Below are 50,736 nucleotides of genomic sequence, written 5' to 3'. Positions count from 1 at the left end.
TCATCCCAAACCATCTCAATTGGGTTGAGGTTGAGCGATTGTGGAGGCCAGGTCATCTGATGCAGCACTCCATCACTCTCCTTCTTGGTCAAATAGCCCTTACACAGCCTGGCGGTGTGTTGGGTCATAGTCCAGTTGAAAAACAAACCTGATGGGATGGTATATCCCTGCAGAATTCTGTGGTAGCCATGCTGATTAAGTGTGCCTGGAATTTGAAATAAATCACTGACAGTGTCACCAACCCCTCACCTCCATGCGTAACTGTGGGACCTACACATGCAACGTTCACCTACTTTGCGTCTCACAAAGACATGGTGGTTGGAACCAAAAATCTCACATTTGGATCCTCAGACCAAAGAACAGATTTCCAGCAGTCTAATATCCATTGTTCATGTTTCTTGGCCCAAGTGTAACGGATGTGAAACAGCTAGCTTAGTTAGCGGTGGTGCGCGCTAAATAGCGTTTCAATCGGTGACGTCACTTGCAAGTAGTAGTTCCCCTTGCTCTGCAAGGGCCGCGGCTTTTGTGGAGCGATGGGTAACGATGCTTTGTGGGTGTCAGTTGTTGATGTGTGCAGAGGGTCCCTGGTTCGCGCCCGGGTATGGGCGAGGGGACGGTCTAAAGTTATACTGTTACACAGGCATGTCTCTTCTTATTGGTGTCCTTTATTAGTGGTTTCTTTACAGCAAATCGACCATGAAAGCTTGATTCAAACAGTCTCATCTGAACAGTTGATGTTGAGATGTGTCTGTTACTAGAAATCTGTGAAGCATTTATTTGGGCTGCAATTTCCGAGGCTGGTAACTAATAAACTTATCCTCTACAGCAGAGGTAACTATGGGTCTTCCTTTCCTGTGGCGGTCCTCATGAGAGCCAGTTTCATCATAGCGCTCGATGGTTTTTGAGACTGCACTTGAGAAACGTTCCAAGTTCTTAATGTTCCGGATTGACTGACCTTCACGTCTGAAAGTGATGATGGACTGTTGTTTCTCTTTGCTTATTTGAGCTGTTCTTGCCATAATTTGGACTGGTATTTTACCAAATAGGGCTATCTTCTGTATACCAACCCTACCTTGTCAAAACAACGGATTGGCTCAAATGCATTAAGAAGGAAACAAGTTTTAATACACAACTGTTAATTGAAATGCATTCCAGGTGGCTACCTCATGAAGCTGGTTGAGAGAATGCCAAGAGTGTGCAAAGCTGTCAAGGCAAAGGGTGGCTACTTTTTAGAATCTAAAATATATATGTATTTAATACTTAGTTTACTACATTTCCAACTTTCTAACATGGGCAGAAGAGTCATGCCCCGAGTTTCCCACTTGGGAGTTACCAGAACCAACCAATAGAAATCTATGCAAATAACTTACTTAAATTTTAACTCATAGGTCCCAAGTTTGAGATTTACGTGAATGCAATATAAGGCTGCTTTTACACAAATTACCCAATGTATATTTCTTCCGCTAATTGGTCTTAAATCACCAATCAATCACAGTTCTTTTTCGGAGCTGATCTGGTTAGTAAAAAGAAGAGATCAGAATTGAGCGGTCAGTGTAAACGCACCCTAAAATCCACCGGAATATAGCTCGTTGGATATCAACTCAGTTTTGCGCAATCGTCACTTGCTAGAGTAACACATTACAATTTCAACATAAAAAAAAAAGGTACAGTAGTTTGTTAAATTGGCGTATTGAAAATGTAACTAAATCATTCCCCCCAAGTAGTTATAATCTTGGTCAATTATCCTGGGTTTGTCATTTGGCTACTGAAACTAGTCTCAATTCATTTTCTTCGCATAAAACCTAGGACAGGGAATGTATAGCTGGTTTGTTTGGCTCGCTTAAAATGTAACATATCTTTCCTCTGAACAGTTTGCAAACTAACATCTTTCCCATTCCGAGTTGGTACAAATCGGTGGATGTGCTTCTTTAGCTAACGTTGTCATACAGCTCGTAGAAACTGAACATTAAACCTGATTAAACTACGTTAAAACAATATGAAAACACTTACTTGAAATGGTTGGCACAAAGTCCACAACGAAATCCAAACATCAGCAGACAGGATCATAATTCGGCGTTTCTGCTGGAGCAAACAGGAGGAGCCCTGACTGGGATAGCTAGCTAATCTGGCTCAATTTAGCCATAAAAAAAAAAGAATAAATTGCCATTACTAGCTAGCTGTTCCGCCCACTGACATTGAATGGCGCTTTCTTCATCCAACTAGATGTGTGTACATCTACACGCCTGCAATGTTAGCGACGTTATTAGCCAACTACATTAAGATTCATTTAGCAGCCTAACAAGAGGGTCAATCCCATCTTCTTGGACCTCATTTTAGGTCGCAATATATATATATATATTTTTTTTCTTCAGATAACTTTCTTGATAAACGTTGTCGGTTTTCTTCGGGAAGTAAATTAAATACAGTACAGCTTTACCAGAACGTAAAAATATATATTATATATCTCTCAGTCTGTACAACCCAAAACAAAAAGGGATGTTTCCCATCTCCATGGTAACCTTTGTTACCCCCCCCAACAAGACTCCCGTTCTAACGTTTGAGGTTCACAGCGCCACGCGGTGGTCAACTTTAGAATCGGATTTGTCAAAAAGGCCACACCAGTAGCTGCTACCATTACAGCGATGACAGTATTTAACTTTCCAGTGAACCAACAAAAGCAGTTCCGCTATAGATCTGAATTCAAGGTTTATTGATTACTTCATCAAATGCTTGGGAGATTACATCACAATATGTATAGCGCTTAATTTTCTATTTTACATGAAAACTTTACACTATTTATTTCTCCATATACTGTATAGTTCCCCTTAAGGGGAAAGTAGACATCCATAGTTGTAAGGTAGAGGAATGCTTCTCAAAAATATTTAAATGCACTTCAAATAATTATATACATCCTTGTTAAAAAAAGAAGAAAATGCAGACAGGATTAAACTACAAATGATGATGGTAGCTATACCCTGACATATTTAGGAGTAACGTTTCTCTTCATTCTTACCCCCGTCTGGTATTTCACTGACAATACTGACAGGCATTCCACTCTGGGAAAGTTCTGGACAGTTAATACACGAGGGATCTGTTGCAGGCTCCATTAGGTGTAACATAGAACTGTCTGACAGGAGAAGAACATCTCATCCTTGCTATGTAATACCATGGGTGTTGCATTGTAGACTTCCTTTTTTTTTTTTTTTACGTGACACCAGATTCATTCTAGAAAATACCTAGTCATTCCATTTTGCTCTCAGAACATAGAGAATGTGCAGTAGCCTTTCAACAAGTAAACTGGCATGTAAATGTTGCTTTAAAATAAGTATATGAATAAAATTAGGACTCATAACAGGCTATAGTGATTCACATGATAGGATCAATGGGGAATGGTGGCAGGGGAACAACCGACCATACTTGCTCATCCATTAGGGAGCAAGCCATTCCCACTCATGGTAATCCTAGGGTAGGATGCTGAATACAGGTGTGCTAGGACAACACTGGAGGTGTTTTTCAGCATATTCACTCACGGTATTCTTCATTTGCGTTAGCATTTAGATATGCGTGTTCGTTCAGTCTTAAATCAACAAATAGGAGAAACAAAAATCAGGTAGAGGATATATATAAAACCACATCAATTAATTGTTGTAGTTCATTTTCCATACATTTGCCATTAACGTCAGTGTTGAGAAACAGTCAGAGAGCTCTGTTGTTTCACAGAGCTTTTTACCCAGCAGAGTCAGTCTTAAGGGGCACCAGACCTTATTACCAACTCTTGAAGCCTTTCCTTCGCAGAAGATCAACAGGAACTGAGCATCAAAGCATCTTTCCCTCAGGGTAACAGAATCTCTGCGTCGATCTACATCCTCCCATCCCTTCGCACTGCCTTACTCCCGATAGGGGGGCTCTTCATGCATCCCACCAGTGCCCCCCACCCCACACACACACACCGACCATTCCATCTCCAGACCCTCCTAGGGCGGGTTGGCCTAGCCCATCTCAGGAGCAGCGATGTGGAAGACTGAGCCGATGCGTAGGAAGAAGTGGCGCAGGACGGCACGGAGCTCTGGGATCAGGTCAAACTGCATCATCTCACACAGGTGAGGGTAGTAACAGGAGGCATGAAGCTTGAACTGAGGACGGAAAGGGACAAAGAACAGACTATTTAGCATCAAACAGAGAGACGCACACACAAACTGAAATATGATTAGGGTGAGTGGAGTGTGATGTCAAAGAGTGGATTGTTTGAAGTATGGCCAAAGTTAAATATCAACGTTGTTTGTTTAGAAGCCACCGTGTACACCTGAAGGTGGGATTTGGGAAGAGGAAACATTTCTTAGTCAAAGTCAAAATAACCCGCAAGGCTGCACACTTCCTGTTTATCTGATTGGTATGTGCCAAGAAACTTGTTGCTACCTAAGCTAACAGTGTCCTTCCTTTAGTTACCCATTCTCAATGAGACTGAACCAGGCTAAGGATAACGGACTGTAAGCTCTGTAAGGGGAAATCTGCACTGAATCAAGTCCAATTCAGAGATCCTTGATGTAGCAGAGGAAGCCAAAGGCCCCTGGTCTGCCTGCACACAGCTAATGGCCTCTTTTACATACCAAGGTCATTACAAAGACAAGCTGCTAAATAATCAGTGTCCCTTCCTCTACAGAATTCAAATTCATTGTCTGAGGGGAAAGGAGGTCAGTGAGAGGCTGTCCTACGGCTCGTTATTCAAACCATTTGACCGATTAGATACGTCAATTGGACGTTAGGGGAAATAGACGGTCTTTTCCTACTGCCTACTCAGGCGAGGTATATAGAGTTGAAATGGTGTTGGCAGACGCGTGTTCACATAAACAGTCTTCCAAAAAAACATCACTTGTGTGGCACTTGTCACTGCAAGCCAAACCCAGTTGTCAGTGTGTGTGTGTGTGTGTGTGTGTGTGTGCGCAAATATTTCAGTCCATGTGGATGTAGGTGTGTGTAACCTTATCGTCGGTCAGTCGCAGGGTCCCGCTGAGCAGTACTAGCAGCAGGCTGGTCCAGGCCTCTCTGTGACTCTCTGAGGTCAAGCTGATGAAGTAGGACAGAGCCTCGCTGCACACCCTGAGGACAGGACCGGACCAACATTACCACATATTGCACTGCCAGGAGTGAAACATCCAAACAAACCAATGCTGAAGAACCTGTTACAGCTGGACCAAGCAGGGAGGCAGCCAAAAGACTAAGGGTGACATTTTGGAATCAAATTTACATTTCATTTGTTCAGGTCACACAATACTGGATCCATTTTTACTGAGGATTTAACACATTGGGGTTTATAGTGCTTTAAAAAAGGACCCAAATCACATTTACAATTGTCAAGGTTTTGTCACACCATGACCCCCCACCAATCTTTCCTTCCCTCAGACACTCACAGCAGCAACCGCGTTTGGATGTCAGGCCAGGAGTCCTGGAGCTGCCAGTCACAGTACATGCGGAACAGAATACGCAGGCTACAGGCCAGACTACTCGTCTCCTGCTTCAGCAGATTGGGCTTCGACTTCCCCTTAAATCCTGAGACAGAGCGGGGCAGACAGACAGAGCGGGGCAGACAAGAGCATCCTATATCAAAAAAATATTTATATGACAGCCTGGCCAATTAGCTCATCTGATAGATCCTCTTGACACACCAAGAGAGAGACAGTTGAACATACCTGCTCTCCAGAGTGCAGTCCTCTGCTCGTTGTTAGAGTTGAAATCTCTGGCGAAGGTGTGCGACTCCAGCAGGCAGTCCAGCAGCTTGAAGAGGTGCTGGGAGGATAGGTGTCTGTACATGCCCTGCTCCCCTTGCCCAGGGACCCCCTCCTCTGCAGCCTCCTCCAGGGCATCCCTCTTGGACAGACACAGCAGTGCCCCGGTCAATCCCCCAGCAACATAAACTTAGTGTGTTTTGGGTGTAGGGTATTCAAAGCTATAATGAACTACATGTTAATAAACATCATGACTTTATATTTATAAAGGACAGACATGGTTGTGATAAAACCTGTGCAGCAGCCATATTGTCTGCGTCTTCCTTCTTGCTGGTTGCCGGGTAGAAGACAATGTTGTCAATGGTCTGGATCAGCTCCAACTGCACTACACACTTGATGAGCAGGCCTGCAAACAGCTTCTGGTCTGACATCCCTGACACAGAGCACAGAGGCATCAGCAAGATGACACGGTCGCCCTGTTTATAGCTCCTAGACAACTTTGCAGTATTATATTTTTTTTTTAAACATTATTTGCTCAAAACATTTCTTGCATTCTTCAGGACTATGACATTGCTCTTTCTGATAGTTCTTAATTCCTTTGTTTCTAATTTGGGGGATTTGTGTGTATTGTTAGGTATATTACTGTACTGTTGGTGCTTACAACATAACCCTTACACCTGCATAATATAGGTATGCGACTAATAATGCTTTATTTGAAAAACAGGGACCAACGAGAGCCTGGAGGTCAAACGTGGAAAATGACATGAAGGATAATGGAGGTAGAGAGAGAGAAATGTGAGTTGAGGGGTGAAGCCCAAATATTTGTGTAACCCGTTGCTTACTGGCGTGGGGTTTCCCTTTCCAGGTGTCATCGCTGGCGGTGGATATCTGGCTCTGCCCTCCTTTCTCCGACAGGGCCCTGTCACAGCTGTTCTGAGACTGAGTGTCAAAATCTACATCCTGTAAACAAAACAGACAAATACAGCCAATGAGATGAGAAGGCTCGATCTGCACGTTGGTTTAAGATCATAAACAAGGAACCAGATCAATTTACAAGAGTCAAATCGCTTTCTCTTGTTACTCTCTGTCTAATCAGGCTCAGATGGTTCATAAATGTTATTGTTTGCTGACCATGTGTTTCCCATCACCAGCCTCCTCTTCCTGACCAGCCGGTCGCCATGTCAATAGGCTGTTGAGAAGTGCAAACAGAAAATGTGCAAATCGTCAGTCATGTGGTCTGTGGGAGTGTTTCCTGTGTTCTGGCTGGCCACATGATGTGTTCATGAGTCACCATGGCCTGCAACAAGTTCTGCACATGACTAGACAACATCTGACAGCACTGCTAATGCACGCACACATGATCCTTATATTCTCTAACAGTGTGTTTTCTGTTTATATATATATAAAAAAAACACACACAATATATTACTGTTAGGTTCATGGTGATGGGATGCTGAAGTTGTGAGAACGTCAAGGTGACAGACAGGCCGGCCAGCAGCAGAACTCACGCGTCTGGTCTGGTGGTCTGGAAGATGTCCAGCATACAGGAGCACGTGGCGTTCCACACCTCTGGGCTAAACTTCTCCCCATTCAGGATGACCAGGTTCTCCAGGCAATTAGTCCCTGACCGGGCCAACTGCTCATTATCTGCGGGATAGGTGAAGAGAATATATTGACGTCATTCACCATTACGTCACCTAAACATTACATTTCTGGTAAAATGTTACATCATTTTACGGTAGATATTTAATTAGTTAGGTGTGTGTGTGAGTCAGCGGTGTTTTTCCTCCCCCCTCACTGTTGAGAGAAAGGCTCCCACCTTGTCTGACGCACCACTGCAGCTGAGTGAAGATGTCAGCCAGCAGGACCTCACTGAGAGGCTCATAGAACTGGGTGAAGACGTCACAGATGGCGTACAGGGCGTGGTTACAGGTCGTGGTCATCCACTCGTGCTTCTACAGGAAGTCACAAGACACAAAATACACAAAAGATGGAACAAAAAAAAAGTATATATATATATATATATATATAAATAAAATGCAACATTTCAGAGTCGCAGTCAGTCACAGCTCAAGTAATCAGTCACTTGAAATAAACAAAACAAAAAAGTCCTAATCTATGGATTTCACATGACAGGGAACACAGATATACTTCTGTTGGTCAGAGAACTTAAAATCAGGATCAGAAAACCTGTCAGTATCTGGTGTGACCACCATTTGCCTCATACAGCGTGACACATCTCCTTCACATAGTGTTGATCAGGATGTTGATGGTGGCCTGTGGAATGTTGTCCCAATCTTCTTCAATGGCTGTGTGAAGTTCCTGGATATTGGCAGGAACTGGAACATGCTGTCGTACATGTCAATCCAGAGCATCCCAAACATGCTCAATGGGTGACATGGTGAGTATGCAGGCCATAGAAGAACTGGGACATTTTCAGCATCCAGGAATTGTGTACAGATCCTTGCGACATGGGGCTGTGTATTATCACGCTGAAACATGAGGTGTTGGCGGGCGAATGAACGGCACAACAATGGGACTCAGGATCTCATCATGGTATCTCTGCATTCAAATTGCCATAGATAAAAGGCAATTGTGTTCGTTGTCCGTAGCTTATGCCTGCCCATACCAGTGGGGTTATTGACATCAGCAAACCGCTCGCCCACATGTCTTGTCATCTGCCCGGTACAAGTCGAAACTGGGATTTATCCATAAAGAGCACATTTCTCCAGCATGCCAGTGGCCATCGAAGGTGAGAATTTGCCCACTGAAGTCGGTTACGAAGCAGAAGCCCAGACTCAAGACTCTGGTGAGGACGACGAGCTTCCCTGAGACGGTTTCTGACTGTTAGGCTAGGTGGACGTACTGGCAAATTCTAACAGCTTATGGTAGAGAAATTAACATTCAATTCTCTGACAACCGCTCTGGTGGACATTCCTGCAGTCAGCATGCCAATTGCACGCTCCCTCAAAACTTGAGACATCTGTAGCATTGTGTTGTGTGACAAAACTGCACATTTTAGAGTGGCCTTTTATTGTCCCAGCACAAGGTCCACCTGTGTAATTATCATGCTGTTTAAATCAGCATCTTGACATGCCACACCTGTCAGGTGGATGGATTATCTTGGCAAAGGAGAAATGCTCACTAACAGGGATGTAAACAAACTGAGTACAACATTTGAGAAATCATCTTTTTGTGCGTATGGAACATTTCTTGGATCTTTTATTTCAGCTCATGGGACCAACACTTTGTTTATATTTTTGTTAAGTGTAATTCCAGCAGAAACTCCCATAGGCCCACAAGCTTTTTTTGGCTTGGACAAGACTTACTTACTACTTACGCAAGGACAATAACTATAGCCACTCACCTCGGTCTGCTGCTCAGGGAGCTTCATATTGTGGAAGATGCGGAAGACGATGCGAAAAAGGTCGTGCCACCAGTGCTTTTCAAAGGTGTGTCCGTAGCTCTTCATAATCTCAAACATCACAGTCAGACCCCTGTGACAGAGAGACACACATAATCATACATTAATATCTATTGGGCTCAAAGCATCAAAGTTGGTTACAGCCATATAGAGCCAAACGTCACGTTCGAATGATGCGCGCATACTAGCAAACAACAAGCCCCGTAGCAGATGGCTAACTATATACTGATGTCGGAACCATTAGCAGTGAGTGAAGACCATGAAAAACACACCAGACTGACGAGTATAGCCATGTTCAACAAGTATATCATTCTTCTAGCTTTATCTAGCTGTACTTGGGATATGTTACCTTGCCTCGCTGGTTTGCTTGGTAATCAAATCTGCCAAGTTATAGACAATAACCATCTGTTTACGTGTTAGCCAACTTGCAAAAGCTGCATCTGAAGTCAGACATGATCGTGCTTCCTTCCATGTAAACAAACCACGTTCCAATTCGGGAACTGCGTGCGTTACCTTTGACAACGCGGACAGGAAGTGGGTCTTAAGCTGAACACAGAACCGTGGTCAGATGTTTTACCTGGTTCTTATGTCCAGCTTGCAGCGGTTGATGATGCAGGACAGCTCAAAGAGGATAGGGAACCAGCCTCTCACCCACACCCGGTCCCCTGGGGCCACGTTCATGTCATCACTCGTGTACTCCCGCAGAGCCTGGGGACAGACCGGGAAGACACTCAGAGGAATGGAACAGGAACACCGTGATGCAACATTCTCAGATGGCGTACAGTGCAGGCGTGATTAGAGAGCAATGAGGCAGTTTGTAATCTAGGTCTGGGATGCACTCGGGGATTCTGTGGGGTCCCTAACCGTGGCCTGCGGGGTCCCTAACCGTGGCCTGCGGGGTCCCTAACCGTGGCCTGCGGGGTCCCTAACCGTGGCCTGCGGGGTTTCAGTGGCTGTTGAACGTTTTCCTCATTTGAACCCTCAACAGTATTACCATTACCTGTGTCATGGTTGAAGGTCTCTGTTCCATTTTCCTGTGTCAGATTCAGTGTCTATATCAGTGGCTGGAGACATCTGGTAGGTTTGTGCCTATTAAATGTGTCATTTTCAGTAGGAGGCTGATTCTCAGCAACAGCCCTTCCAACTGGTTGATCATTTACTTTTCACAATCTTGAGAGATGCACTCTGACAACTGTGCAGCCGGGCCGCACAAATATCCCCACACCTTCTTGGCCAATGACTACTCCCGGGTCCTCTCCACTCGACAGTCAACTCATTTGTAGTACACTTTGTTTCCAGTCTCGTACTTCTCATCTGAGGGATGAAGCTGCGAATTCTCTCTCTGCTTCAGTGAACACTTCTCTGGCTGCATGTAGTGCTGACAGGTGGAGTCCCACCCTTGCGCTCACACTGGTCCCTTCTAGTTTGTTTATGTGTGTCACTTACTCCCATAAGGGATGGGCTGCCAACAGGCAATTTGACACGAAAAATATATATATTTTTTTATTCATTCAGTAAAGGGATATCTGCTGGGACCACCTCTGTTTTAATGTGACACTTAGTCTGACCTATTTTTGCTGGTATCACGATTTTCACATGGTGTACTTATTTCATTTTTAGTGTACTGACATTGCTATCAAACCATTTAGCACCAAACACTGTGCGTGTACACGCAGTATGACTCACAGCAGGTCCTATTGGACTCAACTATAAACATCTGTGTCAGAAGCAGATTGGTTTGAAAACAGTGTTACACTGTTCTCTCGGATTCCATTTTCCTCTGTTAGTTTTTATGAGGACAATCATGTTAATCTTTACCCATTGGTAAGTGCTTTGACAAATAGCACATTTTGATCTCCTTCCATAACTGTCAAGTGGATTTGTGCAGGGCAATGGCGCCCTCTTCTGGTTGTCTTGAGAACGTGACTTGTTGGCACCTATTCTCTGCTGCTCGGTGTGGTATACCGAGTCACTCACTTGCATTCCATCTGTTATTGACACGACAGCCATCTTTACAGACTTTTTTGTTGTTGTGCCGATTTCATTGATGCAAGAGTCAGCACAGTACAAGCAGTCAAAGCCAACGGTTTCCCCCTACCATCCATACAGGCAGTATCTACCAACGTGAAAGCTAACAGGCAGACTCCACCTGCTCGCGCAAAATAAATGTAGAAATCTATATTATTCAATTATTGCACCCACACTGCTTGCGCCCGCCAACGAGCGTCTGCATTGCCAAGGGCTAAAATAGAAGTCAGTTCTATTTCTGATGCAGATCACGCTGCAAGTGCTGCCTCTCCCATCTCCTCATTGGTTTATAGCAGCAGGTACCCACGTGCCATCTCCCCATTGGTTATACCCATGTGGGTGACAAAGACGAACGAGGTCGGTGGCGGTAAAGCACCTAATTTATGAAAGTTGCCAATCGCAATAGAAAGTCTAGAGAATAAAAAGCCTAGGAGGAGAGATGACAAGAAACGATTCGGTTGACCGTTTTAATGTGGATTAATTGTTGAAGTAGAGGACCTTGTGCATTTCAGGTAAAATAACTCAATGTTTATATCCCAGGACAAATTCGCTAGCAAAAGCAAGCTAGCTAAATAGGAGAAATTAGCTAAAGTGCAAGCTAACTAGCTAAATTTCCATAAATGTTTAATTATTTTTGACCTGTCCAAATTAATATAATTGGTTCAGAGTTTGTTTTGATATTTTAACCTGCGTGTCGTGATCGTGTTTGGTGTGGGGGGACAATGCACGATGGCGCACGCGCGCAGCCGGTTTGGGTTCCGTGTAACACTGCATCTGGAAGAACCATGTACTTGCACATCCTATTTTACCTCTGTTCGAAATCAATTATGTAGTCTGTTATTGCAACCAACAGTGGTGTAAACAACCTAAGTAAGAAAACTTTAAAGTACTACTTAAGTAGTTTTTTGGGGTATCTGTATTTTACTATTCATATTAAATAATGTAACTTTTACTTAACTACATTCCTAAAGTAAATATTGTACTTTTTAGTCCATACATTTTCCCTGAAACCCAAAAGTACTTGTTACATTTTGAATGCTTAGCAGATCATGAAAAAATTATAATTCACACACTTATCAAGAGAACGTCGTCCCTACTGCCTCTGATCTGGTGGACTCACTAAACACATGCTTCCTTTGTAAATTATGTCAGTGTTCGAGTGTGCCCCTGGCTATCTAGAAATTAAAATTGTGCCGAAATGTCTCTAGTAACACTGTCAAAGTTTGTGGCCTGTGTGGTGCCCGTACTTTGTACCCGGGGCCTGTGTGGTGCCCGCACTACTACCTGTGTGTTGCCCGGGGCCTGTGTGGTGCCCGCACTACCCCTGGGGCCTGTGTGGTGCCCGCACTACCCGGGGCCTGTGTGGTGCCCGTGTGGTGCCCGCACTACCCGGGGCCTGTGTGTTGCCCGCACTACCCGGGGCCTGTGTGTTGCCCGCACTACCCCTGGGGCCTGTGTGTTGCCCGCACTACCCGGGGCCTGTGTGGTGCCCGCACTACCCGGGGCCTGTGTGGTGCCCGCACTACCCGGGGCCTGTGTGGTGCCTACCTGCGGTCGGTCTGCGACATATTTAGCGCAGTGGCGGATGAGCCGGATGGCCTCCATACTGGTGTCAGGGAAGGCAGCGTTGCACACAAACTCAGACAGACACTTCACCGCATCCTGGAAGGAGTCTATGGCTGCTGCAAAGTGCTGCTGAAACGTGATCACTGGAGGAGAGAGAGAAACTGTTAATCAGCAGTCCATTTCTCTACAGAGTTGGCCGTCGACTGTCAGTCAAAATGGTGAGCCGCAGTCCTGATGTGACTGACTATACTCACTGACTATGTGGCCAGTGGTCTGGAAGGCCAGCTCCACAATGGTCTCGTCGTGATCCGAGGCGGCCTGGTGGAACACAGAGAAGATGTTCTTCCAGCCGGAGCGGATGTTGGCTGCCTGGGAGTTGACCATCTGGGCCACACAGCGGATCACCATGTCCCTGATAGTGGGAGACCTGTGGAGGAGAGGTCGGTCAAACAGTCAATGGTTTGTTGCGAGTGTGTAGAGGGAGGGTTTCTCCCCCCCCTCATCATATCCTCAATATTGACCCAAATCACCTCTGCCTCTTTCATTTTATTCCCTTCACATGACCCATTTCAAGAACAGTCCCTTCCACCTGGTCCATGTCTACCTGTTCTTCTTCACGATGTGTTCAAATGGCCGGAGGAAGTCCTTCTGGAAGCGGAAGTTAGCCAGCTCTCCTTTCTCCAGGAACTTCATTGACAGTTGCCTCAGAGAGTCCACCGCAAAGATGGCCACATCCTCGTTGGGGTTGCAGCCCACCTGGGAGAGTAGCAAACACACAGGCATAGATCCACAGTCAATAGATAGGCTACGTCTTTGCATAATCAGCTTAGATTAATAGATTAAAGGGATATTTTGGCAATGAAGCCCTTTATCTACTTCTCAGAGTCAGAGGTACTAGAGGATGCCGTTTTTAATGTCTCTGTGTCCAGTACGAAGGAAGTTGGAAGTAGTTTCGCCAGCCAATGCTAGGAAGCATAAGCGCAATGACTGCAAGTCTTTGGGAGTCTGCTAACATGCTACCTCTAACTTCCTTCATACTGAACCCAGAGACAAATGGTATCCAAAGTATCCCTTTAATACTATCGATGGACTAACAATACTACTCAACGCAGAGTCTCCACTAAAAGTGTTTCTTAGTCCAGAAGTAGGCTTAATCTGGTTCTGGGAAACCGTCCTTACTTTATGAAGGTAGTCACTCACCTTGTTGAAGTGGTCTCCAATGACCTGCCAGATGCGTGACCACTGCAGACGGATACGGTTCATGTTGTAGTAAGATATCTCTACTATCTTCTGCAGACTGAACATCCTCGGCTGGTGAGCAGAGGCCAGCTCATCCATGGAGACCGCACACAACCAGCGCACAAAGTCCACTAGGAATAGGACACAGGACGACGTCAAGAAACACATTCACACACTGCCAGAGACGGATACAGAGAAACACACAGATCCACTTACCCACTGCATTTCCATCTAGCTTTGTGGAACCAGTGAAGATCCTGCAGACAAGGCAAAAGGTAGGTCATGTACTTCCAAATAGCACAATCCAGATCAGATGGCATACAGTACATGACAAAGTATAGATGTCTGACTGCAGACATGGTGTATGGTGACCATGTGTTATATGGCTGGGCGATGTGGCCAAAATACAATATCTTTCACATTTGATGGTGTTTGACAGTATTTGAATTATACAAGTTCTAAATATGCTTGATGAGCAGTGTATGGCCCTAAGGTGTCAACACATACTTTTTAAGTTACTTTAAATGGGGCTTTCACCATCCAGATTGTACTTATACTGTTCCAATAAAACTTTAACCAAAAGTTGGAATATAGTGGGGACTCTGAATACGGTTTTGTTTGACATGACAATGAATGAAAAAGCCAAGGAGGGGTTATTGTGACAGGGTAGGAACCAAAGTGTTGATCAGTCTTTCCCCAGTGGATCCTAATTAGATGTTACATTAAATGTTTGCTCTTACTGTAGCTTTGATGTTGCTAACTAATAGTGTAATTATAGAACCCTTGTGGATTTATATTAAGAAGCAATGTGGAAATCAGCATCGTTGTCATGAATATCTGCAGCATTGACCATGCAGACTGTCACTGCGAGTGGTTGTTGTGACTCGTGGTTGTGCAAAATATGCTCTCCTTGAGTGCCAGGGGGCGGGGCTTGGTGTGTGTGGAAAGAGAGAGAGACAACTCAAGTAGCAAATGTAATACGTGGCGTAGCACATTTAACAAACTAAACATTGAAATACCGTTACACAAGGTAAAGTAAAAACCTAAACCGGTCGGTGCAGCAATTACCGGAATATAGTAAAATACGGTATACCGTCCAGCACTGTCGCGCATCTCTCTCACCTGTCCACAGCCACCATTACTCTGAGAGCTGGTCTCTGACTTGTCCACAGCCACCATTACTCTGAGAGCTGGTCTCTGACTTGTCCACAGCCACCATTACTCTCAGAGCTGAGCTGTTTTCGAATAACCATACTAACATACTGTATACTTAATGAGTATATACTACATAGTATTTAGTTCATTTTAGTACACTGTAAACAAACAGTATCCTTTCAGTTGAGCGTACTAGCTCTTCGCCTGTCTACCGGAATTTGATGCTGTTGCTAGGCAAACTATTGCTAGCTAGTTAGCATAACAAATGACTAGTTAGACATTTTATGACTTCGGTTGTGTTCTTAAATTCAATCTGGAGTGCCAGAGTGCGCTCGTAAATTCAGAACGCTTCGCACTCGCAGCGCACACTGGACGCTCTGGCCGACGAGTAGAGTTTATTTGAGTGTTCTGACCTTACAAAAGGCAGTCAAGCACACAAGCTAATGTTGGCTAGCTACTTCCAGACACAAATGAGACCACTGACCATTTTACTCGCCCTAGCAGAGCTGGTTAGGCAATTATGTTATCGAGAGCGTTGGTGACCAACTGTGTTGCTGGCAACAATTTAATTACACTTTTTTGCCAACTTTTACTGACACTGGCCATATTCGGGTGTTGAGCGCTCGAAAATTCATTATTCTGCGCTCTGGAATCAGAGTAGATCGCCAGAACGAATTTGCGAAAGCACCCGAATGTCCCTTGAGAACGCACAACAACTATACCATTTAGCTAAGCTAACATGCTGACCAGACAGGACACGTTGTGTGCACGAGCGTCACAAAATACATGTTATTAAATTATTGCTCCCACACTGCTCACGCGCGCCAACGAGCGTCTGCGATGCCAAGGGCTAAAATAGAAGTCCTTTCTATTTCTGACGCAGATCGCGCTGCAAGTCCTGCCCCACGTGCCATCTCCTCATTGGTTTATAGAAGCCCACGTGGGTGATTGAAAGACTAACTGTTTTGCCGGTTGTCGTGGTAATACCATGAAAGTGTAGATGCCAATCACCATATAAGTTCAAAGATTAAAAAGCCTGGAATGAGATGACTAGAAACGATTTGGTTGGCAGTTTTGTGTGTGGATTAATTGTCGGAGTAGAGGACCTTGTGCATTTCAGGTAAAATAACAATGTTTATATCCCAGAACAAATTAGCTAGCAACAGCAAGCTAGCTAAATTAGGACGAATTATCTAGCAAGTACAAGCTAACTAGCTAAATTGCCATACATGTTTGTTTAATGCATTCGACCTGTCCCCAAATGAATGTCATTGGTTCAGAGTTTGTTTTGATATTTTAACCGGCGTGTCGTGATCGTGTTTGGTGTAGGGGGACAAAATACATGTATGCACGATAACGCAGACGGTTTGGGTTCAGTGTAAGAATGACGGGAATAAGTCAGTAAACGTTGGGTAGTTAGCTAGATAGCCAATAGTTAATATTCTGGCAAGTTTGATGTATAATTAGCCAACTAACGCAAACTAATGTTAGCTAGCTAACATATCGGAAAATACTGCTGTAATGATATGTGGTTCATGAGAACGGCGTAGCTAACAAATTGTCAGCCAACAAAACCTGGAACGTAACTTATTTGAAAAGTCATTACATTGCTCAACATCTTCTTAACATTTGTCCTTATTAGTTAAAGCAATGAATTTGTATCCTCTCTCGTACTTCGGCTGCATATTGTCCGCCATTTTCTTCAAATCTGAAAACGATGTGAAGCCACGCCCATTTCCTCTAGAATTGCATTTACAGGCCCTAAAGTACGGAAATAGTGTCCTCTGCTTGTATACTTCATATTTTGGCGAATTTAGTACGACATCCGGGAACTTTTGGCATACTAACTATATCCATACTATGACCAATAAGCATACTACATACTCAATTCACGTCACAAATAGTAAGGTTAGTATGAGTATTCAAACACATCTCTGGTCTCTCACCTGTCCACAGCCACCACTACACTCTGAGAACTGGTTTCTCCCACTGACTCCTGGATATGAGCCATCTGCCTCCGGTCTGGACCTCCAACCAGGGTCCCTGCAACAGGAAACACATTTAACACACCAGTCACTTGCCAAACGGCACCCTATCCTCTACATAGTGCACAACTTTTGATCATGGTCCATAGATCCCTGGTCAAAAGTAGTGCACTATTATAGGCAATAGGGTGCACTTTGGGACATAAACGCTGTCTTCAAACACCATTTACACAGTCAATGTCCTTGATGTTCAAGAGCACTGTGAGCCTTACCCAGTCCCAGGGGCATGAACTCCTCTCCCCCGATGGGGAAGCCCTTGATGCCAGCCTGGCTATCCCGAGCCACTCCAGAGATGTAGCGTGTCTTCACCCCCGTGCCAATCAGCTGGGCCAACTCCAGCTGGCTAATACACCGCAGGATCTGCAGAGAGAGGGTTAGGGCCCTCTTGATCTGTTAAAATGTCTCTACCAAGTGCTACACTATATAATATGGGTTTGATTCCTGACTAACAGAAGAGATGAGAGGCAGGGTTAGAAATGGGAAGGCCAGGTGCTATCTGGGAGAAGCCCTCTGACCTACCTCGTGCCAAGAGTTGCCCAGGTAGTTTCCGTCTGTGTGGGCCACAGTGATAAGGGTCTTGATGGTGTCGATGTTCTTCTGCTTCATCTCAGTGATGCTGGAGCTGGCTGTGAGCAGGGTGAACCGAGCCAAGGCTTGGACGTACGCATCCCTCTCCAACTGCACATAGAGCCACAGACAGACGGGTAATTAATGTTAAAGATGAACATAAAGACACAAAACTGTCTCTTCTAGGTTATTTAAGTTCATGTTAAGTCTAGAACTATGTTTGATGGGAGGGGGGGTATTTGGAAAGTAAAGTGTATAAGGCTGTGTTTACACAGGCAGTACACAAATTGGCAAAAGAGCTGATCTGATTGGTAAAAAAAAACTATTAGTGGAAAAAGATCAGAATTGGGCCACCTGTGGAATCACAGCCTAAGGTTGCAACATTAGATGTTTTAGAAGCAGAGGTCTAGCTGTGTAGCCAGGGGAGACAACTAACCTGCATACTGAAGATGCATGCAATCCTGACAGCACAGCGGATCCCCTCCAGACACAGAGAGGCCACCTCCTGGTCGTCACAGTCCTGTAGGCCCACGCTGAAAGCTGCCAGGAGAGGGGTCCACGCCAGCTGAAATACACAGGCAGGTAGAGCACACAGGCTTGAATCCTTTTACTTCGTAAAGAACATCGGTCTCACACACACACACATACAGATACAGGGTGAAGTCATCTTCTGGCACAGGTGATAAGTCTGGGCTTCTGCATCTAAACTTCTTGCTCATCTACTCATAGCGGTGCCAGAGGAAGGCACAGAGCATCAAGGACATCACACCTCCCAGCTGGTCTCTCCCTTACCGTCAGGCAGACATGAGGTCTGATACCAACAGGCTCAGAAACAGTTTCTATCTACAAGCCATCAGAATGCTGAACACTTCAACTGAACTGACCACCTGCTCTGATTCTCCACACCTTAGTACACATGCATTCACACACCCACACAAACACACTGAGTGTACAAAACATTAAGAACACCTTCCTAATGCATTAGCATCGAACAGCCCCCGTGATATGCCAATTCGCAGGGAAGTTAGGAACAAATATACACAGTTAGGCGAGCTAAGGCTAGCTTTTTCAAGTAGGAATTTGCATCCTGTAGCACAAACTCCAAAAAGTTCTGGGACACTAAAGTCCATAGAGAATAAGAGCACCTCCTCCCAGCTGCCCACTGCACTGAGGCTAGGAAACACTGTTACCACCAATAAATCCACAATATTTGAGAACTTCTATAAGCATTTTTCTACGGCTGGCCATGCTTTCCACCGGACTACCCCTACCCCAGTCAAAATTGTGCCTTCCTGTATTACACTTATGCAAAATAAAAAAATATATACACAGTGGGGCAAAAAAGTATTTAGTCAGCCACCAATTGTGCAAGTTCTCCCACTTAAAAAGATGAGAGAGGCCTGTAATTTTCATCATAGGTACACTTCAACTATGACAGACAAAATGAGAAGAAAAAAAATCTGGAAAATCACATTGTAGGATTTTACTGAATTTATTTGCAAATTATGGTGGAAAATAAGGTCTTTATAAAATACATGTGGTTTGATTGAGGCTGGCTGACTCTACCTTGAACATGGGCCGGACGTGCTCCAGATGGGTGGCGCTGAAGAAGGGGGCTTGGGCGTGGCTTACAGCCTCCATCAGGGCCTTGGCTGTCTTCGCCATCTGTTCCATCTCAACATCATACAGCAGACGACGCTGCTTCTCATTGGCTACGCCTGCAAAGAGAGACCACCCACATTATCACAACTAATCTCTAGTGGACAGACAACGTAAAAACATCTGACAAAATTATGTAAAATATTAGTTCTGGGTTGACAGAGTATCACATGACCAACACCTACGTTTCCTAGGCAACCAGTAGGGCTACAATTCCCCCTGGGCAGGTTGGTGTAGGGGTTCAGCTGACATAATACATACAGGATTAGATAGCTTGTCAGAGAGACGTGCCTTCAGAGAGACGTGCCTTCAGAGACGTGACATTGAGGATTCTGCATTGTGATGCATTTACATGACACTAGAACATTCTATAACAGTCATGTTAGAACCCCATTAACATGACACTACAACATTCTATAACAGTCATGTTAGAACCCCATTAACATGACACTACAACATTCTATAACAGCCATGTTAGAACTCCATTAACATGACACTACAACATTCTATAACAGTCATGTTAGAACCCCATTAACATAACAAAGGGAATATTTAAAATAATAACTGAAAGTCTAGAATCAGAACAATATTCTAAATGTTGGCTCAACTCTAAATATAATGTCTCTTTTGTCATACCCTGGCTCCTCTACTTACTGTGCTTGCTAGTCTTGGGTGTGATAGTGTGCTCCTTGCTGTCCTTCATGGCGATCTTCTTGCCAGCAATCTCATGGTATATGGAGGACAGGTACTCCTCAGGCAGATCCTTACTGTCGTTGATGCCACGGTTCATTCTGATGTACTGTTCCTTGGTCATTTTGTTCTTCACCTGTAACATAACGGTGGGGACCTCAGTTACTAAAAACAACTGGCCGTAGGTAGGTATGAACAGGCTAAATGACGGTCTGGTCGAGTTCTGGTGGTGGGTTCACAAAGGAAGGGTTGGGAGTTCAAATCCCGGATGAGCAATGCATGGTAACCTTTTGGTCCTTTGTAGCTCAGTTGGTAAAGCATGTAACTCCAGGGTAGTGGGTTTGATTACCGGGACCACCCATACGTAAAATGTATGTATAACTGACTAAGTCGCTTCGGATAAAAGTGTCTGCTAAACCTACTCATTCCAGGTAGTTGTTTTTTTACATTGTAGAATAACTGTGAAGACATAAAAACTATGAAATAACACATGGAATCATGTAGTAATCAAAAAGTGTTTTCAAATCAAAAATATATTTTATATTTGAGATTCGTCAAAGTAGCCTCACTTTTTTTGATGACAGCTTTGCACAATCTTGGCATTCTCTCAACCAGCTTCATGAGGTAGTCACCTGGAATGTATTTCAATTAACAGGTGTGCCTGGAATTTATTTTTCTTAATGCGTTAGAGCAAAAAAGTTGTTGTTAAGTCCATATGGCAAGAACAGCTCAAATAAGCAAAGAGAAACGACAGTTCATCATTACTTTAAGCTATGGTCAGTCAAAGCGGAAAATTTAAAATCACTTAAAGTTTATTCAAGTGCAGTTGCAAAAACCATCAAGCGCTATGATGAAACTGCCAATCATGAGGACCGCCACATGAAAGGAAGACCCAGAGTTAACTCTGCTGCAGAGAATAAGTTCATAAGAGTTAACTGCACCTCAGAAATTGCAGCCCAAAGAAATGCTTCAGAGTTCAAGTAGCAGACACGTCTCAACATCAACTGTTCAGAGGAGACTGCGTGAATCAGGACTTCATGTTCAAATTGCTGCAAAGAAACCACTAAAGGACATCAATAAGAAGAAGGGACTTGTTTAGACCAAGAAACATGAGCAATGGACATTAGAGTCCAGATTTTTGGTTCCAACCGCTGTGTGTTTGTGAGATGCAGAGCAAGTGTACAAATGATCTCTACATGTGTGGTTCCCACCATGAAGCATGGAGGAGGTGTGATGGTCTGGGGGTGCTTTGCTGGTGACACTGTCAGTAATTTAGTGTATCAAATGACCTGGCCTCGACAAATCACCGACCTCAACCCAATTGAGAGGGTTTGGAATGAGTTGGACCGCAGAGTGAAGGAAAAGCGTGGGAACTCCTTCAAGAGTGTTGGAAAACCATTCCTCATGAAGCTGGTTGAGAGAATGCCAAGAGTGTGCAAAGCTGTCATCAAAGCAAAGGCTGGCTACATTGAAGAATCTCAAATATATAAAATATTTTGTTTTGTTTAACTCTTTTTTTGGTTACTACATGATTCCGTATGTGTTATTTCATAGTGTTGATGTCTTCACTATTATTCTACAATGTAGAAAAAATAAAAACCCTTAAATGAGTAGGTGTGTCCAAACTTTTGACTGGTACTGCATATGTTTTTTTTTATTTTTTAAAGACTGACTGGTAGATGTTCTGACCTGTGGACTGTGCGCACACACACACAGTCAAAGGTTTGGACATACCTACTCATTTAAGGGTTTTTCTTTATTTTTTCTACATTGTAGAATAATAGTGAAGACATCAAAACTATGAAATAACACATACGGAATCATGTTGTAACCAAAAAGCCACTTTCATCATAGCGCTTGATGGTTTTTGCGACTGCACTTGAATAAACTTTCAAAGTTCTTGAAATGTTCCGTATTGAATGACCTTCATGTCTTGAAGTAATGATGGACTGTCGTTTCTCTTTGTTTATTTGAGCTGTTCTTTCCATAATATGAACTTGGTCTTTTACCAAATAGGGCTATCTTCTGTATACCACCCCTACCATGTCACAACACAACAGATTGGCTCAAATGCATTAAGAAAGAAAGAAATTCCACAAATTAACTTAAGGCACAGCTGTTAATTGAAATGCATTCCAGGTGACTACCTCATGAAGCTGGTTGAGAGAATGCCAAGAGTGTGCAAAGCTGTCATCAAGGCAAAGGGTGGCTATTGGAAGAATCAAATAGTTTTGATGTCCTCACTATTATTCTAAAATGTAGAAATTAGTAAAAAAAAAAATGTAAAAATCCTTGAATGAGTAGATTTTCTAAAACTTTTGACGGTAGTGTATATACATAAAACCAGACTGACTGATTGGTTGGTGTTCTGACCTGTGGACTGTGCAGGTCTGTGGTCAGCATGATGATGGAGAAGGCCAAGACGTAGGCTGTGTCTGCACTGGCAAACTCCCCCTGTCTGGGGGAGGGAGGAGTAACACATCAATATAACAGGGAGGAGTAACACATCAATATAACAGGGAGGAGTAACACATCAATATAACATGGGGGGAGTAACATCAATATAACATGGGGGGAGTAACATCAATATAACACGGGGAGTAACATCAATATAACACGGGGGGGTGTAACATCAATATAACACGGGGAGTAACATCAATATAACACGGGGGGTAACACATCAATATAACACGGGGAGTAACACATCAATATAACACGGGGAGTAACACATCAATATAACACGGGGAGTAACATCAATATAACACGGGGGAGTAACATCAATATAACACGGGGTAGCACATCAATATAACACGGGGGGTAGCACATCAATATAACACGGGGGAGTAACACATCAATATAACATGGGGGGTAGCACATCAATATAACACGGGGGAGTAACATCAATATAACACGGGGAGTAACATCAATATAACACGGGGAGTCACATCAATATAACACAGGGGGTAGCACATCAATATAACACGGGGAGTAACACATCAATATAACACGGGGTAGCACATCAATATAACACGGGGGAGTAACAGATCAATATAACATGGGGGGTAACACATCAATATTACACGGGGGGTAGCACATCAATATAACACGGGGGGTAACACATCAATATAACACGGGGAGTAACACATCAATATAACACGGGGAGTAACACATCAATATAACAGGGGGAGTAACACATCAATATAACACATTAATATAACACGGGGGTAGTAGTAGCACATCAATATAACACGGGGGAGTAACACATCAATATAACATGGGGAGTAACACATCAATATAACACATCAATATAACACATCAATATAACAGGGGGAGTAACACATCAATATAACACGGGGAGTAACACGTCAATATAACACGGGGAGTAACACATCAATATAACACGGGGTAGCACATCAATATAACATGGGGAGTAACATCAATATAACACGGGGGAGTAACACATCAATATAACACGGGGGAGTAACATCAATATAACACATCAATATAACACATCAATATAACAGGGGGAGTAACACATCAATATAACACGGGGTAGCACATCAATATAACACGGGGAGTAACACATCAATATAACATGGGGGAGTAACACATCAATATAACACATCAATATAACACATCAATATAACAGGGGGAGTAACACATCAATATAACACGGGGAGTAACACGTCAATATAACACGGGGAGTAACACGTCAATAAAACACGGGGAGTAACGCATCAATATAACACGGGGAGTAACACATCAATATAACACGGGGAGTAACACGTCAATATAACACGGGGGAGTAACACGTCAATATAACACGGGGGGAGTAACACGTCAATATAACACGGGGGAGTAACACGTCAATATAACACGGGGAGTAACACGTCAATATAACACGGGGAGTAACACGTCAATATAACACGGGGAGTAACACATCAATATAACACGGGGAGTAACACATCAATATAACACGGGGGAGTAACACATCAATATAACACGGGGGAGTAACACGTCAATATAACACGGGGAGTAACACGTCAATATAACACGGGGAGTAACACATCAATATAACACGGGGAGTAACACATCAATATAACACGGGGGAGTAACACATCAATATAACACATCAATATAACATGGGGGTAGCACATCAATATAACATGGGGGAGTAACACATCAATATAACACGGGGTAGCACATCAATATAACATGGGGGAGTAACACATCAATATAACATGGGGGGGGTAGCACATCAATATAACACGGGGGTAGCACATCAATATAACACGGGGAGTAACACATCAATATAACACATCAATATAACATGGGGAGTAACACATCAATATAACATGGGGGAGTAACACATCAATATAACATGGGGGAGTAACACATCAATATAACACGGGGGAGTAACGCATCAATATAACACATCAATATAAAACGGGGGAGTAACACATCAATATAACACGGGGGTAGTAACACATCAATATAACACGGGGTAGTAACACATCAATATAACACAGGGGTAGTAACACATCAATATAACACGGGGGTAGCACATCAATATAACACGGGGAGTAACACATCAATATAACATGGGGGGAGTAACACATCAATATAACACATCAATATAACACGGGGGAGTAACACATCAATATAAAACGGGGGAGTAACACATCAATATAACATGGGGGAGTAACACATCAATATAACACATCAATATAACACGGGGAGTAACACATCAATATAACATGGGGAGTAACACATCAATATAACACATCAATATAACACGGGGGGTAGCACATCAATATAAAACGGGGAGTAACACATCAATATAACACGGGGGTAGCACATCAATATAACACATCAATATAACACATCAATATAACACGGGGAGTAACACATCAATATAACACATCAATATAACACGGGGTAGCACATCAATATAACACGGGGGAGTAACACATCAATATAACACGGGGGAGTAACACATCAATATAACACGGGGGGGTAGCACATCAATATCACACGGGTGGAGTAACACATCAATATCACAGACATTAAAGACGCAACATCCACACAGTATCTGTAACTGAGGACGTTCTTCATGGCAGGTTTCCAGGGAGTGTATAAAATCTCAATGCCTCCCCCTGCAGGTAGCATACAGCCACATTCCTTACCCCTGGTTACACTCCAGGTATCGGGCAGCAAACTTCTCCATGAGCCTGTCAATCTTCTGGGCCTCTCCTGGGAGCCGGAAGCCCTCCAGGAAAGCCCTCAGAGCAGAGACAAAGTCCCGGCCACAGAAGTCCAGCTGGTCCACATAGTTGTACATCACCTCCTTGTTGAAACGGATATTCTCCCCCAGGTACTCCCCTACCTGTGTCTATAGAGAGGAGAGGGGAGTTGAGGAAATAAATAAAACGTTGTGTAAGAGTTTATTTTATTTAACCTTTATATAACCATGGAAGTCTGTTATATACACAACAGCGTTTTACAATGACAACCTGTTACATACTCTGGAGAGGATACTGAATCAAAGTTCTCCATGTTTGCCCAGTGATATAAGTTGGGTGAAGGGCTATGAGGTTGTGGTGAGGAGCTCACCGTATCCAAGCGCTCCTCTTGATGCAGGAACTGGGCGATTTCCTCCGCTGTGGTTCCCAGCATGCCTTGGTCTTGTAAGTACTGGACACCTCGCTTGGGCTTTTTGTTGAACCTTGAGAGATGGTGACACAAATAATCTACAGCTACTACAGATATCATTAGATTGGCCACAAGACATCTCCCTGACTGATAGACAGGTACAGAGAACATCTCCCTGACTGATAGACAGGTACAGAGAACATCTCCCTGACTGATAGACAGGTACAGAGAACATCTCCCTGACTGATAGACAGGTACAGAGAACATCTCCCTGACTGATAGACAGGTACAGAGAACATCTCCCTGACTGATAGACAGGTACAGAGAACATCTCCCTGACTGATAGACAGGTACAGAGAACATCTCCCTGACTGATAGACAGGTACAGAGAACATCTCCCTGACTGATAGACAGGTACAGAGAACATCTCCCTGACTGATAGACAGGTACAGAGAACATCTCCCTGACTGATAGACAGGTACAGAGAACATCTCCCTGACTGATAGACAGGTACAGAGAACATCTCCTGACTGATAGACAGGTACAGAGAACATCTCCTGACTGATAGACAGGTACAGAGAACATCTCCCTGACTGATAGACAGGTACAGAGAACATCTCCCTGACTGATAGACAGGTACAGAGAACATCTCCCTGACTGATAGACAGGTACAGAGAACATCTCCCTGACTGATAGACAGGTACAGAGAACATCTCCCTGACTGATAGACAGGTACAGAGAACATCTCCCTGACTGATAGACAGGTACAGAGAAAGTCAGAGGGAAGACAGTGACTCACAGCTCAATGCCGTGCTCAATGACGTCCTTTTGTTGTTTGATGACCTCATACTGTTCTGGGTGGTCAGGCTGGGAGGACTGGACACTAGATGACATGGTGGAGTCCAGAGAGCTGACGCTGCCTCTACGAGACTTCGTCTGGTCAGGAAGCTTGCGCTCCGCACCCTCACCATCCGACGGCTGCTCCTGGCCTGGATCACACACACACACACAGCAGGGTCAAGACACACACACACACACACACACACACACACACACACACACACAGCAGGGTCAAGACACACACACACACACACACACACACACACACACACACACACACACACACACACACACACACACACACAGGTCATTCTACTCACCGAGGTTGGCCTGCAGGTTGGGGTTGACATACATGTCTCTGCTCCACTCCACCATGCATTTCAGAATGGACACCAGACACTCCAGGCCCTTCTTACGCAGACTCAGCTCCTGGAAAATACAGTACCAGTCAAAAGATTGGACACACCTACTCATGCAAGAGTTTATTATTTTTAAGATTTTCTACATTGCTGAATAATAGTGAAGACATCAAAACTATGAAATAACACATACGGAATCATGTAGTAACCAAAAAAAAAAAGTGTTAAACAAATCCAAATATATTTTAGATTCTTCAAAGTAGCCACCCTTTGGCTTGATGACAGCTTTCCACACTCTTGGCATTCTCTCAACGAGCTTCCTGATGTAGTCACCTGGGATGCTTTTCCAACAGTCTTGAAATACTTCCCACATATACTGAGCACTTGTTGGCTGCTTTTCCTTCACTCTGCTGTCCAATTCATCCCAAACCATCTCAATTGGGTTGAGGTCAGGTGATTGTGGAGGCAAAGGTCATCTGATGCAGCACTCCATCTGACAAATAAATGTGACATGTGTGTGACATGTATGTGACAAATAAAATTTGATTTGATTTTGATTTGATTTGATTTGATTCCATCACTCTCCTTCTTGGTCAAATAGCCCTTATACAGCCTGGAGGTGTGTTGGGTCAGTGTCCAAACCAGATGGGATGGCGTGTCACTGCAGAATGCGGTGGTAGCCATGCTGGTTAAGTGTGCCTTGAATTCTAAATAAATCACTGACAGTGTCACCAGCAAAGCCTCCCACACCATCACACCATCCCCCTCCATGCTTCACGGCGAGAACCACACATGCGAAGATCAACCTACTCGGCATCTCACAATGCCATGACCATCGGAACCAAAAATCTCAAATTTGGACTCGGAGCAAAGGACAGATTTCCACTGTTCTAATGTCCATGGCTTGTGTTTCTTGGCCAAACAAAGCAAGTCTCTTCTTATTGGAGTCCTTTAGTAGTAGTTTCTTAGCAGCAATTCGACCATGATGGCCTAATTCTCACAGTCTCCTCTCCTCCTCAGTTGATGTTGAGATGTGTCTGTTACTTGAACTCTGAAGCATTTATTTGGGCAGCAATTTCTGAGGCCGGTAACTCTGATGAATTTATCCTCTACAGCAGAGGTCTTCCTTTCCTGTGGCGGTCCTCATGAGCGCTTGATGGTTTTTGAAGAAACTTTCCAAGTTCTTAATGTTCCCAGATTAAGACGTGAAGGTGAGTAATGGACTGTCGTTTCTCTTTGCTTATTTGAGCTGTTCTTCCATGGACTTGGTCTTTTACCAAATAGGGTTATCTTCTGTATACAAACCCTACCATGTAACACAACTGATTGGCTCAAATGCATTAAGGAAAGACATTCCACAAATTAACTTTTTATTTATTTATTTTACCTTTATTTAACTAGGCAAGTCAGTTAAGAACAAATTCTTATTTTCAATGACGGCCTAGGAACAGTGGGTTACCTGCCTGTTCAGGGGCAGAACGACAGATTTGTACCTTGTCAGCTCGGTTACTAGTCCAACGCTCTAACCACTAGGCTACCCTGCCCCCCCATTAACAAGGCACACCTGTTAATTGAAAAGCATTCCAGGTGACTACCTACCTCATGAAGCTGGTTGAGAGAATGCCAAGAGTGTGCAAAGCTGTCAAGGCAAAGGGTGGCTTGTTTGAATAATCTAAAATATGAACTATATTTTGATTTGTTTAAAACTTTTTTGGTAACTACATGATTCCATGTGTTATTTCATAGTTTGTAGAATAATTGTGAAGACATCAAATTAGAAAAAAAGTAAGAAAATAAAAACCCTGGAATGAGTAGCTGTGTTCAAACTTTTGACTGGTACTGTATTTCTCCTGTTAATGGTCGATGACATCATATACAGAGCTCAAACACACAGAAACAGATGAATGACTGAAAATTCAACCATGATTTGGTATATATTGTATAACTCTGTGTAAATTCCTCTGTCTGTATTCTGTCTCCAAATGTTGTCTATCACTAGCAGCACCATTACCACCAGGTCACATTCTGACTGTCAAGGTACTTGGTGAATAAAAGTGATTCTAATTCTGACCATATTTGGTAGGTAACTACTGACAGGTCAGTGTGAGGTCACCTGTAGAGGGGTCATCCCCAGCTCCTGGCCACTCCTTCCCATGGCAATCTTAGACAGGTCATTCACCAGACGCTCAAAGATGTTGGCAGCGTTCAGGTCACAGTCGTAGTTCACATAGATATCCACCACACACTGAGCATCTGGGGTGAAGGGTTTGAAGAGGGGGAGATTAAACTGAGACAGGTCTCAATGAGGGTTGAGTGGTATATGGTACATAAACAGCAGCATGTGTTTTTACTTGAGGGGGAGATTAAACTGAGACAGGTCTCAATGAGGGTTGAGTGATATATGGTACATAAAACAGCAGCATGTGTTTTTACTTGAGGGGGAGATTAAACTGAGACAGGTCTCAATGAGGGTTGAGTGGTATATGGTACATAAACAGCAGCATGTGTTTTTACTTGAGGGGGAGATTAAACTGAGACAGGTCTCAATGAGGGTTGAGTGGTATATGGTACATAAAACAGCAGCATGTGTTTTTACTTGAGGGGGAGATTAAACTGAGACAGGTCTCAATGAGGGTTGAGTGGTATATGGTACATAAACAGCAGCATGTGTTTTTACTTGAGGGGGAGATTAAACTGAGACAGGTCTCAATGAGGGTTGAGTGGTATATGGTACATAAAACAGCAGCATGTGTTTTTACTTGAGGGGGAGATTAAACTGAGACAGGTCTCAATGAGGGTTGAGTGGTATATGGTACATAAAACAGCAGCATGTGTTTTTACTTGAGGGGGAGATTAAACTGAGACAGGTCTCAATGAGGGTTGAGTGGTATATGGTACATAAAACAGCAGCATGTGTTTTTACTTGCACATATCCGTGTCAGGGTTTGAATGACCATCCACTTGTGTTCAAAGGAGCTGGATGACGTTTCCAGGATGGTCAGGAAAATCTCCCTGAAGAACACCTGAGTTCCAGAGAGTGAGGGAGGAGAGCGCGGGAGGGGAGAGAGCGAGGGGACGAGGGAGAGAGTGAGGGGACAAGAGAGAAGAGAGAGTGAGGGGTGGAGAGAGAGAGTGAGGGGTGGAGAGAGAGAGTGAGGGGTGGAGAGAGAGAGTGAGGGGTGGAGAGAGAGAGTGAGGGGGTGGAGAGAGAGAGTGAGGGGTGGAGAGAGAGAGTGAGGGGTGGAGAGAGAGAGTGAGGGGTGGAGAGAGAGTGTGAGGGGTGGAGAGAGAGTGAGGGGTGGAGAGAGAGTGAGGGGTGGAAAGATGGTAGGTAGTCGCATCATTTATTTTCATTCCCTATTGCCTATTCTGAACTGAATGACAGGACTCTAAATAAAATCCCAGATTAAACCTCTAACTCCTGCATCTCACACCTCAATCTGCATCTTGAGGTGGACTTTGAAGTGGGAGAGCAGGGTGAGGAAGATGGCGAGGGAGAGCTCGAACACCTCTGGCACAGAGGAGACACCATTCTTCGAGAGGGCCACACACAGGTACTGCTTGATGGCGTTGACAAACATCTCGTGGGAGCGGAAGACAGGCCCCGCCCCCTGGAGCACAGACAGCAGCAGCTGCAGGGACACCACCTTGGAGCGCAGCTCATGAGACCTGAGGGCGAGAGAGAGAGAGAGGGCGAGAGAGAGAGAGAGGGCGAGAGAGAGGGAGCGAGAGAGAGAGGACAAGAGAGAGAGGACAAGAGCGAGAGGGAGAGAGCGAGAGGGAGAGAGCGAGAGGGAGAGAGCGAGAGGGAGAGAGCGAGAGGGAGAGAGCGAGAGGGAGAGAGCGAGAGGGAGAGAGCGAGAGGGAGAGAGGGAGAGGGAGAGAGGGAGAGGGAGAGAGGGAGAGAGGGAGAGAGAGCGAGCGAGAGGAGAGGGGAGAGAGGGAGAGAGCGAGAGAGGGAGAGAGCGAGAGAGGGAGAGAGGGAGAGAGCGAGAGAGGGAGAGAGCGAGAGGGAGAGAGCGAGAGGGAGAGAGCGAGAGGGAGAGAGCGAGAGGGAGAGAGCGAGAGGGAGAAGGTAAAAAAACAGTGGAGAGGAAGAGGGGAAAGAAGAAGTTGGATAAAGGAGAGATGGAGGACAAACACATGGGAAAAAGCCACAGGAGGTGGGGGGTGTAAATATTCAAGTGTAGTATATGAATGTCTTGTACAGTCTAAAGCCTCAGTTGAATATAGGCATTTAGGTTTAAAACTAGAACACCTCCCTCTTATGTTTGGAAGCAGTGATCAGGCTCAGCATTAGTCTATTCAGACTCCGAGCCTCAGGGTTTGACATTAGAGACACTGAAGACACTCCGTCTAGAACGTAAAACCTCCAGAAAACCTCAGGATCTTTAAACACTCTAGTTATATCAAGTAAGTGGCAGCTAGTGATATAGTCCTGTATTGGGGCCTGGTGGTCTTCTGTAGCTTAGCTAGTAGCGCTTGAAGCTTGCAACACCAGGATAGTTGGTTCAATTCCCAGAACCACCCGTACACAGAATGTATACATGCACACATGACTAAGTCTCTTATGGGTAAAACAAGTCTGCTAAATGGCATTATTGTGAACAGAAAGCAGAAGAATGTGGACTTGGTTTAGGTGATGAGATCAAGGGAAAGGTGAAGTTGTGGGTGTGAACTGAGCGGGGAAGCGAGGGCTGAAGGGCTAGTGGGCTGAAGGACTAGTGGGCTGAAGGACTAGTGGGCTGAAGGACTAGTGGGCTGAAGGGCTAGTGGGCTGAAGGACTAGTGGGCTGAAGGACTAGTGGGCTGAAGGACTAGTGGGCTGAAGGACTAGTGGGCTGAAGGACTAGTGGTCTAGTAGGCTGAAGGACTAGTGGTCTAGTGGGCTGAAGGACTAGTGGTCTAGTGGGCTGAAGGACTAGTGGGCTAGTGGGCTTTGAAGGACTAGTGGGCTGAAGGGCTAGTGGGCTGAAGGGCTGAAGGACTAGTGGGCTGAAGGGCTGAAGGACTAGTGGGCTGAAGGACTAGTGGGCTGAAGGACTAGTGGGCTGAAGGACTAGTGGGCTGAAGGACTAGTGGTCTAGTGGGCTGAAGGACTAGTGGGCTAGTGGGCTGAAGGACTAGTGGGCTAGTGGGCTGAAGGGCTAGTGGGCTGAAGGGCTAGTGGTCTAGTGGGCTGAAGGACTGAAGGGCTAGTGGATGATGGGCTGAAGGGCTAGTGGATGATGGGCTGAAGGACTAGTGGGCTGAAGGACTAGTGGTCTAGTGGGCTGAAGGACTAGTGGGCTGAAGGACTAGTGGGCTGAAGGGTTGAAGGACTAGTGGGCTGAAGGGCTGAAGGACTAGTGGGCTGAAGGACTAGTGGGCTGAAGGGCTGAAGGACTAGTGGGCTGAAGGGCTGAAGGACTAGTGGGCTGAAGGGCTGAAGGACTAGTGGGGCTGAAGGACTAGTGGGCTGAAGGACTAGTGGTCTAGTGGGCTGAAGGACTAGTGGGCTAGTGGGCTGAAGGACTAGTGGGCTAGTGGGCTGAAGGACTAGTGGGCTGAAGGACTAGTGGGCTAGTGGGCTGAAGGACTAGTGGGCTAGTGGGCTGAAGGACTAGTGGGCTGAAGGGCTAGTGGTCTAGTGGGCTGAAGGACTAGTGGGCTGAAGGACTAGTGGGCTGAAGGGCTGAAGGACTAGTGGGCTGAAGGGTTGAAGGACTAGTGGGCTGAAGGGCTGAAGGACTAGTGGGCTGAAGGGCTGAAGGACTAGTGGGCTGAAGGACTAGTGGGCTGAAGGACTAGTGGGCTGAAGGACTAGTGGGCTGAAGGACTAGTGGGCTGAAGGGCTGAAGGACTAGTGGGCTGAAGGGCTGAAGGACTAGTGGGCTGAGTGGGTAAAACAAGTGGGTAAAACAAGTCTGCTAAATGGCATTATTGTGAACAGAAAGCAGAAGAATGTGGACTTGGTTTAGGTGATGAGATCAAGGGAAAGGTGAAGTTGTGGGTGTGAACTGAGCGGGGAAGCGAGGGCTGAAGGGCTAGTGGGCTGAAGGACTAGTGGGCTGAAGGGCTAGTGGGCTGAAGGGCTAAAGGGCTAGTGGGCTGAAGGACTAGTGGGCTAGTGGGCTGAAGGGCTAGTGGGCTGAAGGGCTGAAGGACTAGTGGGCTGAAGGACTAGTGGGCTGAAGGACTAGTGGGCTGAAGGACTAGTGGGCTGAAGGACTAGTGGGCTAGTGGATGATGGGCTGAAGGACTAGTGGGCTGAAGGACTGAAGGGCTAGTGGATGATGGGCTGAAGGGCTAGTGGATGATGGGCTGAAGGGCTAGTGGATGATGGGCTGAAGGGCTGAAGGACTAGTGGGCTGAAGGACTAGTGGGGTGAAGGGCTGAAGGACTAGTGGGCTGAAGGGCTGAAGGACTAGTGGGCTGAAGGGCTAGTGGATGATGGGCTGAAGGGCTAGTGGATGATGGGCTGAAGGGCTAGTGGATGATGTGCTGAAGGGCTGAAGGACTAGTGGATGATGGGCTGAAGGGCTAGTGGATGATGTGCTGAAGGGCTGAAGGACTAGTGGATGATGGGCTGAAGGGCTGAAGGACTAGTGGATGATGGACTGAAGTGCTGAAGTACTAGTGGATGATGGACTGAAGGGCTGAAGGACTAGTGGATGATGTCTCACTTTGGGTCAGGGGATCCGTCCGCCAGCGGCTTCATGGACAGTTTGCAGAGAGAGCGGAAGACCAGGAAGGCGTCTTTCTGCAGGATGTGTGAGAAACCAACAGCGTTCTGGACACCCTGCATGGACTCTAAATCCTAAAAGAGACGACGAGAAAAAAACTAAAAAACTAAAAACAGAACAGCTTTAAAATGTACCATGCAATTGTCAATACATAACTAAAACTGAGCATAACTATGTATGATTAATTAAGGGTAAAAATCATCAGGAATCACGGTTCCCATAAAACCTTTGATGTGACACATCCTCATTCCAAGATAAGAGATCACTCACCAAGATGTCTGTAGAGGACACGGAACCATGGTCACCCATAATGCCGTTCATCTGGTTCCTAACTCTCCTGGGTGTTGGGGGAATCAGATCAGGGTGCTCTGGTGGTATGTGTGGGGGATGGTCCCCTGCTGTGTGGAGGTGTGGAACAGACCAGTCAGATACAATCAAATGTGTTTTATAAGGCCCTTTCTACATCAGCAGATGTCACAAAGCGCTTTTCAAGCCTAAAACCCCAAACAGCAAGCAATGCAGAAGCACAATGGCCTGTAAAAACTAGAAGGCAGGAACCTTGATACAGGTGTGTAAATGACAGGCAAGCCCTGAATAACAAACTCTGTCCAGTCACTCCGATCACAAACAATTACTGACCTTGTGCAGTTTGGGTTTGTGGTTCTGGTTCTGCGGCCACGTCCTCCACCACATCAGTCGTTGGTTGCTCTGTTGGCTTTGAATCGACCTGACCTACTCCCGATGTCCCCCTCTCCCCTAATTCTGATCCCCCTCCCCCTTCATCCCCTTCCTCTACTGACTGTGTTACTGCTGGTGGTGTTTCTGGAAGTGGATCATTAAAAACTATTGATGAGGAAAAAGACCAAGTGTCAAATTAATGAGGATAATGTGAGCTTCAGAAATGTCTTACAATAAAATCATGATCTATGGCAGCCAACCCTGTTCCTGGAGAGCGACACTCCTGTAGGTTTTCACTCCAACCCCGTTCCTGGAGAGCTACCCTCCTGTAGGTTCTCACTCCAACCCCGTTCCTGGAGAGCTACCCTCCTGTAGGTTCTCACTCCAACCCCGTTCCTGGAGAACTACCCTCCTGTAGGTTCTCACTCCAACCCCGTTCCTGGAGAGCTACCCTCCTGTAGGTTCTCACTCCAACCCCGTTCCTGGAGAGCTACCCTCCTGTAGGTTCTCACTCCAACCCCGTTCCTGGAGAGCTACCCTCCTGTAGGTTTTCACTCCAACCCCGTTCCTGGAGAGCTACCCTCCTGTAGGTTCTCACTCCAACCCCGTTCCTGGAGAACTACCCTCCTGTAGGTTCTGGGATTTGATCCCAGGCTGTGCCACAACCGGCTGTGATCGGGAGTCCCATAGGGTGGCGCACAATTGGCCCAGTGTCGTCCGGGTTTGGGGGGGGGTTACTTGAATCACCGAGCTCTAGCGACTCCTTGTGGCAGTCTAGGCACCTGCAGGCTGATTTATGTTGTCAGTTAAACAGGGTTTCCTCCGACACATTGGTGTAGCTGGCTTCAGGGTTAAGCGAGCGGGTTTGGCGCGTCATGTTTCGGAGGACGCATTACTCAACCGTCGCCTCTCCCGAGCCCGTTGGGGAGTTGCAGCGATGAAACAAGATCGTACTTGAAAATGGGAGGGGAAAAAGGGGGTACATTTGTTTATGATAACTTTTAAAAATCAAGTGCACTCGATGAAGGTTGTAGTGTAAACCTATAGGACAGTAGCTCTCTGGGAACAGGGTTGGAGAGCCCTAGTGTAAACCTATAGGACAGTAGCTCTCTGGGAACAGGGTTAGAGAGCCCTAGTCTAAACCTATAGGACAGTAGCTCTCCGGGAACAGGGTTGGACAGCCCTAGTGTAAACCTATAGGACAGTAGCTCTCCGGGAACAGGGTTAGAGAGCCCTAGTGTAAACCTATAGGACAGTAGCTCTCTGGGAACAGGGTTGGAGAGCCCTAGTGTAAACCTATAGGACAGTAGCTCTCTGGGAACAGGGTTAGAGAGCCCTAGTGTAAACCTATAGGACAGTAGCTCTCTGGGAACAGGGTTAGAGAGCCCTAGTCTAAACCTATAGGACAGTAGCTCTCTGGGAACAGGGTTAGAGAGCCCTAGTGTAAACCTATAGGACAGTAGCTCTCTGGGAACAGGGTTAGAGAGCCCTAGTGTAAACCTATAGGACAGTAGCTCTCTGGGAACAGGGTTAGAGAGCCCTAGTGTAAACCTATAGGACAGTAGCTCTCTGGGAACAGGGTTAGAGAGCCCTAGTGTAAACCTATAGGACAGTAGCTCTCTGGGAACAGGGTTAGAGAGCCCTAGTCTAAACCTATAGGACAGTAGCTCTCTGGGAACAGGGTTAGAGAGCCCTAGTGTAAACCTATAGGACAGTAGCTCTCTGGGAACAGGGTTAGAGAGCCCTAGTGTAAACCTATAGGACAGTAGCTCTCTGGGAACAGGGTTAGAGAGCCCTAGTGTAAACCTATAGGACAGTAGCTCTCTGGGAACAGGGTTAGAGAGCCCTAGTGTAAACCTATAGGACAGTAGCTCTCTGGGAACAGGGTTAGAGAGCCCTAGTGTAAACCTATAGGACAGTAGCTCTCTGGGAACAGGGTTAGAGAGCCCTAATGTAAACCTATAGGACAGTAGCTCTCTGGGAACAGGGTTGGACAGCCCTAGTGTAAACCTATAGGACAGTAGCTCTCTGGGAACAGGGTTAGAGAGCCCTAGTGTAAACCTATAGGACAGTAGCTCTCTGGGAACAGGGTCAGAGAGCCCTAGTCTAAACCTATAGGACAGTAGCTCTCTGGGAACAGGGTTAGAGAGCCCTAGTGTAAACCTATAGGACAGTAGCTCTCTGGGAACAGGGTTAGAGAGCCCTAGTGTAAACCTATAGGACAGTAGCTCTCTGGGAACAGGGTTAGAGAGCCCTAGTGTAAACCTATAGGACAGTAGCTCTCTGGGAACAGGGTTAGAGAGCCCTAGTGTAAACCTATAGGACAGTAGCTCTCCGGGAACAGGGTTAGAGAGCCCTAGTGTAAACCTATAGGACAGTAGCTCTCCGGGAACAGGGTTAGAGAGCCCTAGTGTAAACCTATAGGACAGTAGCTCTCTGGGAACAGGGTTGGAGAGCCCTAGTGTAAACCTATAGGACAGTAGCTCTCTGGGAACAGGGTTAGAGAGCCCTAGTGTAAACCTATAGGACAGTAGCTCTCCGGGAACAGGGTTAGAGAGCCCTAGTGTAAACCTATAGGACAGTAGCTCTCCGGGAACAGGGTTAGAGAGCCCTAGTGTAAACCTATAGGACAGTAGCTCTCCGGGAACAGGGTTGGAGAGCCCTAGTGTAAACCTATAGGACAGTAGCTCTCCGGGAACAGGGTTAGAGAGCCCTAGTGTAAACCTATAGGACAGTAGCTCTCTGGGAACAGGGTTAGAGAGCCCTAGTCTAAACCTATAGGACAGTAGCTCTCTGGGAACAGGGTCAGAGAGCCCTAGTGTAAACCTATAGGACAGTAGCTCTCTGGGAACAGGGTCAGAGAGCCCTAGTGTAAACCTATAGGACAGTAGCTCTCTGGGAACAGGGTTGGAGAGCCCTAGTGTAAACCTATAGGACAGTAGCTCTCTGGGAACAGGGTTAGAGAGCCCTAGTGTAAACCTATAGGACAGTAGCTCTCTGGGAACAGGGTTAGAGAGCCCTAGTCTAAACCTATAGGACAGTAGCTCTCTGGGAACAGGGTTAGAGAGCCCTAGTGTAAACCTATAGGACAGTAGCTCTCTGGGAACAGGGTTAGAGAGCCCTAGTGTAAACCTATAGGACAGTAGCTCTCTGGGAACAGGGTTGGACAGCCCTAGTCTAAACCTATAGGACAGTAGCTCTCTGGGAACAGGGTTAGAGAGCCCTAGTGTAAACCTATAGGACAGTAGCTCTCTGGGAACAGGGTTAGAGAGCCCTAGTGTAAACCTATAGGACAGTAGCTCTCCGGGAACAGGGTTAGAGAGCCCTAGTGTAAACCTATAGGACAGTAGCTCTCTGGGAACAGGGTTAGAGAGCCCTAGTGTAAACCTATAGGACAGTAGCTCTCTGGGAACAGGGTTGGACAGCCCTAGTGTAAACCTATAGGACAGTAGCTCTCCGGGAACAGGGTTAGAGAGCCCTAGTGTAAACCTATAGGACAGTAGCTCTCTGGGAACAGGGTTAGAGAGCCCTAGTGTAAACCTATAGGACAGTAGCTCTCTGGGAACAGGGTTAGAGAGCCCTAGTGTAAACCTATAGGACAGTAGCTCTCCGGGAACAGGGTTAGAGAGCCCTAGTGTAAACCTATAGGACAGTAGCTCTCTGGGAACAGGGTTAGAGAGCCCTAGTGTAAACCTATAGGACAGTAGCTCTCTGGGAACAGGGTTAGAGAGCCCTAGTGTAAACCTATAGGACAGTAGCTCTCCGGGAACAGGGTTAGAGAGCCCTAGTGTAAACCTATAGGACAGTAGCTCTCTGGGAACAGGGTTAGAGAGCCCTAGTGTAAACCTATAGGACAGTAGCTCTCTGGGAACAGGGTTAGAGAGCCCTAGTGTAAACCTATAGGACAGTAGCTCTCTGGGAACAGGGTTAGAGAGCCCTAGTGTAAACCTATAGGACAGTAGCTCTCTGGGAACAGGGTTAGAGAGCCCTAGTGTAAACCTATAGGACAGTAGCTCTCTGGGAACAGGGTTGGACAGCCCTAGTGTAAACCTATAGGACAGTAGCTCTCTGGGAACAGGGTTGGAGAGCCCTAGTCTAAACCTATAGGACAGTAGCTCTCTGGGAACAGGGTTGGAGAGCCCTAGTGTAAACCTATAGGACAGTAGCTCTCCGGGAACAGGGTTGGAGAGCCCTAGTCTAAACCTATAGGACAGTAGCTCTCCGGGAACAGGGTTAGAGAGCCCTAGTGTAAACCTATAGGACAGTAGCTCTCTGGGAACAGGGTTGGACAGCCCTAGTGTAAACCTATAGGACAGTAGCTCTCTGGGAACAGGGTTAGAGAGCCCTAGTCTAAACCTATAGGACAGTAGCTCTCCGGGAACAGGGTTGGACAGCCCTAGTGTAAACCTATAGGACAGTAGCTCTCTGGGAACAGGGTTAGAGAGCCCTAGTGTAAACCTATAGGACAGTAGCTCTCTGGGAACAGGGTTAGAGAGCCCTAGTGTAAACCTATAGGACAGTAGCTCTCTGGGAACAGGGTTGGACAGCCCTAGTGTAAACCTATAGGACAGTAGCTCTCTGGGAACAGGGTTGGAGAGCCCTAGTCTAAACCTATAGGACAGTAGCTCTCTGGGAACAGGGTTGGAGAGCCCTAGTGTAAACCTATAGGACAGTAGCTCTCCGGGAACAGGGTTGGAGAGCCCTAGTCTAAACCTATAGGACAGTAGCTCTCCGGGAACAGGGTTAGAGAGCCCTAGTGTAAACCTATAGGACAGTAGCTCTCTGGGAACAGGGTTGGACAGCCCTAGTGTAAACCTATAGGACAGTAGCTCTCTGGGAACAGGGTTAGAGAGCCCTAGTCTAAACCTATAGGACAGTAGCTCTCCGGGAACAGGGTTGGACAGCCCTAGTGTAAACCTATAGGACAGTAGCTCTCTGGGAACAGGGTTAGAGAGCCCTAGTCTAAACCTATAGGACAGTAGCTCTCCGGGAACAGGGTTGGACAGCCCTAGTGTAAACCTATAGGACAGTAGCTCTCCGGGAACAGGGTTGGACAGCCCTAGTGTAAACCTATAGGACAGTAGCTCTCTGGGAACAGGGTTAGAGAGCCCTAGTCTAAACCTATAGGACAGTAGCTCTCTGGGAACAGGGTTAGAGAGCCCTAGTGTAAACCTATAGGACAGTAGCTCTCTGGGAACAGGGTCAGAGAGCCCTAGTGTAAACCTATAGGACAGTAGCTCTCCGGGAACAGGGTTAGAGAGCCCTAGTGTAAACCTATAGGACAGTAGCTCTCTGGGAACAGGGTCAGAGAGCCCTAGTGTAAACCTATAGGACAGTAGCTCTCTGGGAACAGAACAGACCGATGCTAAGTATGAATACAAACAAGGCCAATACCTGGAGGTGGTGTCTTCTCTCTGTGCTCCTCTGTAGCAGTCACATCCTCCTCAGTCTTGCACTCCTCCGGTTGGCCATTGATGGTATTAAGGTCCGGTGTGCTGGCTGCAGGAGAAGGGGTCCCGTTGAGGTCTGGGGTGGAGTCTGACCGGGGGGAACCACCAGACATCTGCCCAGGGGAAGGGGAGGGGTTCTGCTTGGGCAGACATAGTCTATCCTTCTCCTGAGCCTCTATAACCTGTATAGATGCAGGGAAATGAACAGACCAGCCATGATCAACACAACTAGTCAGACCACCAAACTAACAGCATGTCAATACCAGCCAATGAACCTGTCAACTAATAGGACTAGGAGACACAGGCCGTTCCACCCTGACTCGGGAAGGAGACACAAATACACTTATGGAGAAATTATTGAGATACAAGGAGTGTGTCCATTTCTCGTCTAGTTCCAGAGTCTAGTTTCAATCCAGATGTTTACATTCTCATTAGTCAATCAGCTTGCTCTAAGATGATACACACCAGCATCTATGATTGAGTCAAAGTGCTTGTTATAGATGACTATGTACATATGAGAGTGGACTGGTCTGGACAGGGGACAGTAGTGCACTGACCGCCTGAGTCTCCATGTGGGTGAAGATGACATTGACCATCTGTGTGAGCGTAGCCTTGGCGGTGGTCTGGTTGATGAGGTTACGGCTGGCCAGGTAGATGTTGTAACAGGTACGCACTGTCAGCAGAACCGTTCCCTCGTGGATCTCAATGTGAGGGGAGGTGACTGCCGTCAGCAGAGCCTACAGGAGAACAGAGAGGGGTCAGAACTAGGAATGCACAATTCCGGGAACTTGCCCCAAAAAAATCCCTGATTTTCCTCAAATCCTGGTTGGAAGTTTCGCAGAATCAGAAGGGAATAAGAAGGTTAATCTGTAATCCTCCAACCAGAATTTCTGGAAAACCAGGGAATTTATTAAAAAGTCCCCGAATTTTGGCATCCCTAGTCCATACAGACAGAGAACAAATAGCGTCTTTAACTACCTTTGTGAATTATAGAAGAACTATCTTATATACAGTATCTTTATATGTCGTAGGAATGTTTGTCAGTCCAATAACACCTGTCCTCAGCCGTGATAATAGTGGCGGGCGGCTTGTTTGAACACAACAGACTTTTGGACCCTCAACTCTGGAGCTCGACTATGGGAAGCTGAAATGAGTTCTGGTTATGTATCACGTCTCCTGTACAGCCAGCCGTAAGAGACAGATGTGGCTCCGGATATACCTGTAGTTTCACTACTATACCTGTACTTTCGTACTATACCTGTACTTTCGCTACTATACCTGTAGTATCACTACTATACCTGTAGTTTCACTACTATACCTGTACTATCGCTACTATACCTGTACTATCGCTACTATACCTGTAGTATCGCTACTATACCTGTAGTTTCACTACTATACCTGTACTATCACTACTATACCTGTACTATCACTACTATACCTGTACTATCACTACTATACCTGTACTATCACTACTATACCTGTACTATCGCTACTATACCTGTACTATCGCTACTATACCTGTAGTATCGCTACTATACCTGTAGTATCGCTACTATACCTGTAGTATCGCTACTATACCTGTAGTATCGCTACTATACCTGTACTATCGCTACTATACCTGTACTATCGCTACTATACCTGTACTATCGCTACTATACCTGTACTATCGCTACTATACCTGTAGTTTCACTACTATACCTGTACTATCACTACTATACCTGTACTATCACTACTATACCTGTACTATCACTACTATACCTGTACTATCACTACTATACCTGTACTATCACTACTATACCTGTACTATCACTACTATACCTGTACTATCACTACTATACCTGTACTATCACTACTATACCTGTACTATCACTACTATACCTGTACTATCACTACTATACCTGTACTATCACTACTATACCTGTACTATCACTACTATACCTGTACTATCACTACTATACCTGTACTATCACTACTATACCTGTACTATCACTACTATACCTGTACTATCACTACTATACCTGTACTATCACTACTATACCTGTACTATCGCTACTATACCTGTAGTATCGCTACTATACCTGTACTTTCGCTACTCCTGTACTATCGCTACTATACCTGTACTATCACTACTATACCTGTACTATCACTACTATACCTGTAGTATCGCTACTATACCTGTAGTATCGCTACTATACCTGTACTATCGCTACTATACCTGTACTATCGCTACTATACCTGTACTATCGCTACTATACCTGTAGTATCGCTACTATACCTGTACTATCGCTACTATACCTGTAGTATCGCTACTATACCTGTACTATCGCTACTATACCTGTACTATCGCTACTATACCTGTACTATCGCTACTATACCTGTACTGTATACCTACTATCACTACTATACCTGTACTCACTACTATACCTGTACTATCACTACTATACCTGTAGTTTCACTACTATACCTGTAGTTTCACTACTATACCTGTACTATCACTACTATACCTGTACTATCACTACTATACCTGTACTATACCTGTACTATCACTACTATACCTGTACTATCACTACTATACCTGTACTATCACTACTATACCTGTACTATCACTACTATACCTGTACTATCACTACTATACCTGTACTATCACTACTATACCTGTACTCACTCTATACCTACTATCACCTATACCTGTACTATCACTACTATACCTGTACTATCACTACTATACCTGTACTATACTACTATACCTGTACTATCACTACTATACCTGTACTATCACTACTATACCTGTACTATCACTACTATACCTGTACTATCACTACTATACCTGTACTATCACTACTATACCTGTACTATCACTACTATACCTGTACTATCACTACTATACCTGTAGTATCACTATGGGGACTGGGATGTGGAAAATAATGGGCAGCAATTTGTCCTGAGGCAACTAAGACCAGTCAAAAGTTTGGACACACCCACTCATTACAGGTTCTCTTTATTTAAACTAGGTTCTACATTGTAGAATAACAGTGAAGACATCAAAACTATGACATAACACAAATGGAATCACGTAATAACAACAAAAAAGTGATAAACAAATCAAAATATATTTTATATTTGAAATTCTTCAAAGTAGCCACCCTTTGCCTTGATGACAGCTTTGCACACACCATCTTGGCAATGTAGAAAACAGTTTAAAAAAATAAAGAAAAACCCTTGAATGAGTAGGTGTGTCCAAACGTTTGATTGGTACTGTATATGTTCTGTATAAATAAGTAGTAATTCATTAAAGGAGATGTTTAAGATGGATGGGGTCCCTGCCAGACCTTGACGATCTGCAGTTGTACCCCCTCATCAGTCTGTGGGCCCTGGAAACAGTTACAAATGGTCTCCAGTAACCGGTCGATGAGCCTCTTCCCTGGAGCACTACTGTCAGAGGCATTGCCCGTGATGTGGCCATACGCAATGAGCTTCTGCCATGGGGAGAGGGGAGAGATTGTGGAGAGAGTGAGCATCTGTGGCATTTAGAAGGAGTCGAACATCCACAAGTCAGACATTTCTGAGGAGACACAACAGGTGTAAGAACATATTAAGTCCTCCACCATGTGGCATTTACAAGAAAAAATAATCTAACAGACACGTACACAGTTTACGTAGTTTACAAATACTTGCGTGCCGGTTCCCTAAACATTGCAGTACAATCATCGACATCAACAATAAATAAAAAAGCCAGATATATAATTATTTTTAGTTTTTTAAAAATATGACTGATATGTACACATAATAGGATATACAGTATAGAACTAGATCACAATAAATAATGATCTGATAGGTGCTTATATTCCTCCTATTTCACACATGCATAGAAGCGTGTATTAAACATGTGTGAACTGGAAGTATGTTTGTTGCATATCCCAACTCCCTTGGAAAACGGGGTCAGGGTGATGTGACAATAGGACAGTGAGACAGTGACAATAAGATGTGACAATAGGACAGTGAGACAGTAAACAGTGATAGTAAGATGCGGCAGTAGGACAGTGAGACAGTGACAATAGGACAGTGACAATAGGACAGTGACAATAGGACAGTGACAATAGGACAGTGACAATAGGACAGTGAGACAGTGACAATAGGACAGTGAGACAGTAAACAGTGATAGTAAGATGGGACAGTAGGACAGTGAGACAGTAGGACAATGAGACTGTAAACAGTGATAGTAAGATGGTGACAAAAGTACAGTGAGACAGTAGGACAGAGACAGTAGAACAGTTGAATAAACTATATATATAATATAATACAACAGGTTGTAGACCTTACAGTGAAACGCTTACTTACGGTTCACACCCGTTGTATTCGGCACATGTAACAAATTGAAATGTGATTTGAATTGTAATACGTATGAGTGTTGGTGTGTTTAAGTCCTTTGATGTGTAAACCTGCGTACCTGTAAGCAGTCCAACGAGGTGCTGACAACGCGTGGGGACTTTGATTGACAGGCGAGCTCAAAAGGCAGTACGTATTGGTCAGCTTCAATGTAGTTTGCTCGGGGCGGGACCACAGAGCCATCTCTGGAGAAAAGAGCCACAGCACGAGGTTACGATGACATGCAGGCCTCAGGACATCCCAAGTTTAATAACCACTAATGACAGCGGTGACCGTTTAAAATGGGAGAGCATGACAGCTGTTTCCTGTGGCCTTCTAGTCGTTGTGCTAACGCTAGTTAGCAAAGGCTCCAGAAACTCACTTAAAACTTCCTGCTAACCGCACGCAGAGAAGAAAAAAAACTGCAAAAAAATATATATTGCAGTATCCCTTTAATAAGTGCTTCAAACCAAACACCTGTCCATGAGCTGCAGATACTTCCGGAGAGAAAGGGGTTTGAACTTACTTTTGCTTCTCAAGCTCGATTTTGATTTCATCTGTGAAGTGAAAAAAAAAAAAAAAAAAGGAACAAGATTAGTGAGGTCTGAACTTTGACCTTAAGACTTGATGAACGTGTTTCTGTGTTTTAGGCATAACTGATCATTCATTTCACTAGCATAAAAATACCAGTATCAACATACCATGAATACAGTTAGCATTAGCAAATTAAAATTTGCAGAAAAATGAAATGCAGTCATCAAACAATCTCAAAACCCATAAACCTCTTGCTAATGACCAGAGACAATCTTATCGCCTTAACATTGGTGACAGCTTTGGGCAGAGTAAAGATCCTGTGTTCGAAGCAGATCTGTCAGAACAGGCCGAAATGCACCACTGGAAATCACCATCTTCCTTATCTAGCCTAGTAGGTCTGAGCATTAGCAATAGTGCATACATACAAGGACAGACCTTGATGTGACCAAATTGGGCTGCTGTATCCCAGAACTTCACATGCTGAGATGCTTGGCAACTGCTGACACACAAGACCCAAAGTTGTTCTCAAGGCAGGCACACGCGTTAGAACAGGGAGCATCGAGTACACTCTGTGGAAATAGCCGACAGCCGTTGTCGACTCAACTGCAGCTTGGCCCTGTGTTCCTCTCAACTGTGTCTGTCTGTGTGATATCATGGGGGGGGGAATGAAGAGCGAAATGAAGAGCGCAGAAGACAGAATTCCCATTGTTCGCTGCAACTATGAACATTAAAGTTGTGTTGTATAGTAAATATGAAGAAAAAAAACTGCCGACTCTCCCAAGGCTCATCTGGGATCCATAAATAAACCATCAGCTGTGGAAGCAGCATTATAGCCCAATTACTGCACCACTGTACATCTCCAGTTGCTCATATTCCCTTAACAACAACAACAACAACTAGAACTTGTGCTATAGTCTACATTTCATAATCTAGGACTGGGGTTCCCAAACTTTTTCCCACTCAGGGGGCCCCCCCCCTTCCGGCATTGGGGGAACATCCTGGGGAACATCCTGCCCCCCTCTCTCCCTCCCTCCAGTGCATTCTACTATTACAACTTTCAAGAGAATGTTTAAATCCTGACTGAGTTCCTGTTTTGGGGTGGGAACCACTGATCTAGGAAACAGCACAGTAAAAAAAAAAAACTAACTATGGTGCCAGTGTCTAGGACATGTCATTTCTCAATGTCATGCCTGTGGGTACACTCAAACTAGGTGGAACCACAGTCAATTGGCCAGTCACAGTTTGTGAAAAAGACTGGCTAATTTTAGTCAGAGGAGGAGGATCCATTGAGGCATGCTCATGAAGTGATTCCATATGAAACCAAGACAACAACAAAAAACATTATTTGGGGGATTTTGTCTGGGTTTTGTATGGAATCACGCCATTATAAACATGTTATCAGATTAACTAAACCCAAATCAAACTTTATTTGCCACATGCGCCGAATACAACAGGTGTAGACTTTACAGTGAAATGCTGACTTACAAGCCCTTAACCAACAGGTGTAGACTTTACTGTGAAATGCTGACTTACAGGTCCTTAACCAACAGGTGTAGACTTTACTGTGAAATGCTGACTTACAAGCCCTTAACCAACAGGTGTAGACTTTACAGTGAAATGCTGACTGACAAGTCCTTAACCAACAGTGTAGACTTTACTGTGAAATGCTGACTTACAAGCCCTTAACCAACAGGTGTAGACTTTACTGTGAAATGCTGACTTACAGGTCCTTAACCAACAGGTGTAGACTTTACTGTGAAATGCTGACTTACAGGTCCTTAACCAACAGGTGTAGACTTTACTGTGAAATGCTGACTTACAGGTCCTTAACCAACAGGTGTAGACTTTACTGTGAAATGCTGACTTACAGGTCCTTAACCAACAGGTGTAGACTTTACTGTGAAATGCTGACTTACAGGTCCTTAACCAACAGGTGTAGACTTTACTGTGAAATGCTGACTTACAGGTCCTTAACCAACAGGTGTAGACTTTACTGTGAAATGCTGACTTACAGGTCCTTAACCAACAGGTGTAGACTTTACTGTGAAATGCTGACTTACAAGTCCTTAACCAACAGTGCAGTTCAAGAAGAAGAAAATAGTTACCAAGGAGACTAAAATAAAAAAAGTAACACAAGAATAATGAGGCTTTATACAGGGGGCACCGGTACCGAGTCAGTGTGGAAGTTATATACAGGGGGCACCGGTACCGAGTCCGTGTGGAAGTTATATACAGGGGCTACCGGTACCGAGTCAGTGTGGAAGTTATATACAGGGGGAACCGGTACCGAGTCAGTGTGGAGGTTATATACAGGGGCTACCGGTACCGAGTCAGTGTGGAAGTTATATACAGGGGCTACCGGTACCGAGTCAGTGTGGAAGTTGTATACAGGTGTGGAGGTTATATACAGGGGCACCGGTACCGAGTCAGTGTGGAAGTTGTATACAGGGGCTACCGGTACCGAGTCAGTGTGGAAGTTATATACAGGGGGAACCGGTACCGAGTCAGTGTGGAGGTTATATACAGGGGCTACCGGTACCGAGTCAGTGTGGAAGTTATATACAGGGGCTACCGACCGAGTCAGTGTGGAAGTTATATACAGGGGCTACCGGTACCGAGTCCGTGTGGAAGTTATATACAGGGGCTACCGGTACCGAGTCCGTGTGGAAGTTATATACAGGGGCTACCGGTACCGAGTCCGTGTGGAAGTTATATACAGGGGCTACCGGTACCGAGTCCGTGTGGAAGTTATATACAGGGGCTACCGGTACAGTCCGTGGGAAGTTATATACAGGGGGCACCGGTACCGAGTCAGTGTGGAAGTTATATACAGGGGCTACCGGTACCGAGTCAGTGTGGAGGCTATATACAGGGGGGTACTTGCACTGAGTCAATGTGGAGGCTATATACAGGTGGCACTGGTACCGAGTCAGTGTGGAGGCTATATACAGGGGGGTACTTGTACTGAGTCAATGTGGAGGCTATATACAGGGGGCACTGGTACCGAGTCAGTGTGGAGGCTATATACAGGGGGTACTTGTACTGAGTCAATGTGGAGGCTATATACAGGGGGTACTTGCACTGAGTCAGTGTGGAGGCTATATACAGGGGGCACTGGTACCGAGTCAGTGTGGAGGCTATATACAGGGGGTACTTGTACTGAGTCAATGTGGAGGCTATATACAGGGGGCACTGGTACAGAGTCAATGTGGAGGCTATATACAGGGGGTACTTGTACTGAGTCAATGTGGAGGCTATATACAGGGGGCACTGGTACCGAGTCAGTGTGGAGGCTATATACAGGGGGTACTTGTACTGAGTCAATGTGGAGGCTATATACAGGAGTACCGGTACAGAGTCAATGTGGAGGCTATATACAGGGGGTACTGGTACAGAGTCAATGTGGAGGCTATATACAGGGGTACCGGTACAGAGTCAATATACAGGGGTACCGGTACAGAGTCAATGTGGAGGCTATATACAGGGGGTACTGGTACAGAGTCAATGTGGAGGCTATATACAGGGGGTACTTGTACTGAGTCAATGTGGAGGCTATATACAGGGGGTACCGGTACAGAGTCAATGTGGAGGCTATATACAGGGGGGTACCAGTACAGAGTCAATGTGGAGGCTATATACAGGGGGGTACTTGTACTGAGTCAAAGTGGAGGCTATACACAGGGGGCACCGGTACAGAGTCAGGGGTACAGGCTAGTTGAGGTACTATCCTGTACCCACCCATCATCATAAAGAATTTGGGCTATAACCAGGCGAGGTTCTCCCCCCATAAACCAAACCACAACGGACATAACATCCGTGCCAATGAGAAAAGTATGTAATGAACAGAGCCTAAGTAAACTGTTTAGTGTACAGTGTGCTGAATACGAGCGTCTATGAGTGGGCTGGGCAATGTCAATACGGAGAGATTCATTTATTTGAAGGGAGCAAGGTCAACATTAACCCACCAGATGAATATGGTACTACTTCAGTACAGGGTTACCTGTGTCTGTGACTCGACTGGAATCTATTTTTTATTTGACCTTTATTTAACTAGGCAAGTCAGTTAAGAACAAATTCTTATTTTCAATGACACTGACTCAGTACCGGTGCCCCCTAGGAACAGTGGGTTAACTGCCTGTTCAGGGGCAGAACGACAGATTTGTACTCGGGGGTTTGAACTTGCAACCTTCCGGTTACTAGTCCAACGCTCTAACCACTAGGCTACTCTGCCGCCCCATCTATACTTAACATTATCCATTTTGACCAACGCTACCTAGATAATGTGGACCTTCTCAAATAGTAATTGATTTCTAGCTAGATCAGCAGCAGTTCCCGCCATAAAAGACGTAGGGTCTCAGACATTTTTGGGAAGATGGGCAGGGACTCCGCTACATCTCATACTAAACTGGCAGTAATAATGACCATTCATTGACAGTAAAATGTCACGTACACATTATCCTTAAATTGACAGTAAAAAGGTATACAGCTGGAACGTATCCTATTCAGATGAGGTTACAGGATGTATCTCTCAACAAACACAAGAATGGGTGGTGTAAAACTAACGTCATCCCTCCACTGCTCAATGGAAAAGAACAGACGTCCCGAGTATCCTGGAGTTAATGTCGCGTTCACGTCCAAGTCGGAACTACGAACTTCGGAAATGTCCCACTTGCTAACTTGTTCTATTTAGGTCAAGGGGGATACCTAGTCAGTTGTACGACAATGCAATCAACTGAAATGTGACTTCTGAATTTAACCCAACCCCTCTGAATCAGAGAGGTGCGCTGGTCTGCCATAATCGATATCCACCTCTTCGGCGCCCGGGGAAAAGTGGGTTAACTGCCTTGCTCAGGGGCAGAACGACAGATTATTACCTTGGGTTTCGATCCAGCAACCTTTTGGTTACTAGTCCAACACTCTAACCACTAGGCTACTTAGCCACACGTGCCGCGTTCAACAAGTCGGACATTTCCGAGTTTACTAGTTCCGATTAGTATCTGAATGTGGCAGAAGTTGCCAGTTAATTTAACACAGGTGCCATTCCGGTTGGGTGACAATGCTACGTGCTGTACAATGACTGGTCCAATGGCTAGGCATCACGTTAACTAGCTAGCCAGCCAGGTGTTAAAGTTGACAGTGATGAAAACATAGGACAGATCCAAGTGTTCACATGCAGTCAGATCTATGACTATAAATCAGCCAGCGTTCAAAGACTGAAGCGTGGAACATTATGCGGCGTTACAGCATGTTACACCAAACTGGCTAGCAAACTATAGTAGCTAGCTTGACAGTCATTAGTTAGCACACAAGGGTTACCTAAAACATTACATTGAAGAAACAAAACATGCCTATGGGTGCAATGTCCTGGAATAAAAATACAACTCACGTACCAAGTGCTACTTGACAAGCTTTACGCAGCTGGCTGTGCTGGCTCCGCTTCACCTCCTTATCCGACAGGATTTTTCCCAGCGCCCTAGACAGAAACATGCTCTTGGTTTTTGTGCTTTCTGCCTGCTTCTGGTGTTGTTGTTGTTGAGCAAGACGTTGCTGTTGCATCTCTTGATATAACTTCTGCTATCTCAGGCCGTCATCATCGACCTGGCACTGCGTAGATGTATGCGAGAGAAAAAGACTAACGAAACCGGGCTATCCGTGTCTTGTCAATTCACCGAGTTTGTTGATGATGCTAACGCAGCACTGAGTCGCCATGTTGGTTTCACGTCACGTCACGTCACGTGATTTTCAGCTGATTTTATTTGGCCGTATTGTCCCCTCTACTGGATCGAACGACTCCTTGGTTTTCCCACTAAAACCTTTACTATTTAACTTGGCAAGTCAGTTAAGAACACATTCTTATTTACAATGACGGCCAACCCCGGGTTGCCCTATGGGACTCACAATCACGGCCGAATGGGATTCAGCCTGGATTCGAACCAGGGACTGTAGTGACGCCTCTTGCACTGAGATGCAGTGCCTCAGACCGCTGCGCCACTCATGCTGATAGTCAAAGTTTCATCATACACATTTCTTTCAGACA

At 45.2% G+C, this 50,736-nt stretch overlaps 1 protein-coding gene across 4 annotated transcripts; it reads right to left on the bottom strand.

Annotated features, from left to right (window-relative positions):
- Positions 1 to 2,693: 2,693 nt before the first annotated feature.
- LOC112221348 (brefeldin A-inhibited guanine nucleotide-exchange protein 2-like) lies at positions 2,694 to 50,437 on the bottom strand. Of its 4 annotated transcripts, none has more exons than XM_042304175.1 (39): positions 50,090 to 50,435; positions 44,692 to 44,722; positions 44,248 to 44,371; positions 43,130 to 43,276; positions 40,358 to 40,537; positions 39,745 to 39,982; positions 34,312 to 34,515; positions 33,943 to 34,070; positions 33,613 to 33,746; positions 30,382 to 30,616; positions 29,871 to 29,970; positions 29,061 to 29,200; positions 26,909 to 27,017; positions 26,548 to 26,737; positions 25,710 to 25,821; positions 25,283 to 25,488; positions 22,470 to 22,554; positions 20,061 to 20,232; positions 19,314 to 19,465; positions 18,184 to 18,312; positions 17,700 to 17,858; positions 17,393 to 17,540; positions 17,082 to 17,178; positions 14,197 to 14,237; positions 13,942 to 14,111; positions 13,346 to 13,497; positions 12,996 to 13,168; positions 12,724 to 12,884; positions 9,725 to 9,855; positions 9,091 to 9,220; positions 7,543 to 7,678; positions 7,232 to 7,370; positions 6,855 to 6,912; positions 6,566 to 6,683; positions 6,017 to 6,156; positions 5,688 to 5,865; positions 5,409 to 5,547; positions 4,980 to 5,097; positions 2,694 to 4,133 (listed from the first exon to the last, which is right to left on the bottom strand). In XM_042304175.1, the coding sequence occupies exons 1-39, from the start codon at positions 50,253 to 50,255 to the stop codon at positions 3,990 to 3,992; spliced, it is 5,514 nt and encodes a 1,837-aa protein (XP_042160109.1). In that variant the 5' UTR covers positions 50,256 to 50,435; the 3' UTR covers positions 2,694 to 3,989. The 4 variants fall into 4 exon arrangements, 3 of the variants coding, with proteins under 3 accessions (XP_042160109.1, XP_042160110.1, XP_042160111.1); XM_042304176.1 differs by having other exon boundaries at positions 33,943 to 34,067; XM_042304177.1 differs by having other exon boundaries at positions 34,312 to 34,494.
- Positions 50,438 to 50,736: the final 299 nt, after the last annotated feature.

Source organism: Oncorhynchus tshawytscha, linkage group LG22, assembly GCF_018296145.1.
Source record: "Oncorhynchus tshawytscha isolate Ot180627B linkage group LG22, Otsh_v2.0, whole genome shotgun sequence".
NCBI lineage: Eukaryota > Metazoa > Chordata > Actinopteri > Salmoniformes > Salmonidae > Oncorhynchus > Oncorhynchus tshawytscha.
This window is presented reverse-complemented; position numbering and strand designations above follow the sequence as displayed.

Bases quoted from the DNA above. Each gene is read 5' to 3' on its own strand.
- LOC112221348 (XM_042304175.1), bottom strand. From the start codon at position 50,255: ATGCAACAGCAACGTCTTGCTCAACAACAACAACACCAGAAGCAGGCA. The intron at 43,277-44,247 runs GTACGCAGGTTT...TCCCCATGGCAG, and splicing joins CCTCGTTGGACTGCTTACAG to AAGCTCATTGCGTATGGCCA. The intron at 26,738-26,908 runs GTGAGTAGAATG...TGTGTGATCCAG, and splicing joins CAACCTGCAGGCCAACCTCG to GCCAGGAGCAGCCGTCGGAT.